The sequence below is a fragment of the Galendromus occidentalis genome, unplaced genomic scaffold, assembly GCF_000255335.2.
Source record: "Galendromus occidentalis unplaced genomic scaffold, Mocc_1.1 scf7180000077466, whole genome shotgun sequence".
Taxonomy (NCBI): Eukaryota; Metazoa; Arthropoda; class Arachnida; order Mesostigmata; family Phytoseiidae; genus Galendromus; species Galendromus occidentalis.
Genome location: NW_003805454.1, coordinates 107,312 through 178,050, shown reverse-complemented (window position 1 = coordinate 178,050; position 70,739 = coordinate 107,312). Strand labels below are relative to the sequence as shown.

General features: G+C 52.5%; 3 protein-coding genes and 1 pseudogene across 3 annotated transcripts; 3 read left to right on the top strand and 1 right to left on the bottom strand.

The window, feature by feature from the left end:
• The first annotated feature begins 32,537 nt into the window (after positions 1-32,537).
• Positions 32,538-33,269, top strand: LOC100905778 (uncharacterized). The gene is made up of 3 exons (XM_003744416.1): positions 32,538-32,635; positions 32,740-32,874; positions 33,000-33,269. The coding sequence occupies exons 1-3, from the start codon at positions 32,633-32,635 to the stop codon at positions 33,267-33,269; spliced, it is 408 nt and encodes a 135-aa protein (XP_003744464.1). The 5' UTR covers positions 32,538-32,632.
• A 9,383-nt stretch (positions 33,270-42,652) lies between these two features.
• LOC100905631 (26S proteasome regulatory subunit 7 pseudogene) lies at positions 42,653-43,486 on the top strand (annotated as a pseudogene).
• Positions 43,487-57,888: 14,402 nt separating this feature from the next.
• ND-13A (NADH dehydrogenase (ubiquinone) 13 kDa A subunit) lies at positions 57,889-59,656 on the top strand. The gene is made up of 3 exons (XM_003744399.1): positions 57,889-58,119; positions 58,775-58,892; positions 59,327-59,656. The coding sequence occupies exons 1-3, from the start codon at positions 58,089-58,091 to the stop codon at positions 59,538-59,540; spliced, it is 363 nt and encodes a 120-aa protein (XP_003744447.1). The 5' UTR covers positions 57,889-58,088; the 3' UTR covers positions 59,541-59,656.
• A 747-nt stretch (positions 59,657-60,403) lies between these two features.
• LOC114828284 (paired box protein Pax-2a-like) lies at positions 60,404-70,326 on the bottom strand. Its single transcript, XM_029111759.1, has 7 exons — positions 70,314-70,326; positions 64,762-64,859; positions 64,473-64,595; positions 64,253-64,376; positions 61,237-61,358; positions 60,954-61,125; positions 60,404-60,684 (listed from the first exon to the last, which is right to left on the bottom strand). Exons 1-7 carry the CDS (start codon positions 70,324-70,326, stop codon positions 60,404-60,406), a joined length of 933 nt encoding a protein of 310 aa, XP_028967592.1.
• Positions 70,327-70,739: the final 413 nt, after the last annotated feature.

Genomic DNA, 70,739 nt, shown 5'->3' with positions numbered 1-70,739 from the left:
AATTCGAAACACAGACCGAGCGGAGCGGGTCGAGACCCGGGTGGTGTGCATGCGGGTTTGGATAAGTTCCAGGATTTCGCCCCGTCTTCCCTTGTGCGGTGTACCCGACGTTATGAGGAGCACAAAGCATGACCACAAAGCGATGCCATCGCTGGCACCGCTATTCTCCTAAAAACGATGGTCCCTTAAACTCGATCACATCTCATGGAGCAATTCCGCTCTGGGATAATTTAGCCTCGACGATTCCCCGCTGCAAAGCACAGCCATCGGACGGCCGCTCCTTGGAGCACGTCTTCCGCAACCCGATACGTCGGGGAAATATGCGTAGTAAATGTTCTGGAACATTTCATTCCTGAACTTTTTGTCCTATCTCCAGCTGCGTCTCGCAGCGCCTGTCAACACGAGACAGTACACGAGATTTATGAGAGCGGCTCAGAGACAATCGCTCTGTGATCGAGTCCCCCGCCCTAAATAACTCCGTCGACCGACGGCGGCCTCTTCCGTGAACAAGAAAGGTATAGACAACTTTTCAGCGCTTTCATTAACGCCAAGCGGGTAGTGATACGATACGGCACGGCAGCGCAATTGGAGCGCAGCACCGCGAGCGCCGGGGGGAGCGCAGACAATATTGTTTCACGGCACGAAGAGCACGTCACCGATTGTAGTTGGGGATATCAGTACGAAGGCTCACGTAAGAGACAGGCGCAGAGAGACTGATACGGCACCTCGGATTGTTCGTTCAAGATCGAGCTCCCAGCATGGCAAGGACATTCGAAAAATAATTGAGCCTCCTTCTAGAACAAAAATAAAGTACCCACTCAAGTCCGTTGAACGCATTGCCCATAAGTCTCAGTCACACTTGTTCAATAATATTCGCAATCAGGTAAATAGTTCGCTCAATATCAGTTCATCCCTGTGGCCCAACATCACGTTGGGATATGTCGATGATGATGGCAATAATTTCCCGCATGGACTTCTATGAGCAAGATGGAAATATCGAGGGAGCCGAAACAGGTGTCCTCGTCCTTCCAGCTGGAACGCCGCATAACCCCGCAAGGACAACGTGGAAGCGGCGAAATGTTCCGGAAAGATTAAGTTTCTATCGAATGGAATAGGCGCCGTTCAGTGAATAGCCATTGAACCCAAATGGCGGAATTAGCCTCAACAGGACTGTGTCCAGACGCGAGCCTTATACGTAGCCTCAACGAGACTCGGTTTCACAATCTGTCCTGCTAATGGAGTTGTCCTTTGAGGGGAGCGATCCTGAATACACCCCTCGTTCTCGAGCCCTCCGAGCTCCTCGTCGGCGAAGCGAAGCTCTCGCCGTTTCCGCTCTGTCTCACGGAGCTTAGGTAGCAATACTTCGCTCCAGACGTGGAAAAATTCAGAAACGAGAGAATCTCCGGACTGGTCTGCGGGCATCCGCCGGCACGATCTCGGCGCCTACTGCAGAAGGATCGGGAGTCACTGGGGGAGAATGAGGCGAGAGATGATCGGGGCAGGCACAGAGAGCGGAATCCACGGAGGGTCGCACGGACGGTCGGTCGCAGTAACGTACGACCAAGTGAACTATCTAAGCGACGATCTGAGCAACGGAGCGGACAGGCGGTCTGTCTACTACTACTACTCCTCCTCCTTAGCCCGGCTGTCCTTTGGCTGCTTATCTGGCCCCCCTGTAAATTCTCGTTTGGCGTGCGCATACTCATCAGTCTGTTCGGGACAGATTGGCAAGACATCGCTTTCGTCCGATCGAGACCGAGGATTTGGGCCTGGAATCATCCACCGCTCGCTGTTGGCGCTGCCGTTACTGCCGCAGCGGCCGCCAACAACGTCAACGTCTACGCCAACGACGGCGACTATAGACAAGCTTGACTTACTTGACTCCCTCCGTTAGCGAACGAGTTCAGACGAGCCCGTCTGCCGCTGAAGCTGTTGTCGGAGGAGCTCCTGTCATCGTCGAATCAAAATCTCGAGATGAGATTCAAGGCTCTTCCGTCATCATCAGCCTCTCGGCCCGCTTTGACGGGAATCTATCTCGTCCTCTCGAAGCGCTTCCGATCGGCTCTCCGATTTTCCACCATTCCTACCGAATACCGTCGCATTCGAGATATTTTTCCCCTTGAACAAGGAGGTACTTCGAACGTCCACCGAAGCTCACGCCACTTAGCTCGCGGGGGCCGTTCGCTAGAAGATCCTCTGTCTAGTGAGACGGAGATGACGCATCCGAATTACATCGGCTCCAATGGCTCTGTCCGCCGAGTCAAGCCTGACTCGTCACGAACAATTATTCAGCTACAGAGTTCCGGATAGGAGCGGCAGGGAACCTCTGAGGCATGATCGCATATGTTCGTCGTCCTCGAGGGAAAGATCAATGCTATCGTTTTCCTGTCTTCTTGACCTTGAATCCATTCGGCTGTTCCAGGCGACCTGGCAGATCTTCCCCTTGTCCGCGCCTCGAGCAGCGGCACCGCATAAGGCCCTAGGGGCTCGGATGCGACGACGGTCGGGCACTACTGTTCTGTCGGCCATGACTGGAGAAATCTACTGCGGCATCCACCCAATAGGATTGGGAACCTGGAGAACAACATGGCATACTCTGTTCCCATGTTTTTTCACGCAAGCTGTCCTCTAGAGGATGCTGGCCGGCAGAACGGAATCAGCCTCCTACCTCATTAATTTGAGGGCGACAATGAGGTTCGGGGAAATCCGGACGTGATGTGTGGATCATATATTCTGGTCTTCTAGCGATTCGACAATCAATGCTCGAGCCTGCAGCGAGCGAAGAAACAACTTCGACATACTCTCGGTATCGTTGCTCAAGGAATTCTGATCATCGATGCTGAGTGAGAGATTTTTCGTTAATTCGCCTCTTCGTTTCGCGTTCGTTCGAGAGCTTTGGAAGGGATACCTCGTCGTTACGTTGGTTTTCAAGCAAATCTGTAGGAGTTCCTTTTTCGAAACCGAAATCGACTCCACGGAGTCCTCAGGAACTTGACCGGCGCGCACGAGAAAACGACGACGGACGGCTAAACGAGTCAGCTTCTGTAGGCGTAGTATTCAGCGCCTAGCTTTTCCTTGGATCAAGCTGTCCAAGAAGAAGTTTTCTCCTCGTTTGCCTCGACATCCCTCCCGACTCGGGGCTTCCTCCGAGAGAGCGAAAGAATATGAGGAGGAGAGAGCGCTCCATCTTCAAGGAGCTAAATCCCCTTGATGGATATTCTTCAAAAGAATGGGACCAAGCGTCGCGATTCCTTCCTGCGAGTCGAGCGAGCTACGCATCCGTCGACCGTCGAGCCCAGCTCACAATACACAGCGGGGAGAAAGAAACAAACGAACGAATGTAGACAAGGACAGCGACACACGCAAGGAGTTCATTAGGTCCAGGGCGATGGATGTGGAGATGAATCTAGCGCAACGTGACGAGTGGAATGTCTGTCTCGCCCTGCTTGCTCTCGTTTGCAATCTATGGATAAGTGCGTAGATCCGCTTTTCCAGCCAGGGTTAGACTTGAATTATTCACTCGAGCCCTTACGGAGGAGGCTCTGTCAGGAATTTGACGTGGTGAACCGTAAACATGCTCTGAGAAAGAAAAGTCCCGCTCGTACGGCGATTTCCGGAGAATCGGAACACGGCAGGACATCTAGGGAAGGATAATCTCTCTTAAGACCTGCGGGAAGTCATCGTGAGCCGACTTCAGGCGACAGCGAATTTCCGGGATGAGTGTCTGGCATCCCCCGCCTCCACGTCGCTCAAACGCTTCTGACCCGGGTTCTATGGTGAGCGTTTCACGCTCTCGATCAAAGTCCAGTGTTCGATGGGCTTCCGAGGTTTGTCTCCTCTTTGGCGTTCCCGAGATTCCTTCCCGGGATGACTTCGCATGCCCCACGAGACCTGATAAATATTGGGTATAGGCCTCACCTTCGCGAGCAACCCCCTGCTCTGTTTCCAAAAACACTCAGCGCTTTAGTGATCGAGTATGAGTTGCGGGAACCTTCTCGCGCGGGCACGTCGTCTCCATCTGAGAAGGCCGAGTTCGGCTGGAAAAATTTACACTTCAAAGTCCCAGCGTTCTCCATCCTGTCCTCCCCCACAACTCCCCGACCTTTCTGGTTTCTATCATTCGGTTCAGACGCTGCTCCCGTGTATCTATTCTGCCTGGGAGCTTCCAACGAGCCACTTTTGAGTTCTCCATCAATGTATGATATGGGACGAACGCAGGCTCAGAACGAGCAAGCTCTCCCCTCCGACTGCTATTATAGAAATTCTGCTCGAGTCTCAGTGTCTCGCGCATGCCGCGAATCTTTCATTTGGACAGCTCCGAACAAGGCGCGGATTTTAGCGGCGAGGCCTGCTCTCGGTCCGCTAATTGAGCGCGAGGCAAAAATCGCGCGACTGCCCTGGTCGGACTCTCCTTAGGCAATTGTACTCACGCAAGGCATCTGCGAAGTTGATCTACTCATTAATCATTCAATCAATAAGCTTCTCTCGTTACTAATCGACGGCTCAGCTGTTACTCTGGCCGCGAATGGTGAGGCAGTGTTCTTGTTCGCGAGTTTCTCGATCTCGATCCAACAGGCCCTCAGAGCCCGGGCTGCATTCGAATTTCAAAGCTAATCCGCTCAAAGGTACAGCTCCGTCATCTCGAATTTTATCAGCACCGATCCTCCGGTATGTAGTTCCCTGAGTTTTGGGCATCTCGCGATATGCTTAGAACTTGAAGCCTGCCGTTAAAGCCATGAACATTCTCCAATTGATTCCCACCGCGGGTATCCTGACGTTAGTTGGATGTCAAGTACGATAAGCTGGTGAGAACCTTTCTTCGGGAAAAGCCAGATTTCCCCGGACGCTCGGAGTTGGTTAGCGAGCCCTAGCTTCATGACTACGAGCGTCATGGAGTTATAGGAACGAAATCGATTCTATAATGTGATAGAATATTCCGCATTCGAGAAAAATGGACTCGGGTGCACATTCGCGATCTCCACCGAAAGCTGTTTTTCCTTCTGCGTCGTTCCGACCGTAGTCTTCCCGGGATATCGGAACGGGGAGTTTTTGTTCTTGCCGCATTTTCCTCGCAGGGATGGAGCAACAACAGCAGAGGAGACCGTCATCGATTACCGCAACGGCGGCTATCGCGGGACATTCACTTAGATCGGGATGCAGGTACGCCTGTATCATCTTCAACGGCTCCAAGAAGCGACGTCGACGTCGGTGGACTTTCCGGGCTGGGGTAGCGAGGCCCAGGAGCATTGCCGATGTGGGGCTCTCCCATCCGCCCGCCCGCTGACTCGATCGAGCGAGCGAGCGCGCAGGCGGCCTACAGTGCTCTCGAAGCGAAGCTAACCGTGCATTTTCTCCTGGAGATTTTGCCATTCCTCCCGGTGTGAACATTTTTTCTCCATTTCTCATATCGAGCGCTCAATCGGATGTTGGGACGCTGAGTTGGAGCGATGACCGGCGGGCTGGCCGTTGCAGGCGAGGGGAACCCGGTCCGAGGGGATTCCTGTGAACCTTCCCTTTTTATTCAAAAATCGGTACGAATGCTCCCCGGCGTTCGGCTTGGATGCAGATACTCCTCGACGTGATTTCCGAATAAACTCGCGCGTTTTCATCAATCCGGAAGTCTTTTCACAGGACAAGTCTTCGATAAAAAACACCATAACGGCCCGGCCGGTGGGTCGGTCGGCCAAACAGACGTTGCCGCGTTGAAGAGTTTGTCTGTTCATTCTTATTCGCATACATTATTTATGTCTACATATATTTGCAATATCTCGCCACCAGCAGCCCTGCCTCTTCCACTGCCTGTCCACCTGCAGCTGTCAAATAAGATATAGATTCGCCATCGGTCGACAAGCGCTCCTCGCGGAGCTCTTGCGTGGCGGCTCGCATCGAGAACTACGCATGCCACTTCTAGACTGAACAGCCACAACCGCTATGTTCGACGAGCACTCCGACGAGCATTGCGGCACTTGTTGTGCAATGTTGCGGAACAAATCAGCTCGGTCCTCAAGCATTCGAATGGACACTGTCCGCAGCTACAGTATTGTCAAGGACGGAACGAGCCGACGGAAATACTGTGGCAAACCCTGGGCGCTAAGTATATCAGAGCTAGACCCGGACTGGCGTCGATATGCATAGAGAGACATTCATTTCGAGATCTCTCCGTCTATAGCATCGATCGGCACAGCTCCCCGTGCGTAGAATCATGAGCGCATCAAATCGAACAACATCTTCATAAAGTACAGGGTAGTTTTGCGACTTCCTCGAAGAAAAGCTCCGCTCCCGGAAAATATTCGATTCCACGAATCATCGGGACTCTACCGCATATGCGATCATCTGGGAAGAGTCAAGTAGATTAATTGAGCTGCGTACTGTCCCTTGATCCTTCCGCGAAGCCTCCTGCTGCTTACGTGCCTCTCCGTATAGCTCTTCCGGTCAGTTCTGATCAGAATTTTCGTCGATCATTCTTGATAAGCGCCCAACGTGACGTTCTGGCCATTCATGAGGAAGAACAGGGGGCGCGTACATCGGGGAGCTTCTCCCCAGGCAAATTGAATGTTTCTCCGACTTGAGACTAAGCACGGGGAAGAAATTGGGAGGCTCAAGAACGGAAAAAGGTTGGCAGGCTCTGATAAGCATCGAAGCGAGGTTCCATTGAAACGTGCTTAGCGTAGGCGCTTCTCCGAGTGTCTACATTAGTGCAGACGAAATGTGCGAGTTTTCCCTGGATTCGACCTGCTCCGTCCCCCCCTCGTTCCATTTTCCTCCGGTCGCTCTCGATTTGCCCGAGGTGCACCGCGCGTAGATCGAAGGAGCTCCAGTTGGCCAATCTAACTTCGTCGTTCACAATGCTCCCTCAAAAACTCGTTCGCCTAGGGGGAACAAAAACCGAGGAGATGTCTCAAGTCTGCCGGAGAGCTCCACCGCCCAGAAGTTCCTCACTACTCACTACCCAACATCAGCGAGAGAATCGTCGAAATCCTCATCCGGTGCTTTTGCGCCTCGATTCATGCGGAGAGGTGTTCGCTTCCCGGGTCCATGGAAAAGAATACACACCCAGGTGAATTTCCTTCTCGAGACTCCCTTCACTACCGCTGAATCCATAGGGCGATCGTCAGGAAGTCCGCGATAGTTCCGAGAGGAAAAGAAAAACTAAATAACTGATATGAAAGGAGCTCCCGCAGCCAAAGCCCGTGAAGGTCTCGCAATCCATCACTGCCTCCATGAAGTACAGCTGCATTACGGCAACTTTTTTAACTGGACTCACCAGCGAGCGGACCGGTCAGCCATTCGAAGAAGATTCTCTCTAGCCCGACCGTTCATACTCCGAACAGAGAGGGGAGTTATTCAAATTCAAGCACTTTTTTGCGCACTGAAATATATTCCCCGCAGTCGGCGGATCCGCATGACAGGCTCCTCTGGAGTGCCTTTGTTGCAGTCAGACGACTTATTCAGAAAACTGTGGACGCCTGTATGCAATAAATATTCCCGACCTGGGCCCCTCCCCAGGAGAGCCCATCCCCTCGAAAATCTGAGGTAGGGGGAACATCACATCTCGTATCGAGCACCAAGGCGAGTCATGAACAGGAGCTGTAAGAGGTAGGGAGAAACCGTCAATGGACAAGCGACGAGGCGTCCGGTACAGGGAAAACATGTGGTGGCGTATGTTTTGCACATCGCACGCGTTCCATTCCACGTCGGGAGGGAGAGAGGCGTAGTGAAGCAGGAAGAGAGAAAAGAAAACCCAGAGGTTCCCGCCGGAGGCAAAGAAGATTTCATCTATTTGCCAATTCAACTCTCCAGAGTCCGACATGTCAATCAGAATACGCCAATGCAGCAACGCAGTCTCACGTAAGCCATCAGGCATCGTTCCCCCATCCGCTCGGCAATCCATGCAACGGCTGTCGATTCGAGCCGGGGCGAACTTGCCGCAGAGGCAGAGGCACTTACAGTGTGCGAGACCGTATACAGAGGTGCACTGGCCCTCTGGATGTTGGTCAGTCGCCGGGATCCAGCGGCATCTTGAGTCTATCTGTCTAACTGACTAAGCGGGAGAGCGGACGGACAAACCAACGGACTGGCGAGAACCAAATGGGTGCGTGGTCGTTCGGCCTTCGACCAAACATAACTCAGCTTCGAGCTCGACCTCGAGGGAAATCTCGAACTCTCCTTATTTTTTACTCGTGGTAAACATTACTACGTTAGCTCCCCGAAGACGATATTTCCCTAGCCACCGAAGACCCTTTTCGTCTTAGTACCCCTCATTCTCGTCCACGTCTTCTGCGGCTTGCTCGCTGTCCTTCTGCGGTGCCAGTCGGTCGTTTCCTTTCTGGCGGCGCCTTGTAGTTTCCCGACAGCTCCCCGTCGTCCTCTGCGGCTTGTTCCTCTTGGAAGATCGCAACCCGTCTGACTACTTTTTCTTCCACGCTCTCTTGCCACAAGAGCGTGGGACCAGCCAGAAATCTTGTGTCGATCGGGGTCGGCTGAGAAATCCCCCTATAGAATAAAGCAGTAATGTCGGTCCGGCATTGAACCAAATATCGGGGTTCTCCACTCGATCATCAGAGGAGAATCGAGAGCTACGGGATCGAACGTAATGCTTTCCAAAATTTCTTCTATAATTCTTCCGCGTATCTGATAAGCGATGCCCATATATTTCACCTGTTTCATTACTGTGCAATCATTTCTCCTGCTCCATGGGAGCGATGGGAGAGTCCGACTCTGCATCCATATATCTTTTTGAACTCCAATCAGAGTTTTCTGTCGTGAACATCTTCGACAAAAAGAAGTTTGGGACTCACGCGCGGTTTGCCTACATTCTTCGAGAGATTCAGTGACAAGTACGAGAGACCTAAGCAGTGTTTTTTTGTGATCTGTGGAGTTTCGTCACGAGGCTCAGAGGTCTCCTCACGAATCGACCCGTGAATAGAGATTCCAAACTGTAAGCACAGTTGTGAATGCTCATGCGACGTGCTATCATTCAGATATCAGATAGGCATACATCGGACAAAGGGAATCTCCATATCAGATATTCCTCAGAACAATAACTGCCGATTACTCACGACAAATTCGTTCAGGCCTGCGAAAGCATCGCATCATTTTTCTCATGCTAATTCATGTGTTCATGCTCTTTGGTGTCGTACTCATTCATTGCGAATCGGTATCACGCTTTCCGTCGTAATCACTCGACAAACTCGCTCGGGCCTTGGATAGAATCGCATCCGGCGTGCGGGCAATTGAGCCGCGAGGGCGCGGAGCGCCCTCCCGGCTCGTCACGCATAAAGCGATTCGCCTGCCTGTCCCCAATGACGAATGGATTCGAGTAGATCAGGCTTTGTGGGGACACGGTCCTGAGGCTCCTCTGAGGAAATCCAAAGATTGATTCGAAGAGTAAGAAAGGTGCTGTAGAATCTCATAATGACCCTAATAGACCATGCTGGCTCTTTGAACAAGGACCACCGTCAGCAGGTCAACATTACCTATTTTTCGTAGGTAGTAATACTCGACCGGCTCCTGCGGCGGCTGTCGTGCGCGTCGCATCTGTCAGTTCGCTCCTTGATTCGGCCTGGAACTGTCCTGTGGATGCGGTGGGGAGCTATGGCCCCAGATACTCGGCGGTTCCTGTCGCTTTGGGTTACAGAGTCATCTTCGAGATTCGAGAGCCGACAGCGTTCCCTCGATCTCCTAGTCTGGGCTTCGCGTGGATCCTGCCCGATGCTCTTAGGACCTTGGACCTCTCTTGGACCCGACCCGGCTCGTTTTCAGAGAACTCTGAGCTACCAGGGTCCCCGGGCAATCTTCTTTTCCAAGTACCATGCCGATTTAATGCGTATTCGACTATGGACATGATTTCCTGGGAACTGGTGGGCATCGTACTCGGAATCTCGACACTCGGACAGAGCTGCCGTTATCCGGGCCGCGTCAGGATCACCGATGTACTTGCAGCAGATATTTCCGGTGGGGAGCGAAACCTTTCCACTGGTGTTCACCATGTATCGTTCCCATCGTGTCACTTCTCAGCAGGAGCGGGGCTACCATTTCGACGCACGCTAATGTCGGTCACAAATGCGATTCTCGGGTAGGTTTCAAAGACGGTCGAACGCTTTCCAAACTTCATTCGATTTCACGGGGACCGGTCGCTGGGGCTCGATGAAAGAGATCGGCGCGGCGGCAGATGGAAGGAGAAACGAAATCGGAGAGAAAGCGATTTCCGCGATTTTTTAAGGCTTAATGACTTCCAGTGGTCTTGATGGAATCTCAGACACGCAAACCCACACGCGACTCCTGAGTCTTGTACTAGACCAAACTACCGGCCAGTTCCAGCGGTATCCGTGGTCGTTCGGTGGATATCAATTTCCTTCGATTCCATATCTGACGGTGCAAATTCCAGAATTATTGTTGCTCGATGTCCCTTGTCTGCCGACGATTCTACGAACGCATATCTGTTCGAAATGCCTCCCTTAAGCTTCATGCTCGTGCGCTGCTGCTAGACTCGGTCGCGAGCGTACCGAGCCGTCATGCACCGAAGACGGCCCGAGACGCCGGCACTAAAGATAACGTCACCACCGCGGCTACAGTTTTCTCACTGACGTTACTTCAGTCGCTATCTGTGCTCGCATCCAGCCACCTACCCACCCCACGCCTGCCCAAACACACACAAACACAGGATCACCCCTCACTCATCATCATTATAACAACGCAGGCGAGCGAGGGGGCCGAACTGCTGCGCAACACGTCGAGTCTGGAGGCAAGCAAGCGAGCGAGCGGCGCGACGGTGGCGGTTCCCATCTCGCTCGCCGCCAGATAGAGCTCCCCTGTCGTCGAAGTCAACGCCAAGATTGCGTCTCTGGGATGGAGTGTTCCGATCGAAGTTTCGCATTGTGCTTGAAGAGAGGAGCGAATCCGAGGAACCGAGGCTCTACTCCTTTATTTTCCCACAGATCGGCTGATCCCGTCAATGGGGATGCAACATCTCGGCCTGAATATTCACTGAGAGGCGAATGCTGATGAAGCGGTTCCAATGAAGCGGGAGTCTCCAACTCAGGCCCAATTCGAATAGAGTCCATGACTACTCCCGGAATCCAGTAAGCGTTTTTCGAGATCTCCGTGACACAGGCTCTCCGGTACAGAGCGATCATTTCCGGTATTTTCCAATAGTAAGAGGGGAAGAAAGACCGATTGAGGGTTTATCGTGAAAACGGACCAATTCCGACGGATTTTTCCTACATGCAACTAGAATCACTTCCGGCACTGTCCGTCGTCGCGAGCGAAGGAACCAATCAAGCAAGCATAGAATTGGCTGAAGGATAGCGGAAATCCGCACGAGCGGCATGGAACACGGACACCGACGACGTCTCGATGCCACACAGGGCCCGGGAAGGGAGAACGAGCGTATCATCGTTGGTGGGGGCACACTATTCCCGGAGCGATGAATCGGCGTAACAGGCTCGGAAACGGGTACGCCTATCTATCGGACGCCAGCCAGGAAGGAAGGGAGAACTTAATTCGGCCAATTATGCCACAACAGTCGAAAATGAGATCATGCTGCTGGGCGGCTGGTACGCAGGTACTTGAATTCGGTTTTCGGGTAGGATGGGGTTCCGACGAAGCCGAAGCTCCTCATTCGAAGCAGGCTCGTTCCGAATCTGGCACCAGCGGAATAATGAACGAACGAGCGAATGAACGTGGGGAAACGAAAAAAAGGCTAACGTTCCATCTCCTCGTCTTCCCGGATGAAATTACTCTTTCGACGAGTTGCCCAACCCGAGTCGCCAGCGCTTAAGTTCATTCAATTTCAAGCTTGCGAAACGAATAGCGGTGGTCTTCCTCCGAACTCAGGGCAACCGAAAAAACGAGGAGGAACGTTGCTGCATTTTTACCGGGATCGATTCTCGGGTTGTGCGAGCGGAGGCTCTGAAAAGCTGTTCAGCAGCAGGATAGAATCAGGAAATAATTTGGTAGGGGCGTTTGGAAATAGTTTCAGAGAGACGCTGCCGTTCAGGGAAGAAATCATCGAGAGGAGGGGGGTTCAGAGAAGCTCCAGAGAAGATCCGCGGGGGAGGAAGTAGTTTTGGGGTCGACGCTCGGCCAAGCTTCTCTTCGGTCCGCCGGAGAGCTAGCAGGTCGGTCGGGTACTCCGACCGTCCGTCCGTCGGACGACCCGACAGCCAGCCCGCTCTGGTAGCTAGTCAGCGAGCTTGCCCGCCTTAAGCTATATTGAATCACTCTATAATCTAGTCACGTCAAACGTATGTAAATTTTTCAAACAACTGCCGACCTGATCACAAGCTGTTGTTTCATTAAGCTAAAGCTCTATCAGGCCTGTGTGCGAGTGAAACAGTGTACAGGTTGACGAGGTCTTTCCACCTGCTCGAGAAGCAACGAAAAGTTTCTGAATAAGAACAGCAAAAAAATCTGACCTAGCTGCTGTCGTCGAACTACGCCGCCCTTCACCGAAAAAATCATAACCGCCCGAAGAATATTCTGATTTCCGCTATGCGAGACAGAAAGTTCCTCGCCGGCACGAGCACCGAAACCACCGACTCGCAATGCTCCCGGCTAATGAACTGGTTTACCCTGCGAACTTTTCGAACAGTAATTTGAAACTTCGACTCGTTTCTTAGAAGTTTGGACGTTCTCGAAGCGCACTTCCGATAGAAGATATCTCCGGCGATATCTGCTCTCGAGCTCCGGCCAGGTCAGAGCAATGTCTCGAGCTCCACGTTGCCCCAAATCCGACCATGTAGAATTCCTGCCAGGGTCTGCCGAGGGCATTTTGACCAGTGTGTGTCCCTGTTTACGGTCGGACGGATGCGAACCGTGGTCCGAGGGCAGGCATCATCGAGTAGCGAGTGAAAACTCAATCACGTGACGTTTGTAGGATCTCTATACACGCGGCATCTGTTGCTGAGATGACATTATGTATGTCTGCTTGAAACAGACTCCGATCGGTCGTTTAGAGCCAATTCGAACGAATCACCAACCGTCGAGACCTACGGGGGCCCCTCGGGAGGAATCTTGTCGTTCCGGACTTCCACCGCCTTCCTTCTCCCGGGGAATGAGACAGCGGTCAGTCCCGCACACCGAATTTTTCAGAGTCAATTGGCGATGCGATGGAATCTCTTCGATTTACCCTGGCTCGATTTCGGACCTGTGATCTGGAATCGCTCCGATTCATCGCCGTTCTCCATTGATTCGAAAATCATCCTTGCAATGATCGACGTGAAATTTGCGTTGTGAAGGAGGATTCAGAATTATTGCACCTGACAAGTCGCTCGATAACAGCGAGGACACCGAAACTGTAGTTGTAAAACGAGGCGCATCAAAGTGTCGTCGGACGCATCTTAGACGGCGTCGTGGCTCAATCAGAGAAGAGACAGGACGACCAAGAAGCTCCGGAGACTCCGGGGAGGAGGAGCGGCGGTCTTTCAATATTTACTAGCAGCAGCATCGAACATACATTGCCGTTCTCGACGTCTACTTGAATTGCTGCTGCTCGTGCTCAAGCGTGCGTCGGCCCGCCGCCCGTCGCGTCGGTCCGATCGCGGGCTCCTAGCCTTCCATCGGCCTTCTCAGTCTTCTCAAAAGGAAGAAACGGTGAAACGGAGTGTCTAAAACTTTTACGAGTTTGGAAAAAAGGCTCTTCAAGACTCCTCAGGAGGGACGGGAAACGATATTCAAACTACGATTCCCACCATAAAATACTCCGAACAACCTCTTGTCCTGACTTACGCGGATAAACGTGATCTTTCCCGGATAACTTTCCTCTTTCACAGCTGGCAGCAATGGCACGTTTCCTGTGTCAGAACGAAGGTCGCGTCGGAAGCGTTCGGCAGTCTCGAGAAAAGCTTCGGAAAGTTGCAGAAATAACGAAACCGTTGTTCTCCCCGGAAACCAAACGGAGTAGCGTCACCGAAGGAACGCTGCTTCGAACACTAACGAAGAATCTTTCGCTGAATATTATAGCATCCCGAATGAGCCGGGGTATAAGCCCGGAATTCCACGCTGGACCTGTCTGAACTGTAGAGGCAGTAGTCCTCGTTCGGGCGGAGGGAATGGAAACTCGAGTCATACCAACGGAAACTATGCACTTCTGTGACTAATGCGCTTCAACATCTGGCAGAATGAAATCGGTTCCCGGGGCTAGTTCATTCGAGCGTCGAATGTCGATGATACCATTCCTCCAGTTGAGGCAGTTCCGGAGGGACGTTCACTCTCTTCGTCCTAAAATATCGGACCCTTAGCCACACTCGTGCCTAGTCTCCGTGACCAGCCGCACGGTTTCTCTCCAATTGCTGTTCGTCCTTCTGGAGATGTGAGCAGTGAGACCCGGAGATTCCATTTGGTCTGCAAAGAGATTCTCACAATTGCGCATCTAGTGAGCTAACGACGAGTGTCACGAGACGAGCAGCATCCCATCATGGATCGGATATGCCATGCAGGATGTGTCGGATATTCACTGTCAGGAAGTTGTGGCCAAGTATGTGTAGACAGTCCAGGAAAGCTAAAGACGGCTGTTATCTGCACGGGGCAATGGGCAGATGGGGCCGCAGATAGGGCGAGACCAATACGACATCCCGCGCGTGATTCGGCGACGGTACACAGCTGTAGGTGATTCTCAGCTCCCTGGTCAGTATCTGGATAAAGCTCGTAGCTTCGCCAATCTTGTTTGCTTCTCAGAGTTCCGGCATCCTCGAGGATGATGTCGCCGAACAGTAATATTTCCCGTGATCGCGCACCGGCTGTCAACAGGTGCGGCGGGTATCTCGTCCGGTCCGTAATTATTGTGGTTGAACAATGTGGCGGACTCGCTAAGGCTCGCGACTCGCTCGCCGAGATTCGAAATCGGCCAGTTAGTCCACCCCGCCGGGATTTTCGCCGGCAGAACGGGTCCACTCACTCAGACTGATGTGCATGTTTGCTCGGGACGTTTGTACGTACGGCTCACAACTCACGTGCTCACCAGGAAGTTCGGCCTCAAAGACGGGCGTTAATCAAATCCGCTCAGTCTGCGATTGCGATGCTGGTCTGTTGAGGGATGCGTGCGGAAATACACACGGTTTGTTCCCATGCCGCTGGACGCCGACTTGCCAGCGATCTGACGTTATTCGCTCTGTATAAGCCCCTGTGTCTCAACAGTGGACACGAGCAGAATGCTCAACAACGCAAACTCACAGCCCGCCAATCCAAACAGACAGGACAGAATTTCGCAAGATACGGATTGGAGCGCGGCATGCGTCCACCGATGCGTGGTAAGAATGAGGCAAAGATAGAATCGAGAGTTTCTCCGAACGGGTGGAGTACCTTATTTGGTTTGGAGATTATCATCGAGGGTGCGAGTGAGTCCACGTTGAGAGTGAGCGTCGACTCTAGCGGAAAGCTCAGGATCTGCGATGGTGACCAATACCAATCAGAGCATTTTTCCGGCTCGCCGGAACAGAGCTCCAATGATTTTTCTTTGAGGAGGATCCCATGCTCCGATGACCTGACACTCGATGAGGCCGTAGATATACAGCAAACGGCGGGTGGCGTCCAGATACGTGGATGATTGAATAGTTGTAGCATCGAAGCCCCCCGCCGATACGTGAGGAGGCGACTGCGTGCTGTTTCCAGGGTGTCGTCCCAGCACTCTGTTTCATATACGCTCGCTGGATTGGCTGCAAATGATCCGGTCGTCTTCTGAGCTCTTCATTAAGGAGGATCACTCCCCACTCCCTCCCCTTACTCGCTCCTCCTTGCTGCTGTTAGCTACTCCTATTCCTCTGTCTGCCTGCGCCCGCCGCGGGCCCTGCGACACGAGACAGGAGTTGGGAGCCTCCACAGCGCCGGAGATGGCGAACGCCATCTCCCCGGCTCGAGGAGAGGATGAAGCCAGTCCAATTTGTTGACATCCTCGTCCGACATCAATCGGACATCTCCGTCGGATAAGCGTGATGAAGCTGAGCAGGGAAAAAAATATTACCCCCATACCCGATCCCAAGTCTCCTGGAAGCTCCGATCTGACCTCCGGCTCGGGGAACATCGTCCGTCTGGATGATCCGGATGTCTGGGAGAGCGCGAAACGTTGAGAAAATCTCAGAATCAGAAATCTCCTCGGTCAGCCTCCGCCCAGGACACGAAGTTATCTGCTCAAAACCAAACGGCATTCTATATGGTCTCCTCTCCCTAGAGTCCCACATCGGGTCTGGCATAAGATGCCCGGGTTCCAGTGACCTTTTTCTCCCTCAGGAATTTTCAGCTTCACATGCTGCGCGGGGAGCAATATAAGTTCGTCCGTATCGATATCGCATCTCTTCTCCGGAGACGTTGACAGTTCCAGGCTCCGATTTCTTTTGTTCCCTCCGTTATTGAATCAGCTGAAGGGATATTCTTCTGTGTATTCGCGCATTCCACCGAGTCGGCTCTATGTACGTCCTTCCTCCTATGCTCACTTTGATCACGTCAACGCTGGATCATCATGAAGTTCAGCTGTCCAAACGAAGAAGTAAGCTCCGATTCTATCGAGAGACAGTCTTTCGAGAAGCCATATTTCATGCAAAGCTTCCCCATGGCGGATCTTGCTTCAATCTCATTTTTCTCCTCGAGAGCAGAAACTGGAGGGATAGCTTGGATCGGAACCACTGCGACATCCGACCTCGGGTTTTTGAGCGATACCTTTTCGCTCGAGCCGCTTAATAAAGTCGCGGGAGAATCATCCCCATCAGCGTTCGAAGTACGGAATAGGTTATTTTTGGGAATTTGTATTCCTCTCGTGGTACCCGCGGGACCAGTCGTAGGTTGGCATCGCGAAATGTGATTCATTTTACCTCAAATCTGCCTCGAGAGGGGGTTTTCGGATCAACATCTCCTAGTCTCACCCGGCGTCGAGGACCTCGTCGGTGTCGAGTCCTGCTCCTTGTTCTTGATTTCCGGTTCCCTCAACCTCCCGTTTCGGCAAGCGGGCGTATAAGTTTAAAGCTGGGTTCCGGCGATCATTAGCGCTTGTTCAACGCGCAAGCACGAGCCAGACGCGGTAGGGGCTGTTCAACGATGCATTAGGAGGAGAGAGCCGACATCGACGCAGAACATGACTGGTGACACCGCGGATTGCGAAGCGTCGCGCATTCGCAAGGGTAACATTGGCACCAGCTAGTCCCGTCTGGCTTCGTGCCTACCGAGCAGTCTGTCTCTCTGACTGTTCGGTCGCAGCCTCACAGGAGAGAGCGACCGAGACTCGTAACCATTCCATCCATCTTAGATCCTCTCTCTATGGCATGGCGTCGATACCCTCGAGAGCTATTGTGGTTGCGGAGCCCGAATTCGCAGATTTGTTCATTGAGCCATTTGGTTTCCGCTCTTGTCCCTCGCTCTTTCAAGCCCGGTGGCTACCAAGAGTCGAACAGATAGGGGGAACCGGATAGCCGAGATAGATCCGTATGGCGATGTCTAGCAGGAACTTTATAGGGGAGATCACTCTCGTGAGAGTTTCGAAAGGAATTCTCGCGACGATTTGTCTCTCTGACGGAAAATAGTCTCATCGCTATACGGTCAGATCGACTTCGCGATATATAAATACGATCGGCCTCGCCTGACCGATGAAGAAATAATGCGTTTCATGGTGGATCGAGCGCGATCGAGCTGTGGACGTTCTCGTGCTGCTCACCGGCGAAGGAGTCTCTCAGTCGGCGCTAAATGGAGTTTCCGCGGATCGTCTCACTGAGGTCGCTAAGGCGGGCCCGGCAATGTGATCGAAGCCGCATTTTTACTCCTAGTGCGGAAACTCAATATAGGGCCAATAAGGAGCCGTTAGTCGAGCCTTTTTTGGGATGGCTCTCGCAAGCAGAAGCTTGTCGCACGCCCTGTCAGCTTCTACGGGTCACTAGAGCTCTCCGGGGAAACATCAGCCCGCAGGAACTCCTCGGGAAGCTCCTCCGCTCGCGAAGACTTTCCCAGGTCTACTTCAACGTCCATGGGGATCTTTTGAACTTTACGGAGACTGGCGGAGGAACATGACTGACTTGAATACGGAAGGGATCGACCTCCCGCTTCGAATGGAGAGCTCTCCTAGGAGGGAACGACGGTCGACCGGTACTTGTTTCCGCGGGAATATCGTGTATCGCGTGTACAATCACCAGGAATCGGTGGATCATTCTCGCCACGGGAATAATTCTATATGGAGAGGTCGCTAACTCATGGGTGCAAGCGGAATTCCTCCCGTGAAAATCTCACACATGGGGAATGGGTCGCTGAAGATTGCTCAAGTCATCGTCTGGAAGACCATATTTTCTAGCAATGGGTAAATCATGCCGTATTCTCGACTCGAGCCGTGAGAGTTATTTTCCAAAAAGATGGAGCGCACTCTCGGTTGTTGACTCATGCGGGACCGCACCGTCCGCTGGATGATTGGCCGACTGGTCTCGGTGTTGCTGGTGGAGGTTCTCAGTGTGAGCTATAAGGCGCCCGGTTCCCATAGTTTATTATGATTAATGAATTGCAAGCAGCAAGCATCCCGTTGAGCCCCCGGACCACTGACGTCATATTACATCGCGCACGCATCAAGTAAATAAGATACTGCCACCACTACGCTCAGTGAGCGGTGACGGGCATTACCGCGTAAGTCTACCATGTATCAGACAACTAGCTAATTTCCAAGCGAGATACTCGCGAATCGGGACAACTTCTCCCTTGTCGTTACCACTCTATTCTTGTCGCTTCCCGAAGAGAGCCCACGAGGATGGAGCCTGAGCTCGGTACAACATCCGGCGGCCCTGATAGAACGAAGTCAGCAAGCACGAGATTACCCCAGATTTCTGCTTCCAGGGGCCTAGGTCGTGAGACCAACGGCAGTTTTTTTCCGGGAATCCGGCAGTCAGTCGTCTGATCCAGAATTCGGGACCGGGAGTCCTTCGCCTCAAAAGATCTGGACAGGCTCAGAGTGGAATAAGTTTCTCTTGTGCTGATAACGACAGGAATCCAACAGAGCATAAAAAGCGGTTCCTCTGGCTCATAGATGTATCGAACTTGGAGAAATCCGTGAGGAATGGAAACATGCGACGACGACGTCCACCAAGAACTTGTAGAAAAGGAATGAGAGATGGAGGAGATCAGGAAAACCGAAGAAGATGAGGAGCAGACGGGAGGAGTTCTCAGCCGGAAGAGAGTTCTCTAACGCAACGGAAATACATAAGTCACCGAGATTTCCAAACATGCAGCCCATCATCGTTCGACCACACAATACAAACGGAGAACATGAGCATCTCTGGTGGAAGTTGACACGGAAGAGGAAAAGTCGACTGCCGGCCCGTGTACCCGCCTCGAACGCCCTCCATCCATCCAGATCGAGTTCAGGATAGCTGTCCGACCCAGGGTTGCCTTGTGTTAGTTTCCCTCCTAAATAGAAACGTCTGCCCAGGAAATAAATGTTTCCTCTGTTGAGTCTATCTATTTTGTTCGTTTCTATTTGTGTCCAAGTCGAAGTTCCTTCTCGGTGCACAGTATCTGAGGGAGACCCACTCCCGATAAGAGGGCTGCCAGTCACCTCCTCTCATTCAGAATTGTGTGCTATATGAATATCTATTCGGAGCAACATTTCGTTTGATGCGGTACTCTCTTATACCGTCCCTACTAGTGGCGGGATTTTCTCCGCTGACATCATCTATACGTCCGAATCTCTAAGTGACAGCTATTTTTCGGAAACTTTTCGGTGGTAAGGATACTAGAGTCGACTGTTCAGTCGAGTTTTAGAGAAGAATTTCCGTTGGAAGAACGACGCTCCAGCTTCGGAACCCCCTACAAAGCACAATAATGATGGGTATGCACCATGGTGCCGCGCCGCCCGGAGGGGAATCCTTCCATTTTCAGATGGAGGCAGCGCTTGAGTCGTGGGAAGACGTGCGTCGCGAAATAGTCGACATCAGAGAGACGCAGCATTCTTAGGAGTCTCAAGATTCACGGCCGATATCTCCGGATCCGAGTTTCTGACTGTAGGTAAGTGCATCAATCGGTCCCTCTTCTGATAGACCTCGTGGAGTGGAGTCGGATCTGAAGCGAATTCGAAACCAACTTCCGGGGTTTCATGCACCTCTGAGAGGTGAGCGGACTCCGGTCGCAAGTCGACGCCCTGGGCTCAAAGTCGAGGTGGTTGCGAAAACTCTTGAGGAATGTGCCCACGGACGGCGGCTCTAGCTCGTTGGGCGGCCGCGCATGCAACAGAGTCATTGTGAACGTTCACTATATCGGAGCTCAGGGTCATCGGGGTGATCGGTGCGACTTTCGGGAGCCATGAGGTCGATGACGGAGCCCCGTTGAGCCAGCGAAGAAACCTCGATCGACCGTGGAATACCCAAGGGAAGACGAATTTCCCCCAAGAAATAATGTGCGATGTTCCCGAGCCAGAGTGGAGATGGGGGAAGAGATCGCCATTAGATATCCGGGAAAGATTCCTTCAGGTCGGATCTGCCTCATGTGTTGATCAATCATGGCTTAGGAGAATCACGAAGGATATTGTCCCTCGCGAACTCGAGCTCTCGATGCCGATCCCCTTCTCTAGTTTGCAATCGATTGGGATGCGGTCTGACTGGGTGATATCTCTGCGATCTCTCCGACCGACACGGGTATTTTCGGAATCTAGCGACGACTCTGTTCCGAAACTAGGTCAAATTGAGCGTACTCAGCATTCTCGCTCTCTACATACATAGTTTGCTCGTTTTGCACTCACAACTCCGTGCAAACATATTCGAAAACTTCCAACGATGATGCTGCCTTTCGAGCCAGGCGAGTCCCCCCCCCTCCGCGTCTCCCCCGAGGCTGCAGCGTGATCGACGCTTTTCCCGACGACCTTGTAAGTTGGGATATCGAATATTGTGTCCGGAAAGTTTCGCCACAGCCCGTCCCGAAGATCCTCGGATTTTCCGACGGCAAACTGGATCACTCAAAAATCAGTTCTCAATGAATGATCTCATCGCATCAGCAGTCTCGTCTACTGATGAGAATCAGGCTTCCGGGCGTTCTTCCGAAGAATCGTCCGTCCATCGGTTTTCCATACAGTCGCCAGCAAAATACCCTGCCCCGAGGATAGGGAATGTCGTCCACGATGATGCGTTTCAGTTCCGGAACTCCCAGTTGTCGATTCAACGTCCTCGCAAGGAATTCAATGCTGTTCTCCCGCCTGTGCTCGTCCTCGATCCGTTTCTTATAGCCGACACTTACCATCGATCTTCCGTTACGGCTCAACATGTCATAACAAGTCTTGCGCCGCCCCACTGTCATTGATTGTCATTGATTCCGCCGTCTACCTTCGTGACACATATTCGCATGGTCTCGAGTGGCGATCCGTGGTAGACATGAAAAATGATGTCTCATCCACTGTGCGAAATGAAGGATCGGGATAGACGTCGATTTCCCGCCAAACTGATCAAGAATCATTCGTCGATAATTCGATAGCGTGCTCCTCACGCAAAACTGACTCCTTCGAATCCGGATCGGCACACCTCGGGAGGTAGGATACTCTCACCTGGATTCAGTGATTGTTCCTTTCTTTCTGCTGACACCGAGTGTCTACCCCCATCTCCGTAAAACTTTGCGGTATCTCGACCCCATTGCCGTCGTTCGAGGTATCCATCGCGAGAGCCTCGTCTATTTCGCCTTGGTCTCGGGCTCTCATACCGCGACGCAATACGGTGGAATCATCGAAATTCTTATCGTCAGCTGATCTGTCGGTCGGTCCCCAGTCGGAAAAGGCCACGCGGACGGTGGATGGCTCGCGAGGAACTCGGTGAAGCAGCAACATTTGAGAGAATTGGATTCTTTCCCCAGTGTCAACGCAAGATGCGGCCGAGTGAGGACAGATGCGACACAGTTAAAAGTTCTAGGAGCAGCCATTCAGCGATTTATTCTCGATGTCTCTCTCTCTCCGTTCGTCGGCTCTCTCGGTCCGTTCGAAAATTCGACGTGGGCGACGGCAGCGGAAACGCGCTTCCGAGAGGAGCAAGTCGGGCTGTCGGCTGGAGAAAGCATTCCAATCAGCATAATTGCCCTTCCGTTTGGTTTCTGTATGCAAACAACACTGTTGAACGTTTCTTCCCCCGACCCCCCCCCCCGCTCGCCTCCCTGCCTGTCGGCCCGAATGCGCGAACGCCTGCTCGCTGCCCCGACTCGGTTTCGACAGGGAGTCGACGTTCGTCGGGATTCGGTCGGCGGCTTTCGTTCATGCTCTCGACGCCGCGCCATCAAGAGGAGCAGGAAGCGAGATATCGCATGCTTTCTCTCTGAGCTGTATTCCGGGACCCGTCACCGAGAATCATTCGTTTATCTTCCGCAGGATCAAGTGATCTCTGCCGGGGATGTCCCCCAATGTATACGAGCATCGGAAGGAATCAGTATGCGTATCCACCGAGGCAGCCACCACAGGCGACCACAATCAAAAGGATACCCTAATAATAATTAGAAGCTTTTATTTGAAAAATTAAACTATTCTTCCCCGCTGCTCCCGAGGCGGCGGAGCGGGCGGGGCGGGAGTGGGAAGGAGCGCTCGCTATTGTGCCCTCGGTGAACCAGACTGATTATATCGACTTCGCTTATGAATTGAGGACCATAATTCCCCAACAACAGATATCGGCCGGCCTTCGGAATCGCCCCCGGGGACTTCCCGTCGACGGCGCGGCGGAAACATCGGAGTGGCGCATCGGCTCCCGCGTGCGTTGGCCTCGCGCGCTGAGCACTCGACCACCACGCGGGTAATCTCGCGGCGGTAAAACGGGGAAAAATTGAGCAGGGACTTGATCATAAAATCGCTCGGCGGTATTCCCTCGATCAAGTCATCTCCTCAAGGTTTTCCCTCAAGGGTATCGCGAGCAGTATTCCCAGGAGTAGTGTGTGCATCAGGGAAATCACTTGCGATGAATCATGACCCGAAGGAGATAGCTTCTTGTTCTGCTTCTTTCTTTCGTTTTACCTAGAGCCTATCTAGCGCTTTCAATGCATCTCCCGCGATTGACTTCTCCACATCCTATCCGACGGCATTGCAGAGCGCCCTGCGCGGGCTCGCCGCCGGAGAGCGGGACTGCTTCTGGAAGCGAGTACTGTGGGAGAGATCGCTTATCTCGAGGTCTGAATCGGCACTAGTGAGTTCTGACAGAAGATCCTTATCAGAGGCGTGTCGTCGCGGAAATCATATATTCAATGTAATGGGGTGGATTTAAGGGATCTGAAACTCTTGGGGATTTCTCTCACGCTATTCCTCATAGATAATTCCCCTCGCGAGGCCACTGATACTGACGCATTCCCGATAGACCAAGGCAGAACAGGTCGTCCTAGTACGCTCTTCCAGCTGTTCAGGGATGCACAAAAAAGGTTCACCAAAGGGAGGCCGAGTCTTTTATCATGCGGGAGGGACCAGAGCGGAGCTTTCGAAACTTTCAGGGAGGGCTCCACGTCTGCGGGCGTCCACCCCAAGGCCGCGTGTTCGAGCGCTCGCAAACCTACTCCCTCCTGACCCTGTTTCGCATCGGTCGACACGACTCCCCTCGTCTCTCAAATTCCAAGCCTCATGAGGCGCGAGGCGACCAACACAACAGATGAGCTGAAAATTACGAATTAACTCTTTTGAGTGAAACACCTCAGAATGGGAGTGCAGAAAGAGGCTCTGTTGGGGAGGCGCCCATTTCTAGTGGGACAGTGCCGAAAACAGCTACAGATTTCAAGTAATCCCAAGCCCAGGTACGCGAACAGGATCTAGATAAAGTTTTCCAACGGCGTATATTTCTTCTGAAACGATCGCATTGATTGCATGATTCCGATCGGAATATCAGAAAGTAGCATTACGCTCTGGTCTCCCCGCTGTTAAGAGCGAATCCGTCTTCGCTGCTGAGACATCATTCCCGAAGTCCACGGGCTCGAACGATACCTCGGTTCCTCGGGGATCCGAAGGTTCTTCCCTGTCGAAGTTCCTTGCCTGGCGAGATGATAACGGAAGATCATTCTGCTTGAAATGCTGGATGATTCTACGACCTCTGGTGTAAAATAATGAAAAGGATATGAAAGATTGAGAGCTTGGGGATTATGCGAGCTCGACTTCAAACCACTATGCAAATGCATTCATCCCAAGGTTACGTCCTCCCTCAGCAGCTCGTGATCCTACCCGCTTTTTCCTCCCAGTCCGAGACGGTGATCTTGATTGCGTCCGCCTACAGTACCGCAATCCTAGTCTCCTCTGCCTGTGCGGAAACCGCTCACACCCGCAGCGGTGAGAATGATGACTGGAATTGTCGCGAAAGGCAAGCAAGCATCTTAATCAGAAGCTGAACCGTTCCAACAAAAAAGCTCCGACCAGGGTGACAGGCCGTAATAGACTTCTGTAGACAATCCGTTGACAAGGTAATTTAGCTCGTCCGTGCGCCTGTCCGCTCGCATGCGTCCTCCTTCTCAGGCACTCATTCGCTCGCTCGCTCCGGTCCTCTGTTTGCCCGCTTGCCGGCCTCGCGAAGATTTATACTCGAAATGCTGGCGCTGCGTGGAACCTCTCGCTCTCCGTCTTCTTCGTTCCAAGCCGCGCGCTAACACCGTCTATATCTTTTCCTTTCATTCCGTGCGGGTCCCGGGAGTTCTAGTATCCCCCAGCCTCCGAATATTGCGACGTCGCTTCTTCCCTCACATCCTTATTTCTCCGTCCCCGAGTCGATGATTGTGGGCGAAAGCTTTGTCATGAATGGATAACCCCTTGGCATCCGGACGAATTACGCTTAAGTTCCGGAAACGTCACCGATCCCCTCGAATCATTGACGACGCGACGATCAAAACTATCCCGGATGTCCCCGACACATTTCGACAAGTTCTCGCTCAGCGAAGCGGAGGGAATTGGCCGAAAACTTGAGAGGTGGCAGGGACTCCAAGAGAAACAATATATGAACGAAGTGAAGTGCCAAGGGACAGACGGGGCTTAGATATGGTCTCTGAGATTGAGCGGATGCGATTTTTATACGTCACTGATCTCACCTGTACTGGAACCTCTCAGAGAACATGTCATGTTATCCTGACGGAGGAGCGCTTGACTCTTGTCTGCCCTGCTGCTGGGCCAAGGGACGCTGAGGGAACCGGGTATCGGTCAGCCGCTTCTGCAAACCCTGAACCGCCCTGCCATCCATGGAACGGTCTGTGACATGTTCAAAGTGGACGTGTTCTCTAAAAACTGACCTAAACGTGTCCAGTTGGGAGCCGCCGTCGCTAGCCAGCCGGGCAAGCGACGTTGTACTAACTTCTCGAACAACGGCAAGAAACTGTGAGAGGACGACGACATCACGGCCACGGCTCCTATCGTAGGCAATCCCTCCCGCCGGAGTTCTCGCTCACACCGCTCTGGAGACTCCTGGAAAACTCGACCGAATAATTATTAGTTTTCTGGGCTTCCTAGCTCCGGTGGACAAGGTTCTGAATCAAGTCCTTCACTTGGGTCATAGCCCTTCCCCAACCGAGGTCTGAAGGTCACTGAGCATCGGAATCTCCACAAATATGTGCTCCCGTTCGTCAATGTCCCGACATACCGCTAGAGAACCGTCATCGATGTAAAAATCCATCTCGATGGAAGTTCGTTATCGTAACGATTCGCGACCGAAACTTTCTTCTCGGGAATCGCGAACATCGAGCTCCCTGTCCCTAGCGATTCAGGAGCCTCCTCGAGCAATCGAGTTGAGGACTGGAAGGGATCTGAGAAGGGCCCCCGACGGGGAGGAACGAAATAACCATCTCGCACAATGCCGAGGGGTAAGAATACGGCTGGAATAACTGCCCGAAAGATAGTTTGGTCGAGCTATGGAAGCAATGACCAGAGGCAGGGGCATCAATGAACGTCGTCAACGAAGCGCAATAAATACCGTTGTAATGGCTTCTCCATTTACATCACATAAGAAAGTTTATCCAGGCCATTTCTCGACTGTATGGGCCTCGGGGCTGCTCGCTCCTGCCGATGCAACGTGACTTGAATCGTCGAATAATCGAAGTACTCGAACGATGCGGCAATCAGCCGGTAGCCCAGGACCCCTCGTTCGAGCCAGAATGAGCTCGCTCCGTCTCCGCGGGGAAAAAGATTCACTCCTCTCGGAATATTCACTCCTGACTCCGATGGCAAGGAGTTCCTTCCCCGTTCCGTGGGAGCATCCAAGGCGAGACGAACTTTTGTCTGCGACTCCGTTCTGAGCTCTGCTCCACCATGAAATCGTGAAGAGAGATCTTGAGTTCTCTTGGGCGGCCGGCAGAGCATTCCAAGGAATAGAAACCGTCGCAATTATTTTAGACAGGGTCCCTCGAAGTGTGTCATCACATAAGTTCCACAGCATCTTCTTCGCTGAGCTGCTACGCAGAAGGCGTGCCTAAGCCGGATCGGAAGTTCGCGGATTGAATACTGCCGGGAGCATCTGGGAAAGACCCAATTCCGAATGATCGGGGAAGAAAACCAAAGGACCGAATTCGAAATACTCAGATCGTAGCCGAGCTCCCGACAGGAGAGCGAAGATGAACAACGTTTTTCGCCGGTAGGAATCCCCAGTCTATCTGTGGTGATTCATTGAGGTGGACCTGTCTACCTTCTCGCTTCCCCGCCCTCTCCTCGGAGTGAGTGGCGAGCCAGTCAGTCAGCGGAGGTAACAATTTTTTGGAGTCTTCGGTTCGGGATGCGGAGTGAATCTTGAGAGAGGATCCAGGAACTCTATCCGAACAGGCTCCAGCGGGCGAAGATCCGTTCCGTTAAATCCCAGTCTGCGCTCGTTGTTCAAATCCTTTCCATAAATCAACGTCTCCTCGCCGCAAACCTTTCAAATTGGAAAGCTCCAAACGGAAGCCTTCCAACGACGCTTGAGGAACCATCGGTACGGGACGACATTCGAACGAACGAACGAACGAAACCGGTGGCGGACTCCTCGGCACATCGAGTTGGACGGATTGGGACTACATATATAATATTGTACGCCGCCTCGTTCTGAACGCCTTCCGGTCACGATTCTCGCAGCACGCTTTCCTGAGGGTCATCGAGTCAGCCAGGGTTCGAGCACAGAGAGGCGAGAAACAGTGTCTTCGGAGGCATCTTCCCATCTGCCACAAGGAAAAGTCTCCCGATGGAGTTTCTTTATCCGAAGGGGCCAGTCGATATCATGTATTGTATTATGCATACACCGGCTCACTCGCAACAAGAACGAAGAACGGAGGAGCGAGCGGGTCGGGAGCGGCGGGCCAGACGCAGCAATCGAGGGAGGAGAGTCTTGCGAGAGATAGACACCACTGTGGAATATAAATAAGAACATCTTTCCATCGAGTTCTCGCCTGCCGCGATAACTCAACACGTGGCAGTCTGCGAGGAAACGGAAAACTTGCGAGAGCATCTTTGGCGGATCGAATTCCCTCCGAGTGGCGGCTACCGGATGGATATCGGGAATACATCCGAATCGAACACGGTCCGCCGTCAGTCCGCCGACGGGAGGGAGGAACCCTCCTTCCGAAGAACAATAATTAGGGAACTCGATGATTTCAACGTCAGTTCATCGGAAACTCGACACGGTAATGGAATCACGGCACGCGTATTCCAGTAGTGGATTATTTCCTCGGAAAGGGTGAAGTAACTCGATGCGGCCGACGGAGGAATGAGACTAGCAGATGGAGCATCTGCCATTCGTTTCGGAAAAGCTGACGAGAAATACCGTGATAAGCCAACTAACCCTAGTTACCGAGACTAACTTGTCTGGAACCGCATCTCTCGCGGCGGGAGGTTCCCGTGCGCTTCGTCTCCTGCTCTTGCTTGCCCCCAGCCCCAGTACGTGGTCATCGTCGAGAATTGCAACTTTCACTCTGGGGAAATCAGCTGCCCAACCCGGAAAGCGTTGCATCGCGTAGGTAGATCAAGGAGCCGGGTTCGGGACCCTTCGCTGCTTCGAGCGTTCGTCGGAGCCGACGATAAACTTAGAGCATTTGTTATATCGCTCGCGCCTACCTCTCCTATCTGCTGCACACACCGCCAGCCGTCTGACTCTGGTCATTCTGCGTCGAGGACTATGCCTGCCTACCCGGATGCGTCCTGCAGCCCTCAGCCTCCGCTTAGCTCCGATTGCACCGCGAAACCCTCGAAACCGGGAACTCGGAGCTAGAGCTCCATCGATGGCATGTACTTAGCCCACGATTCGCGAACTCTCCGGAAAGGGTATAAGCTCTCTGCTTAGGGAACGTGCCAAAGGGACACGATTTGTAGACCTGCTACGCTCGGGCCCGAATCTTTTCCTCAAACACATCCTGAGGTCACCGGGTAAACACCTTAAAGACGCCTAATCTCGATTGGATGGCCTTAACACCGAATTAATTTCCTGTTTCCGCCCTGATTACGGTCGATCATTGTCGCGCAGTCTTCTGCCTCGAATCCTGGGTGTTTGTGGGATAGTGAAGCTCCGGGCTGGATCTGCCGACCAAAGCTCATCGACTCCGCCTATAAGTCGGAAAAGTGGTCTAGCGGAGGAGCGAGGGAGCCTACGTGTCCGCTCAGCTCGGGGTCGGGACCTGCGGATCACGTCGTCGCGCAGCGGCGAAAAATCGCTCCTCAGGTGGACTACTGAGCCTTTTTCGCCTATTTTCTAAATTAAGGCTAGCAATCAGCCCGAAGGTGAGCATCTCGGGGCCGGAGAGCGAAGTTCGCTGCGGGACACAAATTGTGTCACAATCCACTCTGATTGTAGAGAGCGAGTAGAAGGCGATCCGAGTCATTTCGGCGCTAGATCGAGATTTTCGGTAGGTTGTTTCCTGTCTTCCTGGTGCGGAACGATACATTGAGAACCAGCAGCTGACGTTCCGAATCTGACTCAGAGGCCAGCCAGCGCGGTCTCTGCTTCCGTTGGGAGCAGAAGTGCGCTGCGAGCATCAACGTGGTGCACTTCTGGGCTGAGCTCTGCGATACATAATCGCTCTGAAGTTTCGGGGTGGACGGAAGTTGACGGCGATGGAGGAGACCAGAACTCTCTCCATGAGCCGAAAGGAATTTGTGGTTGGAGCTTCGGAGCGAGAGGTTGGACGAGACTTGCTCGCATAACGAAGTGTGGAACGATCGAAGGTCGAAAATTCAGGAAAATCTCAGCTCAGTCCCAGTCGGAAGACCTCCAGTCACCCGATTCGCCCGAAAAACAAAGGATCCGATTCTCTCCAGCTTGACACGGAACATTAAAATCTCGCCGCAAGAGCCTCATCGTTCAAATCGAAAAGTCATATGGGTAGGATGAAAGTCATATGGGTAGGATGAAAGTCATATGGGTAGGATGAAAGTCATATGGGTAGGATGCTTCTCTGAATCACATACAGGAGTCAGCGTGGTCCTTTCGCGGACCTCGGACAGCGTCTCCGTGGGGCATCTAAGGGTCGGAAAACCTCTTCGACTCCTCATCCCCCTCCCCGTCCGGAGAATACCGTTCGAAGAAGCATTGAAGTAAATAGGTCCACTTAATGAGTTATTCGTGACCTTTGTGCGACGCCGACGTTGCGGGTCGGATGCAATATCGACTCCGATCCAACGTCTTCGAATGTCTCCACGGGGAAATTCCTGCGACCGCTAGCGTTCGAGGAGTCACGGAGTTAAATAAACGTTTTGCGAGGAGAACGAGGCGCGCTAGCCTCTCCGGCCTTCTGTCGACGAAAATCCGAGGCATGCGCCCCCAGAACCGACCAGGCTCCGACATCGGCGACCGTGGTGGCGGCGGTGGCGCATGTGGTCTGTCGCAGTGAACCACTTCCGAGTCGTGACGCAAAAGCGTATCGGTGATGGACTTGGTGGATGAAGGAGATCTGAGCTCTTTTCGGCGAAACGATTCCCGAAACGCATGGTATCGATGGGATTCTCTTTGTTTGAGTGTGCGACGGCCCTCCCTCGAGTATTTTCTGTTTGTTTCGTTTTAAGCATTCGTCTCGAAAATCCAATGCGCTACGGAAGCTCTCCGCTCAGTGCGCAAGTCGCTCCACGATGTGCACACGACTACACTAGTCCATGCTCAGAGCATGTTGGGAGCGCTTTATTCGTTCCGTTTCCCTTCGGAATGAAGAAGAGCTTCGGCGCAGCGTAGAGGCTCAAAGGCATCTCATACCCGACCATTCTTTCTTCGTGCCCGTTCTCTTCTTGTTCTCCCTTCTCGAACGCGGAACGACATGAAACTGCACGAGCAGAAGCTGTTTTCCAGCCACCTCTCATCTGTAACCTGTTCCCGAACGTGGGAAGAAAAGTCCACACGAAGCTTGTGAAAGTTGGAAACTTTAGACTATGTCTGATGATAAGAAAGTATTCGATCGGTGCTGGCCTGTTGGCAGATTTCTCTCCGGTCGATTTCTTCATCGGGAAGATGCTCGAACGCTCGCGGAGGGAAATCAACGCGAACAGGTTCTTGGCAAGGGGGGATAGACGTGGACTCCAGCGAGAAGATCATCCTTAGCGTCCTGTCGCGAGAGCTCCTTTCGATCGGATACCGCGCAAGGGTCTTGTAAGAATATCGGGCGACCGGAGTGAACCCGAAGGAAGAGCGAGCTCTAGCCTCTGGTTCTTTCCGACCGGTACGGCGAGAATCTCATCAACGAAAAACCGGTGGCTCGATAGGAGCCACAAAGAAAACATTACGCATCGGTCATCTACTTCTCTGTCAGAGGCGTTCTCCGACTGAGTGTGTGGATTTGCCGCGTCGATCAGCTCCGCTCTGATTCAACGAAGGCAGGATGGGAAGAGCAGCTTCTTCGCCTTAATTCCACCGTAGACTAATGGCGAATTGTATTCAAAGCTTCACCCGAAGCCACGGGACAATCTTTAGGTTTTCTAGATCAACCGGACATTTCTCCGTTGGAGGTCGTGAGATGACTGTGTGAATCCCTTCCCCGCCCCGGAGAATCCCTGACAGCTTACTCATACCTCGGATTGCTGGACCGCATTCCCGCTGGAGCTCCGCGAGTCCTGCGAAGTCGAGCTCGCAGAAGATTCCTCATGCATGGAGAATGTGCGGAACTCGTAAAAAGAATCAATCCCTTTCAGCCGCCAACGGAGTTTGACCCAGCCCTCCCCCGATGAGGTGATGAACCCGTCTAGCAGGCAAGGTCCACGGGGTGTTGTTGCGTCTGATTCAAAAGAAGCGCTCCGGTGCATGAGTTTCGAACAAACGGATGCACAATGCTTCAGTTGGCATGTTTACTAGGAAATCGAATAGAGACAAGTTCTTCCTGCGCACGAGTCTATTCCGGCACCCTACTCATCATAACTCATATTCGGGAATGCTCCCGTTGCCCCGAGACTGCGCATTCGTGCGAGCATTGTATTCGCCTGTCAACTTTGATGGATTCTCTTCCCCAAGCCCGACCACGCGAGTAACACAATGCGAGCGGTTTCGCGTCAGGTCTGTGGTCTGAGAGACGCCAGCTTCCTTGAGAAATTCCGAGGAGAAGTTCTGCCTTAATAGCTCCGATTATTATTTCCATTGCGCATCTCAGCTAGCAGTCCTCCGGATGTCATCGATCGCCAAGAAATCACGTCGAGGATATGGGCTTACTTTTTCCCCCGATGTATCGTGGGAACCGATCATCGCAGTACATGATGTGTACTACATAGAGAGAGACCCCGTCCTTCGCCTGCCTGCCTGCCGGCCGGCCGACCGAACGACCGTTACGTCGGCCAAAAGTACTGCATGTGCGCGAGCGGAAACGAAAGGCTTGCTCGACTCCCTCTGTATGGTAGAAAGTGCTGCCTACTTGCTAACCAGATTATCCATCTGCAGCGGCCACTGTTTGGCTTATGCTGCCGCGGCTCGCGCTCGCCCGCCCGCCTTGTCTTGTCGGTTCGGTGCTTGCCTCGTTCGCGTCTCACTCTCTTCTGTCTTTCGGTTGGTGGTCCGTCGGTCAGACGGACAGGCGCCGCGGCTGGAGGTTTGGTTAGCTGGTTGATGGTGAGTTGGGAGCTTGCAGAAGAAAGAGAAGCCTTTCGCTGGCCAAACCTTGCGATGAATTGCACCCACCAGCTCATTAGATTAGCCAGCGGTGTTGTTAAGAGAACCGTTTGCGAGAACCAAACACAAGGCTCCAATGAGGGATAGGCGCTACTTTCCCGCCCTTCCCCCCAACAGCGGCCAAACTCGCTCCCGCATCAAACTTCGCCGCTCGCCTTCTCCGGTGGGCTTTTCTCCGTGGATTGCATCTGTCAACTTAGCATGCCTAGGAGGCGGCTGAGCGAGCTGGGGATTTCTCGGGGCAAAGCTCAAATTAATACAAACTTTCGATTCCGGAAGGCGTGGCAATCAAGCGCCGCATCCGGAGACCTACACCGCTGGCGATCGCCTCTGGAAACAGGTGAGCCACGAGTTATCGGCAAGCTTGTCGTCGGAATAAAATCCAGAAGTATCTGGGAACAAGTCGAATGAGTTGGAATGGTCATTAGTCGGTCATTATCGGACCCGAGTGATCTTATGCGCCTGGTGGCCTTGTAGAGTTCCATTAGGCGGCGCCAGCATCGGTTGCGAGTCGCGATGCAGATTTCGAGGAGGGATTTCCCCGCGAGTTATAAGTGCGGGTAGCGGCGGAAGGGGGCCACACATGCTCTCAGTAAGTCGACAATCCTACCTGCGGTCCCTTTGGTAAATCGCAAAAACTGGAATAGAAAGGCGCTGGCTCGAGGAAAATGGTAGGAATTCGATTCTTTCTCTGTCCTGGACGAAGTATTCAAGCCCATCTGGACTCCTATGTGGGGAAAGAGTTCACGAAAGATGCTCGTTCTGATTTCTCCAGAAAGGACTCACTCCGCTCCTGATGATGGCTTGCTTCGCCTCTCAGGCGTCCGCTGCGAGCTTCAAGGATCTCGAAGCGATGTTCAAGAGTCTCGTTGACGACACTGTTCCTCCGGAGAAACAGCAGAAATTCAAGGTGAGTGAAGGCTCGGGTTCCAGTGAAAACTTGCCGGAGCGTCTGGGAAACCAGAGATACTACTTCAGCGCTCTCTCGATAATCTTCTCATCCTTCGGCACCAGTAAGCTTCCGGAAACTTCCAGGATGGCTTCGCGAACATGAAAGGCTGCGTTTCTGCCCTGATGGAGAAAATTGACTTCAAAGTGGTCGAGACCTTGACGGCTGCAGTGACAAGCGCAGGGGTCGAGTGTGGCAAACAAGTTCAGGGTATGAATGAATCACAGCAGCAAGAGCAGTTCATGCCCTGTGTCAAACAACAACTGCAGGACGTCATGAGCCGGAGGAACGACGCTGAAAAGGCTGCTTTCATGCAAGCCAAAGACTGCCTCATGGGCTTATTCAAATCCTCCTGAATATTCATGAAGCAAGGAAAACATAAATTATTTTGAAGGAGCTCAAAACTCTCTATTGACTCGTCTCCAACGCTTGATCTGATCTTCCCTGGTCATTTTAAGAATGTACTCACATCGTCAGTGAAGGGAGGGGGCATAGAACAGCACTTATGGGAATACCGAAGTGCATCCAATAGAATGGAATGGACACGAAGCTCTCGCCCTGGTCAAGCTTCTCGGAAGTTTCCGGGATACGGAAAACATTTCGATATTCAGCACGCTCCGTGAGATTCGGAATGGAGGTGCGGGGAGCTCGGAAGGAAATCTGCGAGCAAAGGAATTCCCGGCAGTTTCTCTGCGTAGCTCTGGAGGCTTGCCGGTGCGGTCGTCTCCGTCGTTGCAACACAAATTGTTGCTGCGCACGCCATCATTGAATCAGAGTTTTTCGCTGAACATTTGGTTTGAGGGTGGGTGGCTTGGTCGACAGGAAGGGAGGGAGGCTGTAGGGTGGCTCTGTCTCTCGCCGGTGCCATCGAGCCAATTTCATTCCGCTTCCATTGTGCCGTCGCGATTCGAATTCTCGAATGCGGCGTTCCAGCGCTCGAGGAAAGAGATCGCAGGAAAACTAATGGTGCCCGCGGAGAACTTCTACAAGTGAACTAAGATGCCGAAATGAGAGGAGAAACAGTGCCCAACGAGCGAGAGAAGGAAAATCACAGCAGGGCAGACGGCAGACTTACAATGGCCGCTCTCGGGAATTTCTCCAAGTGTGCGAGACACTCCGAGATTAGAGCTCGTCAGGAAATTTCGCTATGATGTGAATTCTACACACGACCTCTCGGTAGCTCGTGCACGTACAGAAATTGAGGATCGAGCGTGAAAAATGTGCGGTCGTGGAAAGTTCCTCGGCCCCGGAGTCCGGCCGTCCGGACGTGGGAGTTGCCCCATGGGAGGAAAAGTCCTCCTCAATATTCTTTCTAGCGAGCCCGTATGATATGATGATTCCGGTCAATGATCTGCGGTAAGAGAGATAGAAAAATTGGGAGGCCATGGCTCCCTTGCCCCCCGCCCCCTCTGGATACGCCTCAGGGGTACGCCGCGAAAAACATCCGACATGCGCGCTAAACGCCCTAAATTCTATCAATACCGAGAGCTTCCATTCCTCTCATTCCACACGTCGCTCAATATGCCCCTCCACGTGGTCGATTCGCAAGACAAGGTTGGAACGGAGATATTCGTTCAGAGACCCGGAAAGTCGAATATGTACAGATTTCGTCTCAACTCCATCGCCAGGCCGCTGAGTCCTTCATAGAGCCAACGACTTCGTTGAGCGACCTGAGTAAACATCATAGACTGCATCGGACATATGACCAGAGTTGTTCGATCGCTACCTTGGGGACAAATTTTGAATTGAATGCAGACGCGAGCGTTCCTGCGGTAGCCGACTGTTTTGGCAGAAATCCACATGGAACGGCGCGTTCACCTTCGTTTCAATGTGAGCGACTGTTTGTTTGTGTCGGCTGCAGTATTACTGCTTTGATTCGATTAGATTCGCTAGCCTTTCCAAGTGTTCGAGGAAACGTTCTCCATGTGGAGGGCCCTTCATTCGAGGAGCAGGTAGAGAATCAGGGGAGCGAAACGTGCAGAAAGGGGTTCGAGACAGGAACTGCAATCCGGTTCTTCCCCTGATGTCTGTGCCAGGAATCTCCTTCCATTCTTTCTCTTACTCCCAGCCCTGAATCCTCCCGGGACAGTCTCCAAAGGAGGGCTCAGAGAGTATTCCCACTATCGTAGATTCACGCCAGACCCTGAGTTCCTCGAAAGAGAAGCGAATAAAATCATTTTGACGAATATATGAATGACCAAGAGCGGAAGGATATTCTGGAAACGCATCAAATACACTGTGAACTGAATCTGCGGTATTCCCCGCCCGCGCTCGTCCGGTGCCGGTCTGAGACGTCAGATTTCGCGCTGTTCGGAGTCGATGTTGAGCTTTGCTCCTTGAATAGGAAACTTTGAGATAGCATCGATTGGCTCTGAACTTCGTCGCTTCCCAGGAATCATATGGACCGACCCCACCAGATAGTCGGTCGTGTTCGGACGAGTTCGTTTGCTTCGATGCCCGGATAAAAGGAGCGCGGCAAGCGGCTTACGGTTGCGGGTACAGAGAGGGAGTCGACGGACTCCTTGTGGGTCCAATGCTCTGCTCTCACGTGGCGCGAACTTTTTCGATTCTTGGTCGAATCCGTGGAGCTTATCATACTGTGCTTTCCCGGAAAGGGGCAACCGGACGATATTCGTCGGAATTCAATCTCGAGTCGGATGTGAATCATGAGACCCATGTATTGACCGAAGACACCCATCGCCTCACTGAATCCCTTCGCTGGCAAGGGATTCCCAGAAGACCGGCGACCGGAGGCGCCCCCCGACCCCGACCAGAGCTATCGAGGCTAGAGCTCCGTCGGCGCGGTTTCTATGATTTTCGAATGGGCCTTCAATGTTTGATGGTATGCCTCTCTGAAAGTGTTCTGACAGCCGGCATCCGGAGTCGGAGTCAAGCGCCTCCAGGATCGTGATGATAAATGAGTATTGGTTCGTGCTAATGAAAATGATGGCCATGATGGCGAGGATATTTCTGCTTGGTCGGATGAAGAGTCCGCGGCCGCCAATGCCGCCGACCTCCGCTGGTCTGCCTTCTATTTTGCGTGGCGCCTTGTTCTTCCCCACCAGGTTCCCCCGTGGCGGCGACTGCTGGGATCGTGATGACTATAAACTCGCGGCCGCGGCAGCAACAGCAACGTCCACGACGACGACGACAACAAGGGCGAAATAACTCGAATATTATATTGCTCTATAAACTCCGCTGCCATAGGGGATTTGGGCTACGCAAATCGGAAAGAGAAAAAGCGGGACGCAAAAGCGGCTAGCAGGGAGAGGGTTGGGACGGGGGATGCAGAGACAGGAAAAATCCTAGCGATTGCCAGCCTCGAGAGCCTGCCCCGCAGTTACGTGGCACTGTGGCACGCTATATCTGTTGCCGGTCGCCACGCCGATTAGCTCGTGCTTGCCACTTGCGGATCGGCGAGACCAATTCGGACTCGAGCTTGAGCGCTCCGAGTCGGTTCGATTCCTTGCGACGCCAGAGGCGAATCCTCCAAGAGCGGAAAGACTCGGACAAAAAAGGAGCATCACAGTGGCTCCCGATTCGTCGAGTGCATCAGCTCGCCATAGAAGCTCCGAGATGATGCTGAATTGAAGTACTGCGAGATTTGCTGTTGACTGCCTTGTGCACTGATGTTGCCGCCGCGGTTTTCGTCAGTCGTGGTGTCGGTAGCGTGGGCGCCGGCGTAGTCGCGGGAATTGAGGCAAGTCATCATTTGCAGAGTCCGTATTGCTCGACGGCCATAAATGGAACAGATGCTGCCGCGGAGGCTGCTTTGGAGTTTTGAGTTGCTTGTTCGTACGCTCGCCTGCCTGCCAGTCTGAGCCTGCCGGCCCCGTCGGTCAGACGGCCGGACGACCGACCGGTCGCTCGGTCGGCTGGTCACTCAATTCAGACGCAATCTAGACAATAACAACTTGCGAAAAAGTCCGCTTGCTATTTGCCGACAAGAGCGTCTGTCTTCCACGGCCACAAGATTTTCAATGCTCGCACGTACAGCCAGTCATGCCGACCATCCGAAGGTCTGAGTGAGTGCGCAAACGAGGCTTGTGCCATTCCGTGCATGCGAATGCGGCAATTCCTCGTACAATGCACCTGCGCAGGAGCCTACGACGAATGAGCGACGACGACGACGACGACGGAGCAAACACCGGAAAGGGTCTGCGCCACCATCGTCATTTTCTTTTTGCAGTCGCCGTTTCGGTGGTCTGGATGTTCTGTAAGTGTCTGTTGGGCGTTCGGTTTCTGCCTGGCTCGGCGGCGGACTGGAGCGTTTCAGGAGCGTAACATAGATTAGCGTTTGTTCCTTTCGTTTCGCCTGCTCGTTTGTCTTGTGAATGAATTTTTGCCTTCCTCAAACGACTTTGCCTCCACCTGGCCGCGGAGACCGAGCAAGCGGAACCGACCGTCGTATGTAGTCGGACTGTTCTGAAGTGGCCCCGTCACCACGGCTATCTGAATGAGCGATATTATGATCATTTCAACTTCTTTCGGTTCCCTTCTCATCAGCCTCGAAAGCTCACGGTCCGAATTCCGACATTTTCTCGTTTGAGGTCCCGGAGTCGCCATAGGTGCACTTGGAATCAAGCTGATCCTAAATCGAGGGCTCACAGGCTGTGGTGCCGAGAGGGACGGAGCGGAGAGTCGGTGTTCGGGGGAATACGGATGAACTCGTGAAGATCGAGGGGGCGAGACGCCGCGTAAATAGTCAGGGGGGAAGGCCGCACGAGCCTGAGGAAATCTGCGACAGCAAGACCGGGAACCGACTCCATCGGCGCTCCTGTTTTCTCAACTCTGCACATTTTCATGGTGATTCGGCTTCTCGGTATCGGACTGATAATGCCGGAATTCCTCGGCGCTCTCACAATCGATTCTCCAAGAGTGGGCTCGACATTGAACCGCTTCCTAGTCCACTGTATTCGTTCGAGTACTTGTCACTCACCGTTGTGATGCCTGATGGAGGAGAAAATGACCCTGATGATATGCCACAGACATTTTGCTCACATCAACGGTGCGGTGGAGAGATCGCGATAGATCCAAGTAAGGTCGCTCCGCCAGGATCTCGCGGAGCCGCAGCACGCAGTCTTGATTTCGATGCCGAGTCTGCAATTGCTCAAAGCTCGAGATTCGAGAGATCGCGGGAGTTTATCACGGCGACCTCTTGCCCGAGCCGTTCTTTTCCTCCCCCTGAATGCCTCTATTCTCCCTGCTTTTTTATGGAGGATGAGCGCGTTTGCTCGACCGACGTCCGCTTTGCTGGTTCGCGAACATTATCGGCTCGCCAGAAGAGCCTTTACGATAGCTGCCGACCGAGCACTCCAGGGAGCCGTATAAAACACTTATTGTTATATCACATTTTATTAGCTGCACTTTCTGTCTCGCTATATCGAACTACGTGTTCTAGCGTGACCGCCGCCGCTGCCACCACTATTGAATATCACCGGATCGGGTCACATGTTGCGCTGTGTCAGACTCGGGTACCGAACGTCGCGCCCGCATCACTAAGGAACTCCTCTCGGCGACGACTCAATTAGCCATATCGCTCTTGACCTCAACGATAATGGAACTCGTTCACAAGATCTCTCCCGCAATCTCCACAATATTCGGGGGCAACAGCGGTGCAATCCAGCATCAAAATTCGGACCGGAATACCCGGGTGGAGTGATTCAGAACTGTCTTTCTAGGAACCGCTTCCGTATCTGGGTGCTCAGTGATTCCGCCTAGGATAATATTTATTGAGCAAGCCGCTCAACGTAATACTGTGTCTCGGGGACGAGACAGATTCCCCCGGCACGCTCACGGACAACTCGATGTATTGGGATCACGTGCGCGCATATCTCAGTCGACTTTGTCCCAACGGTCCCTCGGGCTGACTTCCGGGAAAATTAACGTTATCTGCCGGCGTGTCTGTTTGTCAGACTGCGGGTCTATTTTCCTGATTCTGTTTGCTTTTCTGCTGAGGCAAGCTCTGACGATCCCCTTCGCGGAGAACTCACGCTGTAGTTTACGATTCCGCGGAGTTCAGATAACACATGCGAAACACCGATGTTCCAGCTCCGCATGCTTTATCGACGCGTTCTCGCTCAGCTTCCCTCTTCGGACCTCCAATTTTCAAGCCCGGTATTTTTTCACCCCTCGAACCTCTCATTTCCATCGCGCCTTCCCAAACAACTGCTGCCGCCGCTATCGCTAGTATAGACTGCGAATAGAAGCAGTGGAAGGTCTTGAATACTGGCAGTTTACTCGGAGTGGCAAGCCAGCAGATGTTGAGAATTGGCAGCTCTGACGGCTGCTAGCGCTCGAATTGGATCATCTTCGCAGCATCAGGGAGAGTATCCTCCGCGGGGAACACATCCGATCGGGCCGTAGAGCCTGCGGGATACATGCTGCGACAGAAGCTCAAGCGGCGGATTTCCTCCAGCAATCGTACTCCTCGTGACCTAATGAAGATGATTATGCGTATTCCGGATGAAAATCTCGATGGAGTTCTCTGAGAGCTTCTCATGTTTCTTGTCGAATCTTCCGACCGAGAGGAGGGCAAGCCAACGACCGAGCTTGAAGCCCACGAGGATTGCGTAATCAGTATAAGAGTGCGTTCTCAAACTTTCGGACATTGCTCGCCGCATCCGGACATGTGTTCCGCAATTCAGCTAACTGCTTAGCGACGCTGTCTTCGCAAAGACACCATACGAGCGGTCGTCGCGGACTGAGAGGAGGAACGAGCGAGTGGCCAAACAGACAGCTCGACTGGACGAGTCCAGTTGGCAGCCGCGGGCGTTTTGCACATCGCACAATAGAGATTGGTGCTCTCTTGGAATTGTTCGCTATACTAAACGACCCTCCTTTCTCTTTTCCCGTCCCCGCTTAGCCCCTGCTGTCGTGGCCCCCCTTCTGTTCCCCGGGCTCTTCTGTGTCTATCTCTGGGGACAAGATGGTCCTTTTCTCCCCTTCCATACAGGTTGTTGAGATTTGGCGATCTCTGCAGCAAATGACTTCACTGAATGAACGCTTTCCTCCCTCGACAACGGTCGGAACAGTGACGGGAGCGGCTGCTACGGTGGCAGCGCTTCAGCCGTTGCTTTTGACCACGGCGGCGATACACGACGCTCTCTGGTCACAATGGAAGCAGAAAGCCAAAACCCCCGCCGGTCCCCAGGCCGAATCGCCTCGGAATGTCGGTAACTAATTCGGGAGAAAATTAAGGACTGATGCGCCGCGGAAGGCGGCCCGATTGCTTGCCTGGCCCGGAACCTGCGAGCATGACATCGGACCAACATTCGACCTTCCGGCGTCGCATATCTCGAGCGAAATACATATCTGGTGCTCGACTCGCGGATGCCCGAACCCTCGGAACTGTCCAGAGTCTTTCGAATACATACGATGAGCTTCCGGACCTGATTTTCGCCCTCCGGATCAATCTAAGGACGCTCATTGGTCAGAATGATAGTCGAATCATATGGGTTCCAGCTATGGATGAAAATGACGGGACGTCGAGCGAGGAACTTTGATTGGGACCTTAATCGATAGAGGGATTCAACAAGGAAACTGAGCGTGGAATCTGGCAAAATCGTCGATGGAACCCTTGGGTTCCACAGGGATCTGAGCGTCGAGCCCCGAAGAGTGGTAGAAGGATTTATAGATTTTCATGAGTCGATTTGGAAGCCACTACTCTAGAGATTGGGATTCGAGGACCTCGTGGGGTTCCGGAAGCCCCCTACATTCGCGGAGCCTTGATCCCACACAGCCAATGATCATATATGTATGTAGGTGGCGAATCTTGGACATGCTCAAGTTGGACTTCCATCCGCGACAGTGCCATGCTGATAACGCAGAGCGGGCAACGGAAGGTGAATCGTGGCAGGTTTGCGCACTCAGATTCCAAATCGGGAACCTGGAATGATTGAGGAACACCGATCGCTGTCCAACCTTAAGACGTGCGAGAGATCCGCATAGTGCCGCCGGGACCTGTACGCGGGAGAAATCATTTCATCCATGGAATGAACTTGGTCTACAGTCGAACGCTAGGCGCATCTAAGTGGTGTCTCGCTGCTTGAGCAAATACCTAGCTGATTTCACCTGCCACCAGAATGTGGGCACTCGACAATCGCCTCACGTCTCCCCACCGCTGCCAGTGGCGATGGCTGTGGCATTGGTGGCAAGAAGAGTGGGTTTTGAGGGGCGCGGCGGACGTGGCAGAGCTGGGGAGCCATGCGTGCAAGATAGCAAGTGAGGCAGAGCTAGCCATGAAAGCGTTCCTCGTTTGCAAGTCATTCGTTCGAAAGCAGACGACCTCGGTGTCTCTCTCGCGTGCGCATCCTCTTCACATGCTCAGCACGATCTCTAAGTGCCGTGCGTGGACGTCGGAGACCCGCAGACGATAGGGCGGACAAGAAGGGGAGGGGCCTGAGGTTTGGTAGGTGAACGTTGTGTGGCGTTGAGACCACTCATAGGACGTAGAGGAACTTTACCGCTCCGAGCCGATTCGGACGCCTGAAGGTCACCGCCGCCGGAAAGCAGCTACCGTTCGTATAATTATTTGAGTGTCGACATCGGCATACGATGATCGCCTTCGAATACTTCGACGCACTCCTTATTGACCCATGGCAATTCAACAGTGGATTCCTCGTGGATAACTGTTCTGACGTGGAGCTAGGCGCGGACCGCTTCGACTGTTCGAGTCGATCAATCATACTTGAGACTCGGCGAGCTTGAATTGCACAATTCTGCGGCTGGACGATGTCGCTCCGAGCAGCGATTACTTTGATGAATAACTTTCCTCTTGTCAGACGCACTCCCGCAGCGATGCGCACATCGCGTTACGCGGACGGCGCGTCTGGACTTTTGGGTTCCATTATTCAAAATGCCTGATCGATGGAGTCCCAATAAGCAGTTGAGACGCACGCGATAGTCGACGCTGCTCACACGTTTGAGGTATCGGTCTCGTTGGAGTTTCCAAGCATACGGTGGAATTCACCGACTGGATCCGACTCTCGATGAAGAAATCATGATACTGTGCCCGAATCCACGGAAGAAGTCCTGGTGATTTTAAGGGAGGAACTTTCGGAAGGCTCATTCGGTGACTTCGGGATCCAGGAGATATCGAACTCCCTTCTTCGCTCGGGGCACCGCATGTCTAGGTGGAAAGATCATCGCTCCTCGACTTCACTTACGCTCGGTGCTCTACTCACTGAAATCGCGACATAACGAGCCCGAGAATGGGCCCAGGGAAAATGACTTTGAATAAATGTGGCGATAACCTTCGAACTCTCGACGTACAAAGTCGATTTTTGTTTAATTTGAGCATTCCCTCTGGTCGATATCAGTGATCGGGAACGCCGTCATGTCTGAGGAATCGTGACTCGGATCGGGATCCAGATTTGCGAATCTAAGCTGGAAATGCCGAGGTATGTATATCAGAAAAGGCTCGACCGGGGAACCAGTCGGTGGGAAAGACGCTGAGCCGATGCCGGGAGTACTCGATGACACCGACATCCTCCTCATGAAAGCGATCGGTGAAGGTTCCCTCAGCGAAGCCATCGAGGAGACTGAGGCATCGAGAAGGCTCTTGGAAGAGTGCATAAGTTGCTCAGCATCAGGGTTCGGACACAGGTCTGGCAGACCGATCGCTATGAGATTCACTTGCGGATGAGCTAGAGCTTGAGAACGCCACACGATTACAGGTGGCGCCTTGCAAAAAATTCTCACGAAACGGCCCATTTTGCATGATCGGCGATCACTCTGAATGGAGTGGAAAAGTTTGGGGTTGGTCTGGCTTTCACGCTCTCCTCGACCGATACATGGTGAAGGAGAGACGCAGGTAGAGATCGGAGGTTGTCAGCCGCAACTGGATAAGCTGCGTCAGTCGTCGAAATCCTGAAGCTGCATCCTGAGAAATTTCGGAACCGCGAAATCGATCCCTCGAAGGACCTGTTCGGACCTCGCGGCTCCGGAGGAAAATTGTGCGTTCGAGCTGCGGCTGATCAGATAGATGCGTGTTCCACACGGATGATCGGCTCAGAACTCGTGAAGAAATTCATCGGGACGAAGTGCGGATGACTCGAGAGCTTTACTATTTGGCGGGGAGCCACAAATCCAGCATCGCTTTCTTCGTCGAGTTCGATGCTGTCGGCTGAACTCCCGATGATGACCGTGTCGGTGGCGGCAATGAAGTGCAGCGCACGATGCTGGAACTCATCTACCAGCTCGACGGCTTCGATGAACGTCGGAGTCATCACGGCCACGGATCGACCAGACACTTCGGACTTGGCCCTAATGAGACCCTGCCGCTTCGATTGCAAAATTGAATCCGGACTCCTAGATCGAGAAGGTAGACAACAAATCAAAATTATTGCGAATCGAATCAGCGTTGAGAAGGATATCAGATACGACCTGCTTTCGGGGATCTGACCTCGCAGTAGGGCGCGGAAATCAGGTCTCTGTGCACCGAAGCCGGCATGTTTGCGATCCGAGCTCGGAAGAAACTGATTTCAGAGTAGATCTCCTCGAGGCAACCCACAAGGTCATCAAAGTGAAAGCCGAATTCTCGGCGGCAGCCGCGTACACGAGGAACAAGTGACCCGAATCAGAGCCACCGTGCAGGACGACCGCAGCGTAGATAATCTTGCTTCATATAATTCAATGCTTCCGGTCTGCTCATCGGCTCCTAATCTGCGAGTGCTCGGCAGGGTGAACGACGGATGGGATAAGAAAATTTAGTATCGATGTTTCCTGCCTCTCGGCTTCTATCTACAAGCAGCTTGGTCGGAATGCCTGTGCGATCGATTAGGTAGGTTTGCTTTGCGCTTCGGAGCGGGAGGCAGCAGAAGAAGAGGAAACTATGACCGAATCGAAATCACAGAAGACGGCATCGTCTGTTCCGCTAAGTCTAAAGGGTTTTGCTGGAGCCGCTTGGAGAGAGAGGGTGCATTAGGAATGCGACTCTTCTCTGCCTGGCTCGAGCTGACGTCTTCTCTCACATTCTTCTCTACCTGTAGTAATGCAACATGCAACTGATTCGAGAACGGCAGGCACTCCTTCGGATGGGAGAGCCACCGACCTGAACGTCTTGCTAGCAGCCTTAATGGTCCCACTGATTCCTGGAGCCTCAAAAACAGCAATTCCGCAGAGAACGGGGACAACGCTCGGGGGGAGGAATCTCGCGGAGGCTGTCTCTCCGACTCTGATCCCACTGCAGCTGTAGAGGTTTCCTCCTTCTTCCGAACGTCTTTTTGTGCTGCGTCCCGGACTCCTCTGTCAATGCTTCGCAGGGGTCTCAATCCTAGAAGAGGTGTTTATTTAGCTCCGTCGCAGTCACAGGGAATTCGGAGATTCCTCGGAATCTTCCGCAAGGAACCTCTGGAGCTCGATTGGGTGGAATGGTGATTCTTCGTAGACTGATGTGACTCTTCGATGACTCCGTGCAGCGTCGAAACTCAAACCAGCATTGGTGCGATACATAGCTTCCCGAGCCCAGCCAAGGCATCGTGCTTGATTCCCAAATTTTACGCCTACATGGATTGTATAATTTGTGGATAACCCTCAAAAGGTTTTTGCATTGCAGCTTCCGTGTTTCCGAGCCGGATCCATCTCAAACAAGAAACTTGTAGTACATTAACGCTGGCCGGATGGGGGGAAGGGCGAATCAATGCATGCGAGGCCGGAGAAGCTTTGGCGAACTTTCCTCTGATAATAGTTTCGAGTTCAGAAAAAGAAGACAAAAAAAGAGGAGCGAGCATCCAAAGCCCTGCGCGTCTGGACGTCTGGTTAGTATCAGATTTGGCGTCGGATCCCGCGGCGTCCTGCTCATCGCGTTGGATGAAGAGCTAATTCGGCGCATCTTTACGCCGTATCGATGACCTTGCGAGCGCGCGTTGGCGCTACAATCCCGTACTATCTGGATGTTTGCGAGAGCGCCGGCTTGTCGCGCTCGGTGAGATGAGAACCGAGGGGGGGAGGGTTGGTTTCCCCTGAAATATGTGCAAGTCTGCTGATCATCATTATTCCAGCGGTAGTACAACAGCAGAAAACGACTTGAGCTCCATTAAGGCGATACTCCCAAAAACTAGGCCACACGTTCCGCTCCGTCTGTTTCCAGACCTAGGACCTGAAGACTGGGCACGCACTCCGCTCGGGAGGCCTCCCACAAAACTATCCTTCCCATGTTAGCATGCTCGGCGTATAAAAACATCCCGCTGATCGCAACAAGAGCGGCTAACGTACAACAAAGGAAGAGAGAGCAAGAACACTGTCGGAGCGCGCCGCGACGCCGGCGCCCGGGCCCAAGCCATGTGTGCTGCTGGACTCGCGAGCTGGAATGAGTCGGTGATGAGAACGATACGGCATGATTGACGCAGTAGGCATGCATACAATGGTGGGTAATTACTCCGGACGCGTTCACGCGTGCCTGTAGTCGTCTAGTTTGGGAATCGCTGATTCGTGTAATGACAACTTCGGCGTAGCGTTCGTATGTTTTAGCGTACGGGAACTCGCCGTCCTCCCTCTCGGATTGCTTGCTGCCTATATCAGATCGATGTGCCCAGTGAAGGCTACACGGTCGGCGTCGGAGCCCCGGGACGAGGCATAGAATTCCGTCGATACGTGTTGGATTCGACAGGGAGAAGTTTTGCTATTGACGGGAGCGATCGCTGCTGCCTAGGGCCTCATCATCACAGGAATACGACATCGTCGCAGCGGCAATCGCTCGTCCATCTACAATGGACAATCAATCCGTTTGCGGCTAACCGTTTATCCGCGGAGCGTGTAAGAGAGTCGTTTGATCGACGGGTTTCGGTCCTGTCCGTGATTTCTCTATTTGTGCGGCGCGATCGTACGAACTCGATCGCGTGATCGTTGCGTGACGAGGACTCGTGTATACTTCTGTTCCAGAGGCCAGGAGAGGAGGAGGCGTGCTCACCTAGATGAGCGCGCAACGATACGCGATGCTTCCCCGACTGAATTTCGTTGAGGATCACATGACAATGACAATTGGCAATTTGGGTATCCGAAGATCAGCGATCTGCTTACCCGGAACAGCATACAATTGCAGGCGACGATTGGATCAGCAGCCCACGCGATGGATTGGGCTGAATTCTCAGGCTATGACGAATTCGATAGGGATGCGGAGAGTTTCTCTACAGAGCAACTGGAGGGGAGGGCGCGGGGGAACGTTGGCGACAAAGTCGCTGTGACGCTTTTTTGAGTCAATCTGGGGTCTGTGCTCGCTTGTGTAGAGTGTCGAGTGGAACATTAATTTTACGAACGAGTGACTTCACGAGGAAGACATGCCAGCGCTGGTGAAATCGAACTCAAATAACTTCGTAATGAAGTCCTTAATTAAAAGCGTCGTTGTAGTTACTCCGCATCGCCGCAATGCATAGCTCGATCTTTTCACAGCACGTCTTCAACACTGTGTCATTCCGAATACGCTCCGGATGGCGGAATATCCTATCTTTCGAGTGCGATGATCGGGTATACCGATGGGTAAAAATCAGAGCGAGATTTCCGCTCCAGCGCTCATATACGATGCCCGGGGACTCGTCGAGAGGCCGGTCGGCTGACCTACCCGTTTCGCGCATGGGAGCAAGGCGTCTATGAGAAGAGTAAATGTGGCTCCCAGTCATTCCGCGCGTATAGTTCGGTCTCTGAATCCCCCTCATCCAGGAGGGTAACTCAAGCCGAGAGCTCCTGCTCCGAAGCTCGATTCCCCCTCCCTACCGAATATCCTCTTCCGAATAATGGTCGAGAGTTTGCTCCAAATAGCGGTTACTAAGGCTTTGGTAGAAGCCCAGGGACCTCCATTCTGGCGAACAGTCGTGATCAATCGATGGATACTCTGTATATCAGATCTATCTATTAAAGGAACGAACTGATGCGAGGAGCCGCTCCCGATGCTTGAGACCCGCAGATGAGCACAACTCCTCCAAGAGCTCGGATCATCTCCGGGAACTGCAGAGAGCAGACCGGTTCGGACTGATCAGTGCTCCTTCTGCCAAACATACGAACAAACAGTGATGGTAACGAGCCTTGTTGGAACACGTCGGACCGTGGATGGCAGGCGGACAAACGGGGGAAGGAACGAGCGGATGGACGGGCTCGTCGAACAACCCTTTGCGCTTTAGTTAATGATTTACGAAAAGACCCGCGAGCTGCTGCCCATCTAGTTAGCTGGCCACCCGAAGTGATCGCTGCCCGGCGCGGAGGGAGGGAAAATTATCCGATACAATCGATGATGAACACTCGCGCTCTCTCATGCAATGTCTGTGTCTCCTCGAGAACCAGACGAATCGACTTCCCCACGGGAGGAGTTCGCGAGCGCGTCGTTTGCTCTCAAACAAAAGCCGAAGATGTTGCCCCCGATGAGGGAGGAACGGACATCGGCAAACGAGCACGGTCAGACCCTCTTGGACAGAAGAACACGAGACGGGGAGAGAGGAAGGATGAAAACCGCTTTAGACAAAAACTTCATTCAGCTCCAGGCGATGGAGTCGGCAATGGAACGACAAAGCGAAGTACCCGGATGATTGATTCTTTGAGAGATTCAGCGAGACGAGCTGGAAACTTTGGAGCTTCGGAGCGGGGTCATATGTTCAACTTCTTCGCGCTCCCAATTTACCGGGTGCTTCTCTTTTTCGGCTCGGCGTTCTCCTTCCTATCGATGCTCGCAATTCTCGTGAGCAGTCTCGAGCTCTCGGATTCGGGATGTTCAGGGATCAATTAATCGATACATTAGTCAATGATGTCGAACACTTTCTTTGTTTTCTCGTCCTCGTCGCTCCGGGAGGGTGAAGAGCTCCAGGCAGAGAGATGGAGTCGACTCAAATGGAACGAAACGGAAGCTGGAGCCTGTCCGCCGTTCGAGCGAGAATTCGCACTCACGGTACTCGATCCACATCGGGAAGGCGGGGGTAATAGGAACGAACTCTTCGGCTTCATTGAGGACACATTCTCCCACCACTCCATGGAGTTCTCCATTCCTATCCATAGAGAGCGACCGAGCAAGGGGAAGCAGCGGAGGATGTACGCCAAGGGAGCATGCCCAGCGCTAGAAACGAATCCTTGGTGGACAGACTGAGAGTTCTAGCCATCCCGGAGTGCTACATGAGCTAGCTGAATGTCGGTTGCCTCCGAGTGCCAGGGTTTGAGGAAGCAAGACCGTCGAATGAGAGCATCAACATGCCGATACCTTTTGCGATACCACTTGATGAAGTACTCCAGGACGACTTGGAAGTCTAGAGGATCGTGCCGACACGCGAATTTCTCCTTCAAGAGTGTCGGGTGAGGCATGCTCAAGACCAATCATCTTCAATATTCGGTAATAGAATGCTTACCGCTAGCTGCGCGCTTACTCAAGAAGAGCGCACAGAATATCTTCATTGAGTAAATGTATACGCAGCGGGCAGCTCTCTCATGCAATACTTTCACTTTCGGAAGTTCTCCGGACGGAAACACCAGGATGAGACCCAATGCTCAGCGATCAAGAGACAAGTGATTTATATGAAACTCGATAATCCCGCACTGAACATGTTCTGCAATCCTAATGGAATTTCGCGCAATGGCTGACGTCATATCGAGTAGTGAAGGCGTCTGAGCCGGTCTAGCGGGGGCGCCAGGCAGGGTTAGGATATCCCAAGCGAGTTCGAGACTTCCGTGATCACAGAGGCCATTTCCGATCGAGGACAAAGACGAGGACGATCAGCTGGAAAAGAACCTGCAGATTCGGAAGTGTGAGCTCAGGTCCCGTGCGGTAGCGTGGTTGACTACTATGAGCCCTGGCTATCAAGAAAGAGCGCTCGATTTCCGCAACTAACTTGTGATGAAATGACAATAGTTTTCATGATCAATCTGCTTAGTTCAACATCGGCGTCTGATGATATCCCAACGATGTCATGACCCCTGTACAGCTGGAATGGAGCAATGAAGCTTTCGTTGGAGATAGGAACGAAAGGGAAGGACGATGGATAATAATGGAATGCGCGAAGGGTTCGGAAAAAACTTTCTCACCTTTTGGCGTATCTCAATGTCGTAGTCGTCCTTGGGAAGGAACTCCGGACCATGTGAAGCCGCAATCTGTATACAGATGCTCGCCAAACCCCAAACCGCGTACGGGAGGGCTGTCCTTTTGTTGTACTGCAATTCGCAAGTTGGATATGATCAAATGCTTGCCGACCGGAGCTTCGGAGAGTCAACGCAGCGGAGAGGATCAAACCGAATTGCTCACGAAGTTAACGGCGTAGAAGAGGCCGAGACTCGAAAGCGCCAGTATCAAGTCGTCGATGACAGCAAACATTAGATTAGGTTGCTTCGTGTTTGCCAACTTATTGAGTCCGAAGTAGATCATGAAGGAAACGTCCACATAGCGCACTAGCTGAAGTAAGAGTACTGTAGCATTTCGCGGAGGTCTCTAAGGGGATCCGGTCTCGAGGATATAATGCGTGCTTCGTCGGGAGATTCGAATACACCGAGGGATTAGGATTAGGAGCTACTCTTAATGGACATCGTCATAAGATGACCGCAGAACGCGCCAAGAAGCTGCTCACCGTGGTCAAAGCGGCGACGATCACGACAGAGTCCGCCTTCCAGCTACTCGGCGGACTTTTTCGAGGGAATTCACGCGGTCGCAAATTGGTTTCCTGCGCGGGAGTGTTTGGAAAACAGATTTTCAGCTCCTATACGCGGCTCCTCCGGCAGCGAATGTGAGACGCTTCCGATACCACAGATAATGCCGCTCCTCCAGGATTGAAAAAAAACTCACAATCTTGCTCGAGGCACGGTAGGCCGGAGACAACTCCGTGACGCCGCGAATTTGATACATGGCAACCACGGCCCAGAGATCGAGACGGAATGCGGAGCCTGGCGACAATAAGGCTAAAGCTGCAATGAAGCCTATCGATCAACAGACTCACGCCAAGACGTTCGACGCTTCAATCGAAGCATAATGTGTAGTTCCCACCGTCATTGCTCCGTCGTATCGATCCCGTGACATCGGTCCGATACACTCAGTCGTCGGACGAGAGGATACCGTGGCATCGGAGTCATTCCGTCTCAGGCTCATACAACCTCGATTTTTTTTACTACGCTCCTCGTACCGGGACTAGACAATCCGCTCGTCTTTGTTTCGAGCAGAGCGCTGCACTCCGCGTTCGACGTGTGGTAGAGAGAAGCATTGCATCGGAGCCTAGGCATCGATCTGCTGCTCTCACATTGGAAATTCCCGAAATTCTGCGCAAAAACCCCGCTGAGGCGAAAAAGGATTTTACCGTTGGTGAGAGTGATTATTGTGGGAGTCCCCTTTACAAATAACCTCTATCGCGGCAATCCACTCGCTTTAAAATTGTCAGCCTGATTTCTTCCGAGGGAAACTCCGGCGCGGATCTCTCCGATCATTTTCTCGAGAACGTGGGATCGCCATATCCGGACCAACACCTGGTGACTCGCGAAGATTCTGAAGAGCGCAAATCACTAGCCCACGTAGCTGGGTTGGTACAGCAAAGAAGACCCCAGAAAAAATGAGCCGATGAGATCATAGACATTCTCGCCGGGATATACCGATGCTCGCGATATGAGAAGTATCCCAGCAGCAGTCAAAGTTCATGTCCGATATTAAGACTTTAAGTATCATCATTCATCACTGGTGATCTGTAAGCCACGACCTCGCCTAAGAACCCAGGTAGCGGAGAGCATCAACTCGCCCCGGTGGCGTCGGCGTCGGTTCCCATGATGGCTCGCAAGTAAACGGATCAGTGGTGGCCCATCGCGCAGGAGAGGCCAAGCGGGAGAGCTGCTTCGTACGCAGATTGCCCTCCCCAGATAATTTTATGCAAGCCTCAATCTAGGGGGATCAGATAGGCCGGTCGGTCAGTTCTCCGAGCCCTACTCCTTGCAAGGAGTCAAAGGCGCGGCAATCTCCGGGCCTAGCCGATAAATTAATGTGTATGTGCGAATCGATTCGGTTTCATTGCTCGCAATGTTACTCGTATCTATGCACGAGAGTCGTAAGGGCCCCTAAAGACTGGCAATCATGGCATTCCCGCGCCAGCCAGGAATTCGAAGGATTATCCGATCGATCGATGCGAAGTAGATGGAACAGCTGATTGGCGGGGAATCGAGAACAAATCGCACAGAGAGATTCCGACGCTCCACTCCATGGTACCCTCGCTTGAGCAGCGTTCCTTACTATCTTCGACATTAAAGGATCGATATGCCCGACTAGCCCTCGGCTTTCTCTCCAACGCCGTGCCGACTAGCCTGCTCAATCTGATTCACAGGCTCTGCAAAGGAATCCACGCGTTTCCGATTATGTATCATCTCAAAATGGAGATTCAACCTTACAAGACCTTCCTCATGCGGCATCGACTTATCATCTTCAGTCAGGGCATTGAGGTGCACCTCAGACCACGAGGAGCTCCCTCTTTCTTTTGCAACGACAAAATGAGTCCTCTAGGCGTGATATTCGAAAACGCTTCTCGGTTCGATTCACGAATTGATTCACGATCAAAGCGGAATATCGATTTCCAAGTCGACTTATATCGGAAGTCGGAGCATTGGAGTTCATTCAAGGGCGCGCCGGAGGGGAGTGCACTGATTAGAAATGTACGGGAACGAGAGAGACGGGAAGAAGAAAAGTGACTGTGCGAGAATCCCGCCAGAATCCATCTGGGATGCGGCGCTCCTCGCCTACTTCCGCAGGTGAGTTTGGGAGCAAATAATCCTCGATTGCGGAATCGGCCCCCACCGCATGACAGGAAGCTCTGTACGGAAGAATCAGTATAGGAGCAAACTTCAGCACAGAATCCCAACGGGAGGAAATAGGGCATATCGGAACCTTTCTTCCAGACTGAGGTATTATTTCATCTTGGCGAGAGTCTGGGGACTCAGTGATTATCCGCATCAGCTCTTGAAGCTTCAACCTAGTCAGTGCTTAAGGATCTGGGGTCAGCTCATCTTTGTGATGTCACTCGCAGGAAACGTTCAAGCCGTGATCTTCTTCTGTTTTCCGGAGTTGATCCCGGACGAGTTTTATCTATTGCGGCTGAGCTGCCAAGGCAATCCGTTCAGGTAGGTGGCGTCACCCTTGCAAGCGCACTCGATCATTCGGCACGTGCCCAGAAATGACTCGGACTTCCTCTCCGGTAGATCACTGGTCGAGATCGTGACTCGGTCCCCACTAACTAATTGTGAGCATTCTTCCAGATATATCATACCGATATTTTCTGTATCGATGTCGATCCTCAGATATCGCCTGTCATCTTCGTTGAATGATCGGAAGTTCCTCGCGGAGATCCGCCGGGTAGCTCATGATATCATGCGTGAGTCCTTTTCTCGCTCCTAGAATTGGAACCTCCAAGAAGCAAATATTCAGACTCTGGAACAATGGTTCGTCCCACAAATGAGCGTGGCGAGAACCTGCGAGCTAAGGCAAGCCGGCACTTTCCTTTTGCAGAGGATCCGGTCCTGAGCAAACTGAGTGTGACACAATGGAAACTCGGAATGAGCCTCCTCCCCGTGACGGTTATATTCTTTTCGAACTTGATTGCGAATTTCATAGCTTACGGCGGACTCGGTCAACGTAAATGGGAGTCGCCGTGGTACTATTCTATCATACTGGAGACGCAACTGTATCTGAACGCGTTTCTTTACGCTGCCACCTACGTGGGGGCAATCAGTTTTCACGTGGTGTTGCCTTTGCTCCGCATGACGGTCCGAGAGTTCGAGGATGCGGCAAACACATCGGACTGTCACAAGCTGCATGTGAGTCCTCGATGGGTCCCAGAGGATAATTGTCGTTTCCGGCTACACTGGTTCGGATGAAAGCAGGTAGTTCGGAGGCTTGTTTTTCAGGTGGCGATCCGCAGTCACGAGACGGCATGCCGTCTGATTGCTATTACCGACCGGATCGCGAGTTTCTCTTTTGGCACGATGTTAATCATAGCCGTGCCGCAAATCGCAATCACATTCAACAGCATGGATAAAGTCCTACGCGACCCCTTCGCCACGAAACAGTCCTTGATCTACTCGCTCGGTCAATTTTCCTACATGACCACCTTCTTGATACTGGCTTCGGTGATACACAAGAACGTGAGGCACTCCGACTTTGGAAGTTCTTTTACCGGAAAGCAGATCTTCAAAGACGAGCTGAAGACGAGCATAACGGAAGTTTCTTCGCCTGCAGGCTCACAGGCCTCAAATTATCCTTAACTGCCGTGTGCACAAGGACAGAAACTTCGACGCTCTGAGTTCCCAATTCACGAGAAGATTTCACTGCTGTACTTTTGGATACACATTCTTCAGCTTCCTCACTTTCAAGAAAGAGACCATACTGAGTGTGAGTGGGTTTCAGAAGCGGTGAAACGAAGGGGAACTTGTCGGCATTCCGTCCTCTGCTATGGGGTCGCCATTGCAGGTCCTCAACATCATAATGACGTACCTAATCGTCGCGTCACAGATGAAATCGACCTGAGGTCAGCGCATCCGCAACATGCAAGGCATATATGTACCCTCGACGAGGCAGCTGAAGAAACTACCGCGAGGCTCGCTCCGCTTGAATCTATGTCCTGGAGGAGCCTTCTGGCCTTGATGGATGCCAATGACGACTCGGTTGTAAAAATTTGTATTATCCTTCCCGACGAACTGGCGGGTCACGCACACGCAGACTACGCGTTCAGGATTCAATTGCGCGCCATAGTCCAGTCGGACGCAGGTTCACCAAACAACTGATACAGTTACCCGAAGTTTACTCAATTCCTGCTTGCTCAGTGCTAACTTGTCTTCCGAATATTGTCATCCCCCTTTCGTCATTCGAAATGTTCAGAGATGCACGGGATCCCGAGGCCCCAATAGAACGTCGATATGAAGCTTCTCAAGGGAAACTTCGAGAGCAGGGAGCCAGTTCCGTCCACCTTCCTTCTTGTCCTCGTTTGTGGGAGCCGTAGAGGTTCTCTCGCGCTCTCCCGCCTCGAGGAGGAGCCATCTGCGATCAGAGGATACTGTTCCTAGCAAGGACGATCGAGGCGAGGAATCCCGCACATAGGAGTCCGATCCGCTTCCTCATCCTGATTATTAAATTCCTTGGCGCACCCTGACCTGATAATGGTCCTTTCCCATTTCCCGGCACTGTTCGGAGTGATTTATGCAATTTGTTCAACCGGACCAGGAGCGCTCGATAGGAACGACGTCGGAGATGCGCGTATCCTTCAGAATCCTATCGAGGAAACTGCGTGTTCAGCTCCGCAGCTAAGTAGTCGCTTGTTGGAGGTCTCGCCTATTTCGTTTCGCTCAGAATGCTATCGCAGCTCACCAATCGATGTTGACCGTCTCCTCCGTCACCACTGGTTCAGGCGGTGCTCACGACATTTAGGCTCCGGGTTAGAAAAGAAGTGAAACACTCGGGAGCTGTGGTGTGTAGTCCGGAAAGTGACCATTGGGAATCTCTCGGGTTGGTAATGGTTCACTCTCGAATTTTTGAGCTGGAGAAAACATATGTTCTCCCGGGAGGCTTTGGCCTACGTAAGAAACCCTGCAATATAGGGGTCAGATAGCTTGAAAACTTCTGACGTCGAAATCATGCTCAATCGCTTCTCTCAATATTGTTTTTCTATCCTTTCGGTCTTCAGGGTCTCCGGGATAATGTCGGAAAAGCTATTATCCCTACACCCCGGCCGGTCCGACGCTAATATCGCAGCGTTTTCTTAGTCAGGCCAAGACCTTTCGAAAAAACATATGCCACCTCCAACTCGAAAATTCAAATGTGAACGCTTGGTGTGAGGCTTCATTCCAACGCGATACTTCAAGACTTCTTCAGCCGAGAATGATGCGTATCGAGCGGTGGGTCCATGGAGCGTTTTGTTCGTCATGCCTTCTGTTACCGCAATGGTCAGGAGTATGCAAGCATATTGATCACCAGCCGGGCGCTGGCTTCGCTCGCCGGCTGGGAATGGGTTGTCAACGTGGCTCGTGGAGTGCAACTATGGTTGTTTTCGACGTTGACGATTCGCCGGTATTTTTTTTCGCGGTATTCTTGAAATTATCAAGAGTTACTCCTTATCATTGCGTTGGAGCATCTCAACAGTCAAGTTGAGATGCTCCCAATGTCGCCCCTTAATTCTCCATTGGAAGCGAGTTCTCTTAGCAGTTGGTTGCATGGTCATTTCGATGGAGATGATACTGACGCACAGGAACCAAACGTGTCTTACGCTTCTCGAAGCTTCCTGAGGGAACTGATGGCGAAGCACAGAGCACGAAGGCTCGCTCTACGTTTCCCGAAAGAATATTGATATATTTCCTATCAATCTCGACTTGGATGAGTGTAATTGGAGGAAAATTTATCGCTAAAAGGATTGACGGTACGACGAGCCTCGGATTTTTTTGACGTGAAAACGTCTTTAAAATGTCTCTAGTAGCCGGTCCAAGAAACTTCGTCCTCCATGCAGCGAAATCTACCCCGCTTTTGCGGGGCTGAATCTCCGCTGGCAGGCATCGGATTATCACGAGGATTGGGTCGGAAGATTGCAAAACGGGACATTGTCCCGATCAATTTTCGTCCGGAACTGAACTGAGAAGGGGTTCCATTGGAGGATTTCTGTCGACCCTGTCTTCGACTGCGGTTTCGTGTGGTGCCTCGCGGTTCCCCGCAGACATACCCCCTATAGAATAAGAACGCACGCGCTTCCTTTGCCGAGCCGTTTTTTTGCTCTTTCGCGCCACCAATTTCGGCGCACATGTGATTCGGCGGCTGCGGAGCGATAACCCGGTGTGCAAGTAGATGTTTTTCCGCTTATCTCCTACCCCTCCACCAAGTAATTGTCGAAAAACCCTCCTACTTGACCTCGAAACCCATGTGGTTCTAAGGTGCGCTGTTCTTCGATTCTGGTGCCCAAGGCACGGATTTAATTCTGTGGGGCGGATATCGTCCTCTTTAGCCGCGTCCGGTAATTGCGGCCCTCGGCCGCGTTCGATGGCCGACGTTTCCGGATGAGGAATTGGGCCGAAATCGCACACGAGTGCGGTCCCGGGGACCGCGTTTCCCGCAATGCTCAGCCATGTCTCATGTGTATAGGCGGGTGGGAGTCGCTCACTCAGGGACGATGTACAGATATTCGGATAGTCAGTACCGGGCAGATATTTTTGTTCAGATGGACGACAGTTGACTGGATTCTTTGCAGAACTCGAAATATCACGCTGCTCGGTGCTGGATCAAGTCCTATTGATCTATGGATTCGGAGGAGGTCGGGAATTCGAGGGTATCGGGGATTCTGAATGGATCGTTGGGCCTTCATGAGGGCTCGGAAACACAGGGTGGCCAGTCAAGGGTCGCGAGCTTTTTTTCTCGGGGTCGCGGACCTTCCTTTCCATATATGCCTCAAGGGAATGTCCCCAGACCGAGCACGGAACTCCCGACTATATTGCTGACGTTTATTCCGCAAGCTTGAGCGATTCGGGTATAGGTGAACTTACAAAGAGCTCCTTGAAGTCCCTGTCAGCCTTCTGGACTATGGTTTCGGGATGAGCTTATGTGAGGGAGGAGCGCGATAGGCGACAAAGCAGATCGTGGCGAAAGAACGCATCATAGAACCGCTGGGCTCGGGAGACTCAGTCTTCCATGGGGCATCTGACGTCCATTCCGGGAACCTGCTCTCCGAACCATCTGAATCGGAACAAGCGAGGCTCTGATCGCCCTCCTGATGGGGTTCGATCACTCAACTCTAAACCAGTTGTTCGGGATGTTCACCTGTCGAGACAATGGCATTTGGCAATGGCGACCATTGGCCGCTCATCAGCTTCAACTAAATGCTCAGTGACAATCCACCACTGTGACTCAGTGTCCGTCAGCTCGAAACATATTTATTCCGAACGCCGAATCGCTAGCCGAGGAAGGAGGAGCTACCCATCAATACGAATTCTCTATATGGTGTCGAAGTTTATTCTAGTGGAGTCACTCAGTCGATCAAATTCGAACAGAAAGAAATCGGTGTTTCAGCTTGGACGGAGAAAAAATCAACAAAGGCTCGGGACCAACGATTCATTGCAGAACCTTCCCAAAAGATCAAGAATGATCGCGGCTGTATTCCAATCGGACCTCATCCGATGGTGCTTCCGATGCTCACCATCATAATCGGGTGAATACCAGTGTAGTTCGCGAATGTACAGAATCAAGACACACCGGAATCTGAAGCGACATCGAGCTTTGCTCCATGTTGTCCATCGAGTTATCCCGAAACGACATGGCATGTGTCTCGTAATTCGAATAAATGATACGCACGATATATTCGCTCATAGCGAGGCTCATATCGATGATCCCATCAAAATTAGGTCCGAGGGTAAAAAATCATAGCGGCCTGAGTCTATTGCGGCTCAGACACACTGATGCCCGGGATGAGCATCAATCGGACGACTGGTTCTCGAAAAACATTCCCAGCACTCGAGGCAGGTGTGCTGCTCCCTCGCGCGGGGCATCTCTGTGGAAAATATCAGACTCCCTGATACTCTAGAGCTGAAGACTCATTCATTCATTCATTCGCTTTGAGACTCTGACTGCTCGTATACTGACGCGATGAATGATGGAATCAATCAGTTGCGAGCTCAATAATTCAGTGCGGAGCAGATTGCAGCTTATGAATACCATCATTTTGTAGTCACCCGCCCCTCAATCTGCGATACCCGTTGGATAGAGCCTCTAACATCGATGGAGGACATCGTTCCGACACACGATGTAAGTTTTCAACCCTTATTGGAAGGAGCAGATCCATCTGATAACCGTTCATTTTGAGGGTGAAAAATGATTGGTCAGTATTCCCGAGATTTTCCATCTGGATAGTTTCGCGAGGATTCCAGACCCCCAAACGTAGGCTCGCGTGAAAACCGCGCAGCTCGCTCGATCCGCCACCAACCGACCTCATGTTTGGGACTTGCACAGCTAGAGGGCGCTGCGCGGCATCTAGAATAACGGACTAGCACAGAGTCTGTTATTCTGACGGCCGTCGTCCATGCATCCATATCGACGACTGCCGAGTCCTCACAGGAAAGACGATGAATTGATGGATCGCGCTTAACGGGACTCGACGAGATTGGGTGATTTTCACAGCAGCATCGCAATCGGCCCTCTCCGTTCCGGAGAGACCGCTAAACGACGGAACACGAGCAGCTGCACGGTTAACCTTCATCTGGAGTAAACAGTGGGAGAAAAAATGTCTTCTCCAGCTCTCAAAGTGGTGACCGGTAAGTTGAACCCTTGGAATCTCACCGAACCGAGCTAATCAGCTTTCGAGCCCCCCGAGACTCTCAATCGGAGGATCTGAACTAAGCGACTCGACTCTCGAGCATCTTACCATTGAGGACCGTAATCATAACAACCTCAGAATGGCCGAGATCCCCTTCGAAAGCGCGAGCTCAATACAGTCACTACTCGGGCTCAGAATACTCCCATGGACGGATGAACAGTATTTAGGTCTGATAACGGTACTCTCGAAGCTGGTCGATCCGAGGACCGGACGCGGAGCTTCTTAGAAGCGGACTGTCAGTCCGAGTCGGAAAAACACAGATGCTTAGTCATGTCCGGAGTCCGCGTTTCACCTGACATCCTCGATGCACGAAAACTTGCGGGGAGGCAGCCAACCATAAACCCCGCAGTCACAGTCTCACGAAAGGGAATTCCGACTTGGGCAACCATGCTATTTTTCTCGGAAGGACAATCAGTCGATAATCGTCGAATGGAGCCTCCATTCGGTACCGTGACAGATGGGAGAGATTCAGAGAGAATGGCAAGAAACAGCATTTGTCTTCCGAACAGCCTAATTGATATGCTAGACAGACTTCCTGCTCAATTGTTACCTGATGTACCGGGAGAGCTTCCACGAGCCTTTCTGCCTTTCAGGACTCAGAGCTATAGCCAGCCGGAGCACTCGATGTGTCAGCTCTCTGACACCGACGAAAAGCGAAGTAGAAACTCACACTGGTCAGAAATATGATAAGGAGGACTTCAGAAATGTTCGGTGAGTTCACTTCTCCGGAAACTGTGGAAGAGTATGTGGAGCCGGCGATTTCTTGCGTGTTCCGGCAAGTGCTCATCCGCCACCCTTTCGGGGTTTAGGAGATCTTATCTCTGACTTGGCGACACCTATTTCCTTCGCGCTGATTCCGAATCTTCTCGAGTGCTTCGAGGGAGCACTGTTGGTGCCAATGATGTGTCAGGTAGAGGATTCGCAACTCACATTCCGGACGCTCAAAGAGGTGGAGAAGCTCTCTGACTCTCTGAGAGTCCGGTACCCCAATGGATCCCGCTGTTTTCCTGCGGTGTAGCAAAGAGTGTGAGCTTCCCGAGTGAATACTCTCTGGTATGAGCCAGATCAAGTCGATTTGAAAGGAAGATCAAGAGTCGGATCGAAGAAATCAACGCGAAAAATTCGTCACGATTCCTCTTCCGCAGGTTCGTCGGAAGACCGAAGCAAGTGAATCCGAACCATGCGATCAAACTGATTGCTGAAGTGCCTCCAATCGAGGTCGAGAGTCGGAAAACTTTCTGCAACGGAGGCGATGGCGCCCTCGGACACCCGAAGGTCTTCATCAATCTGGATAAACCTGGCACCCAGTCGTGTCTGTATTGCGGTTTGCGCTATGTGCAGAAGCATCATGACCATTGACGAGGATCTGGGGAACCTGTCTAGTTAGCCGTTGTTTATGCTCGAGGAGAAGTTCTCATCGAATAAAGCTTTGTTTCCATCTCAAGTCCTCGTACGGGACTACCTAGAGAAATGCTGCGATAGAAGACTTTTTTATTCTTCGGGATCCGCTTAAGGCCGATAATGAAGAGATCGAACCAGGATATTCGAGATTGGGGGAGATTTCAGGATGATGATCCGCTACGAATCTGCCGGTTTTATTGCTCGGATCGGTCGTACGGGTGTTTTACATGAGGGAAGGTCTACAGGAAAAGGGGTGAGCCGGAAGCTCGAATACGCGGGATTAATCATTCTGGAGAACGGTGAGCGCATTAAGGTTACACATCAGAATCACTCCGCGCTGTAATTATGATGTGACCAGACTCATCAATACAGACTAGGGAGGGAGAGCGGAGAATACGAGAGATCACGATAGATGCTCATACTACCCGCAATCGACTATTGCACTATCGAGCGGCTGATCAACCTCATTTGGGGCTCACAACAGAATCGTAAGAGTCATTTCGCTACCATGATCGAGATGTCTTAAATGTTACAAAACCTCATCTATGCTCCATTGTTCCACGAGAGTAAGACTCTGGGAAATCATCATCTGAGGGTTATCGGATACGGATTCGCTCCATCTTCTGACTAGAGGCGGTTGCTTGGAATTTCGCAGAAAGCGAATTTGTTCGACTTATTTGTTTCTATACACCCGGGCAGAATTATTTGAATAGAAGTCTCCCGCTGGGAGAGAGCGAGATAATGTCACGGGTATCGTGTAGGTAGTATTGGAAACCTATGTAAGTTCTCGGAGTTTCTTCGGCTTTTTCTTGTATCCTCATCTACTTGTCAACTCCGAGCACGTCGACTTCTTCTTCTTCCTTCTGGGTGCTGTCCGGTGCTTCTGGTGAGCCTTCGCGACTCCCGTTCTCATCCTCGACGTTGGTGACCTCTGGATTATCTTGGGAAGTGTCCGCATCGTCGGACTTGCCCTCATCTCTCCTCAAGCTGATCGGTAGGGGCTGTCGCAAGAAATGCGTGTTCCACAGTCCGAGCCAGTGCGCAGCGATGCGCGAGTGTAGGTCGATATTGAAGCGAGAATGTTCGTCAACGTTGCCCGAGCCTGTTGGAGAGAAATTATGACTGAATCATCCCATCTATACGGCTCCCTTGCGAGGTCCCCACAGAAGACTTCTTGGATTCAAATACGAAACACTTGCTTAGTGGACCACACCAATCATGACAGGATGAAGCTTTCCGTTTGAGCCGGTCACTTGGAATCATGTTCTGTCTGAAGAGTCTCTTTTCCTTTCGTTTATATCTCCGTAGAGTCAGACAACTCAATGAAGGGTTAGAGATCCGATTTTAGATGAATGTACTTCTAAACCTGACCTTGCGCTCTGCCGCGGTTGTCGTCGTTCGAAGCCTTGAATTGTTGTTGAACTTGGAGGATTGCATCAATCGAGAAATTCTTCGCGTTTCTCGACGCGCTCGACGCTTCCTGAGCTGGGATTTGCGGATCCCCTGACGTAGACGGCGAGACGTCTCTGGCCTGCGGGATTGTCTGGAAATTTTCGTTCTCGCGTCAAATTCGGGAGCCCCCCAATCGCATCGCAGGGATTCACCACTTCATGATGAATCATCGATTTGGACTACGTCGAGGACTCATTCTTACGGATATATTCCGGAGGCTGAAATCGTGGTTCCTCAGAGGAGCTATGGCGCTCAATGGACTCGATGGCGACCTCATCAACAGGAAAGGATTGACGAAAGGCGTTGATCTCGCCGCTGGAACTTCTGCGGGAATCGGGAGCGAACATCAGCAGGAGGAAGAAGGTAACTGAATTTAGAGGTCGGCACGTCTTCTGCTTGCGCGTTCGAACCGTCGAGAGTAAGCTCCCGGCTTCCGTAGGACGAGGTACGGAGCTCAACGGATATTCCGATTGTGTTCGGATTATATCGCCTTTCCGGCGTATGAATTGAAAGGGTGACGTTTGGTTTCAGCCCAGATGATCAAGAAAAAGCCCGATTCCTTGGACTTTTCCCGGGAGGCGGCTTCCCGATCGATCGCGTTCAAAGGTACCGAAATCTTCTCGATCACCGCCCCGAGCGGCAGTCGAATTCACCGACCAGCTGCTTGCCGCTGGTCTGGCCCCAGGCGAGCGAGTATACCCGAAAGCTACGACATGCGAGCTGGGGAAGCCTGTTGACGGCTCGGTAACGTGTAGGCCGACGTGGGGTTCTCGGCCAACATGTTACGCTCACTCAAAATCATAGCCGGTCAACGAGCCAGGAAGCGCAATACACAGCTCATATCGCTACTTTCCCCCTATTCAGCTTCCTGCGCTATTAAGGCACTGGGTGCTCTACCGACACTAAGGAGCTTTTGAAGCCGTTGCGGCGACTTGACGCCGTGAGGCGCCGAACCAAAAGACACCGAGGAGCGCTCTTCACGGTGAACTGTGAGTAAGATTCTCTCTCGTCGCTCCTCCGGACGCGAGTTCCTCGCGTTTAGCCTCCGAGGTCTTAATTGTGCGCTCCGAGTATTCTATGCTCTACACCGGCTCGCCGACAAAATAGCTCTCTCACTCAGTCTCGAGACTCAATGAGACGGATCATGGCTATGCTCAAACAACAAATTAGGGGAAGTGGCTTCATCGATGAATCGTGACGGTCCATGTAATTGAAGGGAAGCAGAAAATGTAGCTAAGCGCAGCCCCTGAAGCAGTCCTTAATGCTCGAGAAAATCACGTGTTTCACCGGTGAGACATCGCTAGAGGTGACTCGGACAAAAGTAGCACCATGTGAGCCGGAGTGTGCAAATCGGCTGCTCGTGAGGTCTTAATCCCGCTCCTCCCTCCGGATTTGTTCCCACGACGTTCTTCAATGGGTGGAGAGCCTTGAGTCAATTGAGTTTGTCGGAGACGGGAGCCTCTTCAGCGATCATTGGATCGCTCTCATTTCTGGATTCGCGCTAAATTCAGCTTCACAGTAAATCGGTCGGGATCTCTCGGAGTGAATCCAAGTCGTATTCAAGAATATCGGAACAATTTCTCCCCCGTAGAAATTCGATCGCGATGATCCGTGTCGGAGGAGCTCTCGAATAGCGAATAAACAGGAGGGAATCCGACAGTCTTTTTTCACCTCACGACCGACTCGAGCACAGATTGTTGTCGACGCCGCCGGGCGAGTCGCCGTCGAGCATTCGGGGGCCGCATAGTTTGTTGGTGGCGGAAAAGAATTCAATAGAACAATGCACAGTGGAACACCAATAATTGACGAACTCAGTCCGTTCCGTAGAGCCGTTCGCTAAGCCAGGATTTCATTATCCGAAATGTCCGTCGAACGAGGCGTTCGGTGGAAGAGATTTCACTGCATCAGAATTCACGGTTTAAACCCGGAATCGGAGAAGGTCTATCGTCGGAGCCTCACCCAGCCCCATCTGGGAAACTCCGTGTCTGCGGGACAAAGGAGTAACGACAGTTTTAGGAGAGACGACAAGATTTTCCTGAGTCCATTCGAGAGTCATCTTGCCCCGTGGAGGGTTCGTTTCGGATCAAGATTTCCCACCAATCTAATCCGATGGCTAGATGCAATCTTCACCAAGCTTCATGATGTTTTTGACCGCTGCAATCGACGACATCGATGGGAACCCAAACGAAACTACTGCTCACGAGCAGAAATTCTCAGCGAAACAAGTCATTCGTGAAATCAGTATCCTCTCGCTCGGCGACTCACGGCCGTGGCCACTACCTCTTAGATAGAGAAATCAGGAACCAACTAAAGCGTGATCTAGATCCCTCGTGTCGCTAGGGCTCCTGGCGGTCTCTCAGCTCGCGACAAATGACTGCTTGACTGGGTGGGTGGCAGGCGGGCAGGCGAGCGGGTGGTTTGGCACTTTTCCTCTACCAACAATACAGTGGGCATTGGCCCACTTAACTTCGGAGAGGACACACGTGTCGCCTGCAAACAGCCGATAGTAACACCTCAGCGCGCACCTCCTTCACCTACAGCTCGATTGTGTGTGTGTGTGTGTGTCTCCGCGTGTTGCTCTGATCCAGGTCCAACAGGGGTCAGAAATCGGTGTATCTCTTCAAGAATCATGGCGAACCGATTGAACCCATTGCGACTCATCGACACCTCAATTCAGAGGCTCTGAGTCCTCGTCGAAACCTGGAGCTCTCGGCTCGTCCACCTCATGTCGAGGGGAAGAGCTCCGGCGAGAAGTCAATCGATTTCGGAGAACAACTGTCAACTTGCTTCTCTTTCGCCGTTTGAGGGCGCGCATCCATAATGTGGTTCGGAGCTCCGCCCGATTCTCCGCGATGCCTCGGGTCGAGGAGTGGCAAGCGGAGCGTTTCCGGAGAGGACGACAGAAGGATTTGGAGGATTACGGACGTCCTTATCCTATGGAACACTCACACCACGCCAAAAGAACCTGGATCCTTTCCCCTGACTCCCCCTCGCTCCGGCTGCGCGCCTGCCTGACTTCCTGCCCATTTTCGCCGGCAATCACAAGGAGAAAACCACCTGGAGCTCTTGGTGCCAAAAAGAAGTGATACGATTCCGTACGCTGCCACACGAACGGTGAAAGTACTGCTGAATGAATTCGGCTCTCTCCCTCTGTTTCAGGGATTTCTATTATCGAACGGCGATATCATGGTGGACCAAAGGACGCGCGACGTTCTCACCTGCTCCGTGCGGAGATGTCATCGTATTCCTCAGATCGAGTCCAGGGAAATTATCCTGCCGTTCTACCGCCAATCCCTGCGCTCGTTTCAGATTGTATTGCCTACGCTGACCTCTACCTGAAATCTTTAGTTGCACCCTCTCGTAGCAGCATGTAGGGAGGAATCCACTAGAGATACGATTCAAGGAAAATCCGTCCTCTCTCGACCGATGTATATGTACCTTTCCTTTTGGACTTCCGGTTGATCCCGGCTTGATCGAGCCGGTCTCATAGAATCTCGTGAGAATTTTAGATACGCATCCATGTGACACAAGAAGTTGCCGCGAAATATCACAGGGTCGAACCTGTGAAAATGAACCAGAATGTCGTTCAAGGATGACACGGAGATCGAGCGCTAGAACCTCACGGCCGCTTAGTTTATGAAAACGAAGGTCTCTGGAAATCGATTGCCTCGCGAGAGTTCGTCGCATATGACGATTAGACTACGGATAATGATTAACGCATACTCACTCCCATCAAGGCGAGCTCGACGATCCTCCGCCGTATATAATCGGGAAGCGGCCTTCCGTTGATGAAAACACCCCCAAGCTGATTGATTCCGGCTTGTCCTGGAAAGAACTTCTATGAGAAAGCCGCGAATCCGATCCTGAAATCATGCTCTCGAATTTCGCTCCTCGACAAGGGTACATAGAGCGAACTGACTTCCGCGACCCACATGGCTGGCCGAGGTCAGCCGTGGCGAAAGGCGAACGGACTTCCCTGTGCTGCTGCAACCTGTGCGGTTTCTTTACGATGTGGACTTTTCAAAGCTCCAAGCGGCAACCGATTGCCAGCTAATAAATTTTAATACAACTTGTGGGGACTAGTGAGCTCCTGTGAGGGTGTTCGACTGCACGATGAGGGGGAGAAGCACATCATACCTACGATCGCCGCCAACAATCGGCCGCATCCAACCTCCTCGAGCGACTCAGAGCCGGGATCATTCGAGGGAGATTTTTTTAAACTTCACGACTGACCGAACGCGCCCGCTATATCTACTTTATGATCCCGGCTTGTCTAATGTCAGGGATTAACATATGTTCCTGGAATACTGCCGGCGGCGCATTGGGTCGGTCTCGTCCACCTTGGCCAAGAATGAATTCGTGATGACCAGCCGCAAGACCAACAAACCCGAATGAGGCAGCGGATGCCGTTTTCACCCGTTTTCGATCTCATCCTCCTCCTCCCTCGAGTGCTCTTGTTCGATTTCACGGATTATTCTCCCCGAAGGGAACCGAAGGCTCATCATAGAAGGATCCCGCTATCCTGATAAAAATTTCCTCATACTGAAACGTTCCCCGTTCTCAGCGACAGGACGTCCCGCTTCGTAAATCATCGTGCCGAGAGAACCACGCCCTAGAGCTGGTTCCGACAAGAGGTGTCTACCGCGGGGCGGAGATATTCGTCCGCTTCTCGAGTGCGACAATAGAAAATTGAGACGGTCTGTGAGCTGTTAACACGTCGGAAGTGATGATATTTCGAAATGATGCAGAAGGTGAGGAGACAGAAGCAGATATCATGACGACGATATGCGACCACAACGAATAGGTAGGTCGTAGCCTCAAGAGAGAGATCCGAGAGTAATTTCCGGCCACGATTCCCTCGATTGGACCAAACGATCATCATATGCTTCGACCGTTTCCGCAGCTCGGACACGAAACCTCGTTGCCGAAATTCTCTCGCCGAAAATTGATTGTCGGTCTAGTGCTCGATACGTGTCTACTTTGGTGCCTTCCGACGAACCTGATGCCCGCGTGCCTGCTCCAGCTGAAAGTGGCGGAAATGATCCGCATTTCGAATCGATCCAAAGAGGTGTTTTCGTTCGAGGTTAACGGTCAATAGCTACAACGAAACTCGATTTCGAGAGCCGTGCATCCATCCCACGCTGCAGCCATTGACTCGACTCGTGAGGAATCGTCGGAGTTCTATCGAATGCATGGACGTAGAAATCTCGGATCTCGCCTCGATTCGATGATACCGGTTTTCAGAAGACTAGTTTAACAGCGAGAGGACAACTTGCTCGGGCGAGTGAGTTCCACGACACGATGGTCGTGGAAGCGTTCGATTTACGGCATACGAGCTGTTGGCATAGGCTCTCATCCCGGCTTTCAGCGTTATGTCTCGCGCTAGAAGAAAATGTTCGAGGGACCTGGGTAACCGCCGCGCCGCCCCGTTGTTGACGTTGTCGTCATGAGCTGTTCCCACCTGCGCAAAGTCACGCCATGCAGCGAACGACAAGGAACAGCGTGGTGGAGGTGGACATGCCGCGCGCCGTGCAAGGGCTAGCGGCAGCAGAAAATGGCACGCCATACGCCACGCAACGTACGCCGTCGGCACGGCCACTGATGACGTGACGGCAAATAACGACCGACGGAACAGTCTCTTCTGTCCGCGCGGTAAACCACTTGAGCGACGTGACTTCGACCTCTAAGCGGAATTTCTCGAACGGATCGTTGACCCGGGGGGGCGCGGCCGAGGCTTTCCATCGAAAGCCAACCAGAAACGAGCAAATCTGAGCGAGCAGACGAGCGAGCGGGTTAGAGAGCGTGATGGGGATGGAGAATCGGTGTGGTGTATCTTAATCCTTCTCTGACGGCAATTTGATGTCAACGATTTGAGGATGATCGTGATCTCCTTGAGGCTCACGCACTCCGTGCTTCTCGTGGCGGCTTAACTAAATAGCGCACTGGATTTAGCCACACCTGCCACGCACACACATTCTCTCACTGAGAGCAGGGCTGACTGACTGGCGGCTGCTCGACGACTGAGTGAGTCGGCTGGCAAGAAAGGAAGAATCAAGAGCCGAGGCACGCCGTCGGGTTTCGCTCTTCATGACAGGCCTCTTTGTTCCTATCCCGACTTCACTTCGAGTAATTCCAGGGCTCAGGCTCAGTTCAGAAGCAACGACTCCAGGTCCACGGGGAAGGCGTTCCTGTGCTCGTACGGCATGAACCGTCGATCCCGGAAAAGCTGAACTTCGAGAAGCCGTACTCCGTAGCGCGTGAGAGGGAAACTCGATATTCGGACCGGAATGTAAGTTCCTCGAGGCGCGGTCGCGGGAGCTCCACGGAATCCCGCGGCCGAGTCATGGCGTCATGCCGCCAGCGGCCGCCAGCGGTAGTCACGGGTTTGGCGGAGACACCGGGCGAATTCTATCCGAGCATCTATCAGAGAGTAGATCGAACGATGCTCGTGAGTAATGAGCGGGCTCCACAAAAAAATTCCTCTTTTGGCCGGAGGCTGGTCACATCTTCAAGATGGGGACCAGTGTACTCCCCGTGTCGAATTCGACCGAAAGATGGCTCTCTCAGAGAACTGAGACAACGCCAACTGTCCACGCCGGAAGCTGGGGCTGACGGTGGAAAACAGAGGAATTTCCGTCGGCATTTACCCAGAGGATCGGTCATCGCGCAAGCAACCTCCGGATCCTCAGGGGTGAACCTGTCAGCAGCAGAATCCTCGATCGGGACGAGGTCAACGCTGCTGCGCGGTTCCGCAGATGACGCTCAGAGTTCTGGCTTCGCTCGGCGATACCGATGCTCCTGAATCCGCGCAGCGATCATCAGCACGGTTGCCGATGGGACAATGAGGGGTCGATCATTCTCGCCAGCCTCACCCTCTCAGATTAGGCGGATATCAGAGCGCAGATGAATTTCCATGATTTTTCGGATTTGAGTTGATGAAATGAATACGTGAGGCTCGGGTTCCACAAGTTCATCATCTTGACGTTAAACCCCTAGTAGTCTTGCTTCCAGCAGCTCTCCATCCTAGATTAAGCGTGAAAACTCGACTGGGTAGGAAGTCGCCGTCTTTCCGGGCTCAAGGAACCGAATTGGCGGAGTTTCGCTGTGGTGGCGTTCGATGAGAATTTAACGTAATAGATACTTCGATGCCTCTCGACGGCGCAAATCTGCCTTTCGGGGTCCATCACAGCTCTGAGAGATTCGCGGCAACAGTAGTTCCATCGTATTTGAGAGGCGAGAAGAGATTCCATGAATCCGCCGCTGTCCCGTAACTGTCCCTTCAAGCTCTTCCCGATGGGAGATCCACTCAGCTTTCACTCGCTTGAAGATCAGAACCCTGCCGCGAAATGGTCCCTCGCCGGCAGGTTTTCATTCAGATAATTAGCTCGCGAGTCTCAGGTCATGCTTGCAGGACTTAAAACTCGAGACCGAAGTAGTTCATCAAGACGACCGAGGCGTGGTGCGGAATATCGAATTTCCGCACGGAAGCTTGATAAAATTGCGAGGAACAACCAGGAGGCGGTTTCCATCATTCGAATCCGGCCAATATTTGGTGTTGAATGAAGACTCGATCGTGGAACGACTTTCGTACCGCTAGTTCCATGGAGCCCGAGAACTCGAGGAACGCTCTTAGACGTTCTTTCGCGACATGACCTCATCGAGACATTCTGATTTGTCGCGAGGGGGTGCTTTCGTATGCGAGTTCTGCCTCGGAACCTAAGACGATCTTTTCCGAGTCCCAGAAATCACCTCCGGACGTAACAGCGCGATGAACGATTCGCGCATCTTCCGTGAATTCATATTACCGGAGCTGGCCATGGGCAGAAAGTTGTGTTGCGTGGGAGATGGTTGGCTCGGATCTGCCGTCACGCTGCCCACGCACTCCGTCACCGCGTTCGTTCACGAGACGATTTTCACGAACAAGGCGCGGGATCAGCACCTGCGTGAGGTACGGCGGTTAATGCAAAACGTATCGCGCGTCGCAATGCCCTTCCTTCATCCCCTGAAGCTGACAAATACGAAAAGAGAGCTCCGAGCACCTCCCCCTCTCCATATCAAGTAGGTGCAGTATAGGGAAGTATAGAAAGATGGAATACTCATAGGCAGTGACAAAGCATCCTCCCCATCCTGGTTACAAGCCGTCTGCCGGCTAATTCGTACGGGAACTGTGGTTGGCTCGTGTTTCTTCCGGGCGAGCCCCGGCAAAGGCTCTTCGAGCTATGGCCAAGCGGAGCTGGGTGCGCAAGCCGCCGCAATTCGCGGTAAGAGTGGAGACGGAGAAGTTGAAATTTCAGCACCGGAATGAGGCGAGGTGCCGTGGAACATCGCTTCCGGAGTCACCCATGTAACCCTCCGCAAAACTCAGGTCTGCAGCTCGCGAGCTTGTTCTGCGGACTGGCATCTCGGGTGCACCTGCTCTCGAGTCCGCTGTTGAGGCCAGCGTTCCACATACAGGTCTCCTCAAGTCCTGCATTCTGCTGAATAAGTCCCGTGCCTGGGCAATCTTTGGGGCTTACATTTGGAAACAACAGTATTCGTGATTCAAGGCCATCAAACGTCGAAGCCTACAGTATTTTCTTCGTGCTTTCCGGTCCATATTCCTGCGAATCAAAGGCTCGAGCTACCGCAGTAACTCGGAAGGGTACCTACAGCCAAATGCACTTGTGAAGAGTTAGGAGAAAATTTTCGAATAGCTCAGCCACACCGCAAGGGACAACTCAATCTCCCGCCCACGGGTTGTCGGAATCGTATTCCGCAATCATTTTAAAACCTTTCTGGCGGGAACTTGGCGAGATCGAATAATCCTCCTCGGAGAACGCACATTTCCAAAGGTGTGGCGAATACAAGCAAACGCTCCATCGACATGACGCCCGGGCTTTCCGCGAAGATTACACCATCATTCATACGTGACCTGGTTCGGGAAGAGCACGGAGCCGATAAAAAGTAATGAGTTGTGTGGGGCACCATGCTTCATCGGGAATATGCCTGGTTCGCAAGCGGGGCTGGAGCCCTCTTCCGGCGAATTCCGGACTCTTAGGCATACGATAGTTAACTTCGGGAAGACTCCGTGAAGCATTCCGACACGCATAGCGAAGCAAAATGATGCGGGAGGAGATCGAAGCATTCGGGAATCTTCGATTTTACGTCAGCCAGTGTCCATCGCAGCTTTCGGATGACATTCTCTCTTCGTATGAAGCGAGATCTCTGAACTTCACACTGGGGAATAGCTTTCCCCGGACATCTTTTCGTTAGCGTTTGGGGATTACAATATAAACTCACCCGAATGCGGCATGTTTGAGGAAGCTAATCTCGTTGACGAATGTGCACAGATTTCCGCGGCTGGAAACGTCTCTCCGGGTCACCCAGCTGCAGGACACTGTGTCAGCTCGCAAAGCAAGTCAAACAAATTTTCATTTTGAAGAGCATAACATTTTGATCTCCATGACCGGTCTCCATCCTAGGCTGGCCAGTCAGCCAGCGAGAGAGAGGCCACGCCCCAGGACCGAGGCTCCGCCCCCGAGAGCCCGGAGGGTTGTCATTGGCTTAAATGCTATCCTGGGAGCTCGAACCTCGCCAATGACTACCTACATTGAAGCGCGAGGTCCTTATCTTCTGCCGAGACTGCAGCCTCGCTGATAAGAAACCAACGCGGAGCTCAGTCTTGCAAGCCTGCCGAACAGCTTCTGCCATGAGTGGGTGACCGAA

Bases quoted from the DNA above. Each gene is read 5' to 3' on its own strand.
- LOC100905778 (XM_003744416.1), top strand. The intron at 32,875-32,999 runs GTGAGTGAAGGC...GGAAACTTCCAG, and splicing joins AGAAACAGCAGAAATTCAAG to GATGGCTTCGCGAACATGAA.
- ND-13A (XM_003744399.1), top strand. From the start codon at position 58,089: ATGTCTTCTCCAGCTCTCAAAGTGGTGACCG. The intron at 58,120-58,774 runs GTAAGTTGAACC...TCTGCCTTTCAG, and splicing joins AGCTCTCAAAGTGGTGACCG to GACTCAGAGCTATAGCCAGC. The intron at 58,893-59,326 runs GTGAGTTCACTT...CCTCTTCCGCAG, and splicing joins GAGGACTTCAGAAATGTTCG to GTTCGTCGGAAGACCGAAGC.
- LOC114828284 (XM_029111759.1), bottom strand. The intron at 64,596-64,761 runs GTGAGTATGCGT...TCATTTTCACAG, and splicing joins TCGAGCTCGCCTTGATGGGA to GTTCGACCCTGTGATATTTC. The intron at 64,377-64,472 runs GTACATATACAT...GTGCAACTAAAG, and splicing joins CCGGAAGTCCAAAAGGAAAG to ATTTCAGGTAGAGGTCAGCG.